Here is a 72,089-nt window from a genome sequence, read left to right as displayed (position 1 = left end):
GGGCTGGTTAGCTTCGTTGAAAAAAAGGGGAAAGGCTGTAGTCGAGAGCCTCGACTATAAGATACCCCAAATATCCCCAGGTAACGCACTTGAAAGTCAAAAACCTCGATTTTCGCCAAAAAATGCGAATTATTTGTTGTTGCAAAAATAATAAATAATAAAAACCTCAGCGTTATCTGAAAAATGTAGTAAAGTATTACTGTGCAAAATTTCAAAACGATTCGTCCAGCAGATTTTGCGGGATCGTGTGCACCGACTTTGAAAATGGCAACTTTTGAATAAATAAAATAAACAAATAAGATAAATGGATAACAAAAAAAATATAACAAAATATTTAAATACTGTACCCCCCTTAAACCAATATAAGCAAAGAGTGAGCAGACCCTCCCTGCTAGCAATATATGAACTTCGTTTTTCAAATATGCTGTGACAAAATTGTTGGTGTGTCTATCGAATTGATGTTAATTCGCAACTTGATCAAATTAAATGAACTATTAATGTACTTTTACGACAAATTTCAAGTTGTAGGACAATTTAAACTGCCGTTAATATTGAAACAGAGTGGGGACGAAGTCTAACTCCTTTAGGCTTGAATGAAAATGATGCTTCTTTTGTTCCATTTGATTCCCAAGGCCAAAATAATAATGATATTGTTGTCCGATTTTGACAAAACTAAAAGCGTAATTCTGATATAGTAAATAGTTACTATACCTCAAAGGAATATTTTGATAAATAGAACAACCTTAAATTTTTTTTTATTTAATTAAAGTCGTAATTCCATAATATAAAAAAAAAAAAAATTTAAATGCCGTAGAAAAATTTGTGCTGACTTCGTTACCAAATGATTGTTTCCTGTTAATTAAGATGTTGTGAAATCATGTCAGTAATTACAGTTTAATACTTTAACATTTTCTACCAATTTTTGCTATTTGGAAATTAATAATTTAGTTCATTATACCCTTTACTCGTAGAGTAAAAGGGTATATTGAATTCGTGCAAAAGTATGTAACAGCTAGAAGGAAGCGTTTCCGACCCTATAAAGTATATATATTCTTGATCAGGATCACTAGTCGAGTCGATCTAGCCATGTCCGTCTGTCCGTCTGTCTGTCCGTCTGTCTGTCTGTCTGTCTGTCTGTCTGTCCGTATGAACGCTGAGATCTCGGAAACTATAAAAGCTAGAAGATTGGCATTTTGCATGTAGATTTTAGAAGTTCCTACGCAGCGCAAGTTTGTTTCAAAATGGTGCCACGCCCCCTTTAACGCCCACAATCGCTTATATACGATTTTAAAAATTTTAATATTTCGGAAAAGTAAAAATGCAGTTTTATTGTGTTTATCAATACCTATCGAAATGTAGAAGAAATTTTTCAAATCGGACCATTCGTTAAAAAGTTATGCGTGATCAAAGTTTCTATCTCCATCTCCCTCGCACTCCCTTTACCTGAGTAACGGGTATCTGATAGTCGGGGCACCCGACTATAGCGTTCTCTCTTGTTTTTGTTTTACATTCGGTAGTTGATGCACTGTGATCAGCACAAGCAAGTGGCCTTTACGACACCAAACAGGGCTAATACAGGCTATATGTATGAACAAATTTATTCCTAAGTACATGATCGCGGCCAAGCCATTACCTGGCCGCTGCCGGCTTAAGCCGCGAGCGGCTAGCTTTTAAATTCATTCTCAATTATAGCTCCAAAGAATAAAACAAAATCTGGCCTACTGGTCAACAACAAAAAGACTTTAATTATTTCTTGGAGAAGCTATCGAAGGGCGTCAATAAGCTTAGGAATCTCTACATGCCGACCGTGGCAAAGGACAGACAAGGAAACAACGGCCACAGGATAAACTGGAACAGACGACGACACAGATGTCTGAGTGAGTAGAGTGTGAGTGATGGGTAGACGCGTAGCTGTCAATCAGAAGACAAAGAAAAGAGTAGCGCACCTAGAGTGGCTACTTTATGTAAATAAACAAACTTCCACGTGGGAAACAGCCCAACAATTACAAGCTGAGCTTGATTATTTAAAATCAAGTCTCAAAAATAAAAACCCAAAAACCCACAACTCACTCAGCCAAAAAATAAATGTTATCAATGAAAAAAATATTAACCAAACCTCCATTCCTAAAACAAACTCCTCAACGACCGAAAGTTTGCCCGGCCGATTGCCCAGGACCACTGGAGAGCGTGTTCTGCCATTACACCTGTGCACGGCCCAGCACCGGTGCCGCCTGAGCTCATAGGTCCCGGACAACAGCAGCAGAGCTACAAGCATGGGGGCAACCAGCCACCTACGCCTTCGAAGGAGCATCAGCGTGCCAATCCCGGCGACGCTCAGCTGATGCAATATGGGGTCTGATGGAAGGCAAATCGAATTAAAAACAAAAAAACAAATTTTTATCTATATAACTATAATATATTTGACATTGTAAAATTAAGCGGAGTCTTTTCTGCCCTATTAGAAGTGTAGCCCCTAAAGCTATGCGAAACCATAGGCAGGAAAATGTAAAACTAAAAAAATCCTAAAAATCACAATTAAAAAAGAAAAATTTCTTTTGTTTATAAATGAATGAAATTAATAATAATAAATTAATTAATAATTAATAAGACATACATAAATTTAAAGAATTGGAAAACTTACCCAACATGGTTTTTATAGATACCAAAACTGTCGATTATACGGCAAACGTCATAAATAAAAACGAATTAGAAAAATTGATATAGAAACAGTAACAATACTATTAATAATAATCGTCGTTATGATTTCCGCAAATGTATTTCTGAAATTGTACAAATTCCACAATAAATGTTTGCGCAAAAGATTCCAAAGTCAAGCCAATGACTTGGATAAAATTTAAAAACTTGCTTATCATAATTGCGATTATTATTAAAAGTAACCAAAATTAAAAAAAATATTTACTTTCGAAATAAAACCCGATATATTTTTAAATTAAATAATCGTGACCACCATAGAAGTAATTAGACAAGTTTATGAAAGGGATGCTTATTTTTAAGAGTATGTTGAACAACTGGTCACCGACCCCAATCAGCATCAGCCAGTTATAATATGTAATTATGGAAACATTTAATTTACAGAATTCACCAATACATTGCTCAAAAACATAAAAAACAATTGTATTGAGTACCATTCCAGGTATACAAGTAAGATCGGTTATTGACGATCATAAAATACCAGGCAGAACTCTCGTTATGGTAGTTTTTCGGTCTACTGCTTGTCCCGATAGTCTGGCCATCTGGACCTGTGTAGGGCGAGAGCATAGAAAAGGGAACGCAACCAGAAGCAACAGTCTGCACGGTCTAACAAAATTTGGCTACACTTGTAAATCTGGAATCAGAATAATTATAACGATTTGAATTTATCCTTTTATGTTTGCCTTGGCCTGGGAACCTCTCTTACAATGACCCCTCGTTGACCTAATACAAGGGGACACAACTGAACATGGTGGCCCATGAGGGGAACTTGCAAAGCAAATGCAGTTCTTAAAAAGTTCATTAGAATTCCGTTAAATAAATTCCGTTAGATCGCGGCTGCGTCAGATCGACACGACGGCTCAACGAAGCAGTGCAAATAAGACATCGATACTTAAGCGCAATAACAGCAACCCGGACTTTGCAAAGCGCTCTTATTTCATCCCTTCCTCTTTGTGGTGTGGTTCTGGTATGCAAGTATTACAGATTTATCTATTATATAATTATTCGGGGTGGTGAGTTGCGCAGGCCTTAGTCGTACACTTGGCAACATGAAAATTTATCTCAAAAAAAGGCTGGACCAAGTGGAGGAATTACGGAACGCTTTTCGGGAGACGCACTCATCGTTAATTTGGATGGATTTAGTGATTCAAGTTATGCCACGAAGAATTTCCAATCAGAATTCGAGGAGCGTTATATGGACGCTTATTGCCGACGCTCTCGCCGAAGACTTCGACAGGCTTGGACCAGAAAATACTACGCCGACAGCAGCCGCCGGGAATGCCGACCCGCAGTTGCGAGTAAACATGCAACGACTTCCTGAGAAAGTGCAATCTTTGGACATTGCTCAGATTGTTGTTATTATGGATGCGATTGAGAATCGAAGCTCGTCGTACGACTCCAATGCTGGCCCAGGTTCAACAGACCCGACCAAACGCGTGCGAGTGCATAATGCACAGGAGCACTCAAGGCGTTCAAATAACCCTTGTTATCACTGTGGCGGCGACCACATCCTGCGTCGGTGTCCACCGTTCTTGACGCTGGACTGTTACAAGCGCAAGGATATAGTCAGCAGGGCTAAATTATGCGTTAATTGGTTGAGTAAGTCGCATGCCCTGTCTCGCTGCACCAGCAGCCAGAGCTGCCAGGTTTGAGGTCAGCGCCATCATACGTTGCTATATTTCCCGGTTCCGGCGCAGTCTTCGAACCAAGCTCAGTCGGATCATGCCCGGCCGCCGACACCGCAGTGTCTGCACACAACATACAGTCCAGGTCGGATTAAAATCCACACGCATCTTACAGATGTCATTCGGCGACGTCATTCAATCTTTCCTCGAAAAATGTAATTCTCGCTTCGGCGCGTATTATGGTACGAAACCCTACCAACGGCCTGCAAACAGTAATAAAAGCTCTCGTCGATCAAGGATCTGAGGCAACCATAGTATCTGAACACGTTGTTCAGTTCCTTCATTTTAAACGATCTGCCGCCAGAGCATCCATTTTTGGGGTAGATCAAGGGGGCGATCGTCGTTGCAAGTATACGGTCAACTTTGAAATCAACAGTATTATTAATTAATAATAATAGCTTCATGCGTACTCCTGCACCATGCGGTCTTCAAGGAGGAACTCCATTCGACCAAGCAAAGATTCGTATTCAATGCCTCCTCAAGAACTAGTAACGGGAGATCATTGAACGACATACTTTGTATCGAAGCCACTTTGCAGAACGACATGTCATCGGTTATAAATATAGTTTTGTTTTCACGGCGGATATACAAAAGATGTAACGCTGTATATATGTTCACCCAGAAGACGCCCAGTATCAGCGGATTTTATAGCGGGCGGCGTATGTATACGATATTCTTTCTGGAGGACTTACTATAGATGAGGCAGAGGATAAACGGTTTCAGGTATCGGGTACTATAAAATCGCGCATGGAGTTGCGAAAGTGGGCCAACAACGATTCGAGACTTTTGCTCTCGATTCTGTCAGAGTACCATTGCACTCAGACCATGTTAAGTTGGGACACTACAGATCCTATAAAGGCTTTAGGAATGTATTGGCTCCCAAACAAGGACTGTTTTAAATACCAGATCAACTTCGAGATTCCAGTCAGTTCCACGAAGAGGACGATCTTAGAGGATGATGGCGAGTATTTCAAGACAACTTGTTGAGGATCGGCGAGATATATGCCGGTGGATCCATAACACCCCATCTTCAATATCCTCAGTGAAGATGCATGCGTTTTGCGACGGATCTTCCACATCTTATGCAGCTTCTGTGTACCTAAGGGTAGAGCATCAGGACGGAAGATGCTATTCATCTCTGATGGCTGCAAAATCAAAGGTTACTCCCGCGAAGCCTTATACTTCGAACAGAGTTAAGTGGAGCGGTATTGGCCATCAAATTGGTGAGGTGGCTTACTAAGGCTAAGTGTCTGAGCTCCTTTCCGGTCCAGACTTTCTATTAGACGGATGCTACAATTGTGCTGCATTGGTTGCATGGAAACGTCAATAGATGGAATACCTTTGTCTCGAATTGACTCGCCTTCGTTTTGGATAATTTCTCGAAAGTTCAGTGGAGACACGTTGGCACTACCGAGAATCCAGTGGACTGCGCTACACGCGGTCTCACTCCTATCGAGCTAAAGGAATTCGAGCTGTGGTGGCGAGGAGCAGAGTGGCTCGTACACCTTGGGGCCTTAAGTATTGAAGAGCTCGACTACGCTTTATTAGCCGTCGTGCGAATCGTACAGCGCGAATCATTCGCAACCGACTTGCCTGCAGTAAGGAACTCCAAATGGTTGCCCTCGCGGAGCAAATTATTAAATTCGTCGCCGATATTAGAGGAAGGTATCTTGCGGGTGAGGGGACAACTTCGCCATTCTAGTTAGTCGCACGAACGTCGTCATCCGATAATCCTACCTAGTTCTCTTCATTTCACCGAATTAGTAATACGTCACTCGCACGTTCTAACCCTGCACGGAGGTGCGCAGTTGACTTTGGCACACACACGTAAGCGTTTTTGGATTCTGACAGAACGGCAAACACTTCGAAGGGTTATACGGAAATGCGTTCGCTGCTTCAGAACGCGTCCAACTACTACGGCTCAGCGTATGGGAGACTTGCCCGTTCATCGAGTCAACCCTCCTAGTCGACCATTCATTGCCACTGATGTCGAATACACAGGCGCAATAGAGATTAAAGCAGCGCGTCTACGAGGCACTACCTGTTACAAAGGAAAACATCGCTGTGTTCATTTGTGTCGCAACAAAAGCAGTGCATTTGGAGGCGGTGAAAGGTCTCACCACGGAGCATTTTTTACTGGCTCTGGACAGGTTCACTGGGCGACGAGGAATTGTTGGTGCAGACAATGTAATGAAGATGGTGTACGGTCAGCTTCCCCCAAGCTTGCATAGCAGCTCACAACGTGGCACTTCAATCCTCCTCTGTCACCTAACTTTGGTGGGCTTTGGGAGGCCAATGTAAAGTCGGTTAAACACCATCTAAAGAGAGTCATTGCAGATCGACGGCTTACCTACGAAGAGTTGTCCACGGGTCTCGTAAGCATAGAAGCGTGTCTCAACTCAAGACCGCTTTGCCTCCTCACAGCTCACCCCAGCGCTTCTTCCTCATCGGAGACTCAATGCTGGCGCTGCCGTAATATTAACCACAATCCAGATCCTTCGCAGAGCAAATCCTTATCCAGCAGACGATGATACGACATTTCTGGAAGGCTTGGAGTCGTGACTTCAGCAAAGGCCAAAGTGGTGTCATTATCAAGGAGTCGTTATGGAGTTACACCCAGGGACGGACGCACTGTGGTAAAAGTGTTACCGGGTGGTAACAGTTAAAACTAAGCAGGGACAGCTGAAGCGATCCGTAGCAAAGCTCTGTCCTCCGCCAATTCGCGCTTAGGCGCACTCAATTGTATCCCTCGATTTATAGACTCTAGCTTGCGCACACATCTTGCTCTCATCTCTCCATATTAGATACCGAGGATACGCATCCGAGCTAGCTTATCATCACCACAGCCTGGAGGACCAGGACAAGCGAGGATGTCTCATGTAAGGTCTACTGCTTTTCCCGATAGTTTGAGAGCGACCTGATCAGCTGATCGTTCGCTCATCTGGACCTGTGTAGGGCGACAGCATAGAAAAGGGAACGCAACCAGAAGCAACAGTCTGGACGGTCGAACAACGCTGAACGTACGCCGCCGATCTAACCAAATTTGCACTTTGTCATACACTTGCAAATCTGGAATCAGAATAATAATAACGCTTTGAATTTATCCTTTTCTGTTTGCCTTTGCCTGGGAACATCTCTTACAATGACCCCTCGTTGACTTAATACAAGGGCACCCAAGTGAACAGTAGTCTTTAAAAAAATAATAATAATTCATATCCATAAAATAATGGAATAGCATGAATTGTATACAGAATTAAATAAATTAAAAAGCGATTTCGATTAATCATACAAATCGTTAACCCAAAATCGGCCAATCCAACAAACATGCGGAAATATTAGTATCTCGCTTTAACAATGTACGTACATGACCAGAAAGATCGATTAGATAAAAGTCGTTGGTCTCAAGTATCAAAATTTTTGATCAGACTAAGATTAAATTTAAAAAACTATAAAGGAAAGGTACAATTTAAATATTTCGGTACCAACTATCCTAAACACACCCTTAACAGTAGAAAATAGACACCAATCGGAATCATTAGGTTCACCACCTGTCGACCCAGTAGAAACAGAAGATTCTGATTTTGATAGCCCCGAAATAGATGACAAAGATTTATACCCGCTGTTCTTATTGAATCTGAATTATCAGATCAGGACTTAATAGGTTCTGGAACAAGCGCCGGCGTAAAAGAACAAAAACCCAACATAATGGCAGATGAAATCGTTGCCCAACGGGCATACATAAAAGATATATCAAGTGCCAATATATATTTTAGGTATGCCCGTTGGACAACGATTTCATCTGCCGTTATGATGGGTTTTTGTTCTTTTAACGGTCATTCAACGGCCAAAAATTAAATCTTCAAAGATTTATAACAACTCTGAGATTGGTCAATTCAACAAAAGGGCCATTTGAATAATTAGCCGTTGAGGTAATTAAATAAAAAGTATATAGCGAAGTATATATACTCTTCAAGTATATAGCGGACGGAGAGGAATTGGTGCAAACTCTTATAGGTAAAGAGCAACAAGAAGAGTCACGCACTAAATTCTCTTTACTTATTGAAGATTATATGATGTCGGTTCGGGAAAGTGCAATAGATCGCGCAATATTAGACACAGTGGGGCAGACACGAAAATTTTTAAAGGAAAATGACGAAATACTAATTTTAACTTCTGACAAAGGAAACAAGACAGTTGCTATGGACAAAGATACTTACAATCAAAAAATGAATAACATATTGGAGGAAAGGAACACATATCGGATTTTACGAAAGGATATAACATCGAAACTTCAAACAAGAAACAATGAATTAGCGGAAAACCTATTCACAAAAGGACTTATTTCACGGAGCGAAAGGAATAAGTTAGTCACGACAACGGCATTACCACCACGCATATACGGACTACCAAAAATCCACAAGGAAGGGACTCCATTAAGACCCATATGCTCATCTATAGGATCACCATCACACGGACTTTGTAAATATATTTCAAACATACTAAAGAACATCACCATAGTCTCCAACTACAACATCAAAAACTCAGTAGAATTCAAAGAAAGAATCAACAACACGTACATCTGTGATGATGAAAAATTAATATCATTTGATGTAGTCTCACTATTTCCCAGCATACCTATAGACCTTGCACTAGACACAATTAGAGAAAAATGGACAAAAATAAAAGAACACACAAATATGCCGAAAAAAATGTTTATGGACATAGTACAATTTTGCATACAAGACAACAGATAATTTAAATTTAATGACGATATATACACACAACTAAAAGGAATGCCGATGGGATCCCCTGCTTCACCAATAATTGCAGACATAGTAATGGAAGAGCTATTAGACAACACTTTGAAAAAACTAGGACACAAACCAAGACTTTTGACGAAGTATGTGGATGATATATTCGCAATAGTAAAAGAAGACGAAATACAAAACACACTTGACGCTTTAAACTCTTTCAATAAAAATATAAAATTCACACTGGAACAGGAAGAAGATGGAGGACTAGCATATTTGGACTCAATGGTTCACAGACAGGGGAACATTCTAAAACTAAAGTGGTATAAAAAACCAACAGCATCAGGACGAATCATAAACTTTAACTCAAAACACCCTAAAACAATGATAATCAGTACAGCGGTAGGTTGTATACAACGGATGCTACCCATTTCGGACAACATTTTTCATGAAGAAACCAAAAATGAAATAAGACAAATTTTAAAGGACAACGACTTCCCAAACCATCTAATTAAAACTTTAATTAAAAGACACCAAAACATGGAACAAAAAACAAAATGTAGAGAACCTACACAATACATGTCCGTAACATATATACCAAGACTATCAGAACGTCTTAAAAAGTCAGAATTTTACAATAAACAAAAAATAACAATAGCACACAAGCCCAACAATACCCTACGACCAATATTCAACAAGACCAAGTCCAAAATACAAATGTTTGACAAAAACAATGTGGTATATAAAATACCATGCAATGGAGATATAAATGAAAAATGTGACAGTATATATGTAGGAACAACTAAATCCAAACTAAAAACTCGAATATCACAACACAGATCAGACTTCAAATTAAGACACCAAGCTAATATACAAAAAACAGCACTTATGGCCCACTGTAAAACCAGCGGTCACTCACCAAATTTTGAAGCAACGACTATTTTGGAACAAGAACAACATTACAAAAAACGCTTCACCATAGAAATGTTACATATAACAAACACACCCACAAGCATAAGACTGAACTACAAAACAGACGTTGAAAATTGCGCTCACATTTACAGACACTTACTTAATAACAACTAGTATTAATCTCCACGTCCGACGGTGCAGACGTGTAAAATTATGTAGGTGTAATAATTTTTAAAGCTGTGTTTTTTATTGTCTAAATTTATGTTATTTTATGTTTTTATGTTGATTATAGTTGCCCTGAAGACGGTTGCCGAAGTGCAACCGAAATATATTGGAAATAATAAAAAATAAAAATTAAAAACTTTTATTTAAAACATTTTTCAATTGTTGACCTCGAGCCGGAAAAACTCAAAAAATTTAAAAACTAGTAGGATCAACCTTATACAAGGTTCAAAATGAAACTACTATTAACGGGATCATACAAAAACTTAAAGAAACTATTATCGGAGAATCATCCGATAATCACCGACAATCAAACCACCAAAAAGGGTAAAACGGCAGAGAAATTTACCTCAGAAATCGAAAATTTACGAAAGTTACTACAAGCCTCGTATATCGATGAGGGATTACCAGCCGAACACGCTGGCTAATACAATAGTTAAAAATTGCTTAATACAATGGTTAAACAAACTATCCTAGAAGGTTACAACCAAAGATAAAATAACCACACCAATAATAACAATAATAGAGGTCGTGGAAATTATAGAGGTAATAACCTCGGTGAATCCAGTAACAATAATACCAGAGGGTACTCAAATGCCCAAGTCAGAACTGTCGACGCACAATCCCTTAAGAAAATACAGCCACAGATATCCAAATTGTACAATAATTCTAATAAAACTTTTGTCCGCATTTTAATCACAACCGATTCCAATAAAATTATAAACGTGAATAAAATCGACTATGAACCATTATATAATTATCAAACACCACAAAGTACAGAATGATACTCCAGACAAAAAGGAGTCCTATCCAAATTAACACAAAAATTTCCTATAATGTTTAAAATCACCCTCACTAAATTATGCACCTAATTTACTGATATGTACATATATTAGAAACGAAACCCATATCCTCGAATAATTATTATGAACAAAATTAAAGATTGAAGGATTCTAGTCTATATTAAAAATACAGAACAGCCGATAGCCAAAAAGAAGAAATATATATACAGGTTGAAAAACAAATTAAAGATGGCATAGTAGAACCCTCAGTATCAGAATACAATAGCCCATTACGTTTAGTTGTTATTGATTAGTTATTGATTATCGACAAATAATTGTAGTGTTATTGAATTACTCGAGGTCATACGTTGGTTATATTTTAATTTCTTCTATAATACAACGATTTATTCCACTTAACTTTCATCACACTTACACTCCCTGGGGAGTGAACCCGACTATGATAGGACTAGCTAGTTTCGTCTGCACGTCACCTCAGACTCATCAGCTATCTAAGGGAAATAAAATTATTAGCAGATAAATTCCCATTACCACGAATCGATGATATACTCGATCAACTTGGTAGAGCAACATTTTTTTCATGACTGGACCTAATGTCATGATTCCACCATATTACTTTAGAAAAAGGCACCAGAGACATAACTTCATTTTCAACGAGTACTGGCTCATACCGCTTCAAACGATTACCCTATGGAATAAAATTATCCCCTAATTTATTTTAAAGAATGATGACCTTAGCTTTTTCCTGATTAGAACCATCCCAAGCATTCCTTTACATGGACGACTTAGTAGTAAAAGGTTGTTCCTAAAATCATATAATCAAAAATATGACTAAGGTATTTAATCTATGTAAAAAACACAATCTCAATTTACATCCAGAAAAATTCATTCTTTATGCACGAAGTCACATTTTTAGGTCATAAATGCAAAAACAACGGCATTTTACCTGATGATAAAAAATATGACCCAATAATTAAATACCCTGTTCCTTCCGATGCAGTTGAATCAAAAACAAGAGAGAACGCTATAGTCGAGTGCCCCGTTACTCAGCTAAACAACTTTAGATTTTGCATTAACATAATGTGAATTAGAATTAGTGACCACAGGAAAAAAGGACAAAAAGTTCAAATTATCAATTTGAATTAGGCGATCTCTTAGAGCTGGCAGCTTTACAGCACGAGCATCAGCACCAGCGCTGCTTTAGCGCAGGCAGCTTTTGTCCTGCTCCAGCATAGACACATACGCCATTGTTTGACTCAGACCTCCAATTTGGCTAACTTGATTTGATTTGCATAGTTCTTGGGATATAGTTCGGTATTGACAAATGAAAACCATCGCAATTTCCTTTAATAGAAATCCCTATCGAGAATTAACGTTGACTCTGTTGAGCACCTCGGCCAGCTGTTCCAATGTCATCCGTTAGATGGCGCTATTGTATTGCGCGGAAATGTAGGCGCTAGCCAGGCTTAAGCGTTTAATGGGTTTTTGGGCGTTAGAGTGGGCGTGGCAAACTTTTATTAGGCCAATCGCTAGGTATTGACGAAACAAATACATTCCAATTAAAATTTTCATAATAGCATCAAAACTGTGGCCACATTTCATTTTGCCATTTGCCATACGCAGCCATTTTGAAACAAACTTGCGCTGCGTAGAAACTCCTAAAATCTACATGCAAAATGCCAATCCTCTAGCTGTTATAGTTTCCGAGATCTCAGCGTTCATACGGACAGACAGACGGACAGACGGACATGGCTACAGCGACTCGGCTAGTGATCCTGAACAAGAATATATATATAAAGTATATAAGTATAGGGTCGGAAACGCTTCCTTCTACCTGTTACATGCTTTTGCACGAATACAATATACCCTTTTACTCTACGAGTAACGGGTATAAAAATTCGTTGCTTTTTGCAATTATTATAGACGCTTTATAACGAATTTCTCCCATTATTCAAGACATTTAACTAACCTTTGCAAGAAAAATGTAACATTTAATTGAAAATGTAATGTCAAGAAGCTTTTGAATATCTTAAAAACCAATTTATTTAACAAACTTGATTGCAATATCCAGATTTCACTAAACCATTTTGAATCTCAACAGATGCTAGAAGGCAAGCATGCGGAGCAGTCTTAATCCAATCACATGATGGGGTAGACCTCCCAGTAGCATATACCTCACAAACATTTACAAAAGGTGAAAACTACCGAACAAGAATGAACAGCAATACATTGGGCTGTTAATCATTTCAGACCATATGTATATGGCAAACCCTTTACTATTAAAACAGACCATAAGCCATTAACCTATCTATTTTCATTGAAAAATCCAACTTATAAATTAAGAATAAGCATCGAAGATTTAAAAGACCTAAATAGACAAATACTAAAAATCACTACAAGATTTCAAAGTAGACAGAACAAAAACTGCGCAGTTTCACAAACAAGTTCGGATTTGCAAAAGCAATTGACAGCTTCTAAGCCCAATATATTTGACGTCATTCGCAACGAAGATGTTAAAAAATTAGTGACCTTGCATTTAATTGATCGAATTTTTCTCTTAAAAGAGGAAAAATATATATGCAAGAATAAATGTTGATTATAGATCATCAACATTTATTCTTTCATTTATCTTTTTCCAATGCAATACTTTTTAACAATGAAATATTAAATTTAGATCAATTTTTCCAAAGGCTTAATAAACAGCCGGTATAAATAAAGGAAAATTTTTGAATACATTTTAATAAAAAAATTTAAAAGTAAGGGAAATAAAATACTTACAAATATAAGAGTAGCGCTACTCCAGCCGGTGACACAATAAATAAAGAAAAAGATAAAGAAGCTATACTGTCTACACTACATGATGATCCAATTCAAGGCGGACATACAGGCATAACAAAAACGCTAGCAAAAATAAAAATACATTATTATTGGAAATTTGACACGTGACTTTGCAACGTCCACTTACATAAATGTCCTAATTGCCAAAAAGCTCCCTTGACGATAACAGAAACACCTTGTAACGAACTGATTTTTATGGTCTGCTCGCTACGAGTATCGTGCGGCTAGCTCAGAAGATGTGTGTTGTTCGTCCCACCAAATTTATATAAACGTGACCGCCCGATGGTCTAGTGAGAACGCACAGAATGTTAGGATGTGTTTACTATCTTTATTTGCCGACTTGGCCCTCGGCCCGGGACTACTGGTGACAAGCTGGTATCTCAACGCCCTCTCCGATGAGTTGTGGTTGCTCCACCGTCGTTCTCCGCTGCCGCGGTTCTTGCTGGTGCGGAACGCCTCCGTTGTCTTTGGCATCGGGGCTGTGAGAGTCTAGGGATTCGTTACCGTTCCCAGACTAGGGTGAACAGGCACTGGGCTCTCAAAGCATACGCCTTTCGCAGCCACATGCCTCCTGTCCCAGGATCTATCCCGGCCGGTCACACGCAACGCCTACACAGTTTCTACCTGACAGGTTCAGGCATACGCCGGAAGGCCGCCAATGTAGTCCCTGTGGCAGGACGCAAGGTTCAAGGCGAACGCTTCCGCCCTCGCCTCTTAGCTGTAGACTGGATACGTTTGAGTATGGCTTGGTTGCTGCTGGGCCCGCGATGACTGCTCGTCGTTTCTTGTGTCCTTGAACTCCTTGCTCTGCTCACGGCGCGATATTCTGGCTCCGATGTCTGCGTGCTCTTGTGAGACTAGGTGCAGTGGGTATTTGGCTCTCGGGATTTGTTCAGCTGCCTTTCTAGGACTCTGGCGGTGAACTACTGTGCTCTTGACGCCTCTCGAGACACCCTTGGTTCGGACGCGCGTCCTTCTTGGCCAGTCGCACCAGGGCCTCCACAATTCTGCCGGTTCAGGCGTACGCCGGAATTCGACAAGGCAATTGTTTTCGCACGGCAGCTGGTTCTGGATAACTTCCCTTCCGAGCCCACGGTTCTTTGCCGAAGGACTCTTTTTATTCAATTCTGCCGGACTCGCCGAGCAATACGCCAAGCTCAAATCGCGACAATTCACTGATTTGCTGCTTGTCTACTGATATTGATGGATTGACTCCTTGTGATCGACTGATCCAGCTTCCTGCGCTCGGCTGCTTATATAGGCCGGCGTATCCCGTTAATTCTCGGCTTCTCCTTTTTCGCCTTTGCGCACGGCACTATACTAGGGTCCAAAGTCCGCCGCCTTCTACCGTTACTCCTTCTCTCCAAACTCTCTCTGTCCTCGTTCTCTTCAAACTCTCACCAGCTGCATTCTCCAAACTCTCTTCTCGTTCTCTCCAAACTCTCTCCAGCTTTAAATGCATGTGATAGAGTGTTAGTGGATACGATCGGTCCATTACCTACATAAATCAAATCAGGGTAAGGAATATGCAGTTACTCTAATCTGCGATTTAACGAAATACCTTGCTAGCATTCCCATACCAGACAAAAGTGCAAGAACAGTAGCAAAAGCTTTATTTGAATCTTTAATTCATTACGGACATGGACACTGAATATAAAAATTCAATTATTAACGATTCAATAACACTACAATTATTTAAATATTTAAAAATTGAAAGCATAACATCTACTGCACTTCACCATCAGACTTTAAGAACAGTAAAAAGAAGCCACAGAACATTTAACGAAAGCGTTAGATCGTACATCTCATCTGTCAAAGCAGATTGGGACGTTTGGCTTATATACTTTACATATTGTGTCAATTTAACACCCTCTATGGCTTGATTATTGTCCATATTAATTTTTTTTCGGTAAAACTTCAAATTTGCCTAAAGAATTTAATAGTATAGATAGTATAGAGCCACTATATAATATAGTAAACTAAGGAATCTAAATTTAGACTACAACAGGCATATAAAAGATCCAGACTTATGTTAGAGACAAATAATAGAATATAAACCTTACTTTTTAACATTTTGTCAAGTTTAAAGTTTCTATAAAGTTTAACCTGTTAATTTTATGAAGAAACTTTTTTAATTTAATATCATCTTTTTAAGATTTTTAAGTTTCTATAAAGTTTAACCTGTTAATTAATTAAATGAAGACACTTTTTAATTTAATACCAACTTTTAATTTTGAAAATATGAATGTTATGCATTTATTAAAGGCATATACATAATAACTTTTGGTTAATTTTGAACAAATTAATGAAACTTTAATGAAAACGGACCAAATTTGAACAATAAACATTTTTTTGCTGCCAATTTTGAATTTTGAACCCATGTTTCGCTTAGGGGGGGTATGGTATCTAAATTTTTTTTTTGCCTATTTTGTATTATTTTTTATTTTATTTTTTTGAATGCACAACATTTGAAGAATATTGAGTTAAAATTTTAGATTGATCCGAGTAAAACTTCCGAAGTTATGGGCAGTTGAACGTAGGTGAGTCAGCTCGTTTTGTATGCGATTTTTGGGCGTCCAAAACATTAAAACGCTCTCCTGAAAAGTTGCTATTTCAAAGTCGGTTAACACGATCCTGCAAAATCTACTGAACAAACCGTTTTGAAATTTTGCAAACTATTTCTGTACCTAATCGAATTTTTAGGCGAAAATCACGTTTTTGACTTCAAAGTGCCACCAAAAATTTAATTTAAAAAAAACTCAACATAGTTACCTTTAGAAACATCTTAACTATTAAACCATTTTTTTTTTATTTTTTCTGATGATCCAGTAACGAGTTTTGCTCTTCACCGCAAAACCTTCTCTCTTGGAGGCGCCTACGGAGCTTGGCTGAGAACTAGAGGTGCAGAAACATCGATGTATGGAGACTTCGATGTTTTCGATGTTTTTCACCCATGAAACATCGATGTTTTAAAAAATTAAAATATGTTTTAAATTATTAAAATGCACACTTGTGGTTGTATTAAAAATAGAAAAACAAAACATTTATTCACTTCGTTTAGAAAACGGAGATCATTTCTTAAAATTTAGTTAAACATTTTTTAAAAAAATGTGATTTTTGTTTATGAACATAAGTTTGTCAACAATATCAGAATTTAGGCGCGTCCTGCGGTCAGAAATAATTTGCCCCGCCCTGCTGAAGGCTCTTTCTGACTTCTGAGGAAGTGGCAGGGACACATATAAATTTTTTTGCCACATCTTTGAATGGCGCCATACTGTTCGACGACTCCTGAAAGCATAATTAATTACTAAAAATAATGACTTAAAACAATTTAGAAACGTACCTTCCAATTCTTCAACGGCTCGCACACCACGGCCTCATTCGTAGTCTCTATATGCTGCCTGAGCATAACTATTATTTTTTGCTTGCAAGCAAGTGAAATAGTCCGAAGCTTCAGTCTGGCTTGGTACGTACCTTTTTTTTTTACGTACCTTTCCTTTGGCTTTTTCTCTTGATAGTGACGGCACAGAAACATCGATGGTTGAAAAAAAACATCGATGGTTTGGAAAATTTCAAAAACATCGATGCATCGATGTTGCTGCACCTCTACTGAGAACGGCTCATTTATTTTTTTTTTCGATGAAAATTTGAGAAAACATACATAGTTTAAATGTTGTACGCTTATAAAATAATTAATCTGACATTAACCAAAGACCAATATAATTTCTAAGATGCGTAACGCCCATACATTGGTTTTGCAATATGCAGCTCGTTTTTTGGTGGCGACGAATATTCCGCTCTCTCCGCTCCCACAAAGTTGAGAGCGTAAAAATCTAAAAATAGAATTGCACCAATAAGGAAGTGCGTATTTGTTCGAGAAGACGATTTTCGTCCAGAAATCATTTCTAGACTAAGAAACTAATTGTGTGTCAAAAGCATTTCTATGATTGAACAGGATGTTTATTTAAATCGCATTTATGTAAGTTAACCCGACTACGGTCATCGATCTTGGGCCAGCACCGGATGCACGCGAAAGCGGGAATCCAGCCAGCGAAATCCGATCCGGCCCATGCAAGCGCTGAATGGTCACGGTCACGAGGCACAGCGACAGCAAAGTTCGGCCAGCAACGGAGTTGCCCGGCTGCCCAAAAGTGCGGCATCAGCATCTTAGCCGGGCGTTGGAGTGGCGAGCTGCAGTCTCTTTTTGAATTGTACTTTTAGTTTCTAAACAGAGCTCAAGCTGCTCAAACGGGTTATCAATAAATCAAGAAATTGAAGAAAATTAACTCAATAATTTTTTTTGATGTGCAAAAATGATTTTTATGTGCAAAATATAGAAAATTTAATGCAAAGAAATAAAAAAGAAAAAAAAGTTTTTTTAAATAAAAAAAAAACAAATAATAAGAAGAAAAGTGAAAACAATAATAATTTTTAAGTACAAAATTTATTCGAAACTAGCGGAACCAAATTCTTTTAAGCAGAAATTTTTTTTCGAGTGAAATAAAATAAAAACTGCAAATACATCGAAATTTCAAAACGAACTACTGGAGGACAAAGAAGCAGCGAATTCAACAACTGAATTCATCACAACGTTTCGCCCCCGCAGGAAAACAATACAAGTTTTTTTTTTTTTTTAATATATTGTGTTTTCACTGGACAAAATGTAAGTAAGGCAATTGTTTATTATCTCTCCAGTGAATCAAACTTCAAAAAAACAAATTGATTTTTCCAGTTCAGGGATTATTCTTAGTAAATTAAATGAACTATAGAGACGAAAAAAACACAGACAGTAGTGACGAAGAACTTTTAGAAAGTTATAGGAACCTCAAAATTAAGAAATCACAAACTAACGAAACCGCAGGGTATATTGGGAACAGTATCAGTATGTCGAATAGCGATATTTCCGAAATTATACGCGCGGCAGTTCAGGCAGCGTTGACTACACAGGCCCAGGCTCTTGAACAAAAGTTCCAAGAGTTAGAGGGTAAAATAGGTTCTATTTCTTTGACAAATACGGAAGTCAAGGCCTATGAGGCCATAAGTATCGACAATAATATAAAGTGCGAAGAGCCTTTAGATATTGTCAAATTCATTCCCGAATTCGACGGGAAACAGGAGAATTATGTCTCTTGGAAACAAGCGGCTAACGCTGCATACACTGTTTTAAGCCTTTTAATGGCAGTTCCAGGCACTACCAAGCGGTAGCAATTGTAAGAAACAAGGTAAGGGGCAATGCAGATGCCGTGCTAGCCTCCTTCAACACAGTTTTGAATTTCGACGCCATTGTAGCGCGTCTTGACTTCACATATGCCGACAAAACGCCGGTACGCGTAATTCAGCAGGAATTAGATACCATGAGACAAGGCGAACTTTCTCTAAATAGGTATTATGACGAAATAGAAAAGAAGCTAACGCTTCTTACAAACAAAACACTAATGTCACACGAGCCTTCCGCTGCTGCCGTGTTGAACCAGAAATTTAGGAGCGACGCTCTCCACACCTTTGTCTCCGGGCTAAGAAAGCCTTTGAGGCTTGCAGTATTCCCAGCCCAACCTAAAGATATGCCCTCCGCATTAGCACTCGCACAAGAAGCGGAAGCGGCTAATGACAGGTGCGCCTACGCCGCCAGCTTGGTTAAATTCGCTAGCGACAAAGAAAAGCCCCAAAAAACTGGCAGTCAACACAGCCAGAAAACAGGCAACGGACAGAAAAATCCGCACTACGTTAAGTCTGGGCAAGACCAGGCTTATAAGTACAGGGATCCCGGTAGTTCTAAACAAAGACCGTTTGGTCAAAAGAACCAATACCAAATGCCCGAGGCCATGGAAGTAGACCCTACTTCCCGGTCAAAGTGGCAAGCGAACAACAAAATGGTTTATGAGGATGTCTCGATGAGAACTCAGAAACTAAACCTTACCGAGCAAAGCGAAGATATTGAATATGTTAATTATGCAAGAACAGAAGCCTCAGCTATAGACGATGAGACTTCAGACCTGGAATACTGTCATTTTTTAGGGGTAAGTCCCTGCTTCCGTACATAACACGTACGATAGCAGGGCGTACTTTAAGGTTCTTAATAGATCCCGGCGCCTCAAAAAATTATATACAGCCCCTAACTTAGTTAAAATATATAATGCCGGTTGAGAAGACCTTTACAGTAAACTCCATTCATGGTGGAACATTCGTAAGACAAAAATGCTTTATTCATCTTTTTAATAAAAAAAACCACCTTCTTTATCTTAAATTGCCTAAAGGAATTTGATGGTATTGTGGGTCTGGACTTCCTAAAGGAGGTAAATGCTAAAATTAATTTAGTAAAAAATATTATAGAATACGAAAGCGGTATAGAGGCCCTTCAATACGCTGAATTTAAAGATGTAAATTTTGTAAAAGTTGATGATAAAGACGTACCGATGGTCATTAAAAATTCTTTTCAGAAAATGATCAAATTTAGATCAAACGCATTCGCGGACCCAAACGAGTCCCTGCCTTATAATATAAACACGGTTGCTACAATCCCAACGGATGAAGAACCCATTTATTCAAAAATGTACCCCTACCCTCAAGGTGTATCGGATTTCGTCAACACGGAAGTTAAACAACTTCTTGCTGATGGCACAGACCGTCAAAATCACCCTACAATAATCCCATCTGGGTTGTAGATAAAAAAGGTGTTGACAAGGATGGCCACAAAAAAAAGAGGCTGGTTATTGACTTTAGGAAACAAAATAAAAAAACCGAGGATGATAAGTACCCGATTCCTAACATATCGATAGTACTGTCAAATTTAGGAAAAGCCCAATACTTCACAACGTTGGACTTAAAATCGGGATTCCACCAGATAGAGCTGGCGGAGAAAGATAGAAAGAAAACAGCTTTTTCAGTAAACAATGGAAAGTATGAGTTCTGCAGACTGCCTTTTGGGCTAAAAAACGCCCCTAGTATCTTTCAGAGGGCTATTGATGACGTTTTAAGGGACGTCATAGGGAAAATTTGTTACGTTTACATAGATGACGTAATCATTTTTTCCGAAACAAAGGAGGATCACATTAAACATGTTGATGATATCCTATGGCGTTTATGCACCGCAGGTATGCGCTTGGAATATCTTGGATTTGTAGTATCGCGAGGGGGGATCAAAACTTCCCCAGAAAAAGTACAAGCCATAAAAAAACTTTTTGCCCCCAAAAACATTATTTAATCTTAGATCCTTTTTAGGGCTAGCTAATTAGTACAGATGTTTTATAAAAGGGTTTGCTACCATCGCTCGTCCGCTCACAAATATTCTAAAGGGCGACAATGGTAAAGTAGGTGCAAATCAGTCTAGAAAAATTGAGATAAATTTAAATCAAGCCCAAGAAGAGGGCTTTGAACGACTGAAAAATATTTTAGCATCGGAGGAAGTAACCCTCATGAATCCCGATTTTAGTAAACCCTTTGACCTACTACAGATGCCTCACAGCATGGCATAGGAGCCGTATTATCCCAAGGTAAACGGCCTATTACAATGATTTCGCGCGCAATTCGCAATGACGAGGAGCACCTGGCGGCAAATGTAAAGGAACTCTTAGCCATAGTATGGGCACCCTTGCAGAATATTATGTACATTATATTCTCCAAAATTATTCATATGATGAATTCTTAATACTCATAAAAAATCCCAACTTTCTAACTTAACAAACACCAAAGTTATGGCATTTCCGATCAATCAGTTATATGGCAGCTATAGGATATAGTCGGCCGTTCCGACATATATACTGCGTGCAAAGGAAAGAAGGGTGTGTGCAAAGTTTCAATTCGATAGCTTTAAAACTGAGAGACTAGTTTGCGAGAAACAAACAGACGGACAGACGGGCAGACGGACATGGCTATATCAACTCAGGAGGTGATCCTGATCAAGAATATATATACTTTATAGGGTCGGAGATGTCTCCTTCACTGCGTTGCACACTTTTGACCAAAATTATAATACCCTCTGCATGGGTATAATGAGACATATTATCCAATTTAGGGACAAGGACTCTCTACTACATCTTCTAAGAGATGTTGTGAAGCCAGAAGTCGTCAAGGCAATACATTGCGAACTCCCCGTTCTTGCATTTATTCAACACGCTTTGATTCAGGAATTCCCCTCGACAGTCTTTAGATATTCAAAATCTCTTGTAATTGACGTAACCGACAAATCAGAGCAACTTGAAATAGCTGTGACTAAACACAACAGAGCGCATCGCGCTGCTCAAGAAAACGTTAAACAAATACTTTTAGACTACTTCTTTCCGAAAATGACAAGAATTGTTACTGAAGTAGTAACGAATTGTAGAGTATGCTCGAAAGGGAAATACAATCGCCATCCCGAAAAACAGACTATTGCTAAAACACCCGTACCAACCTACGTTGGAGAAATTTGACATGTCGACATTTTTTCTACAGACGGAAAATATTTTTTAACCGCTGTGGATAAGTTCTCTAAGTTTGCCTCCGTTCAACCCATAGGCTCGCGAGCAATTATAGACATTAAAACACCTTTACTCCAACTTGTCAATCTGTTTCCAAAAATAAAAACCTTATACTGCGACAACGAACGCTCTCTTAATTCAGAGACTATAAAACAGGAAACTTTGGAATTAATATTGTTCCTTTTAGGCTAAACCACGTCGCCATATTCCTCCTGACAATATTGACCACGAACGCGACATTCCGACTTAGTGACTATTCACACGCTGATTACATACCGGTGACCGACGGGGTTGTAACTATCTGGGACGAGTACGGATACCTTGGACACACAGCCAATATATTATTTTACGAGACTTATGCGGGCGAAACATCATCATTAACGACAAAGTTCCCAAGAAAACATATGGAACTAGTAGTACTCTCCGAAGTCGAAAAAACGTACACTAGTAGACACAATTAAAATACACCATAGACAGGGTCGTAGTATTAACATGTTAGGATCCGCATTAAAAGTAATAGCAGGGACTCCAGTCTTTGAAGACTGGGAACAAATAAAATTCAGACAATTGCAATTAATACAGGCTGAAAACAATCAGATAGACATCAATAGCAAGATTCCAACCCAATTTAATCTTCTGTCCCAGCAAGTAAATTCCATTAGCAAGTCAGATAAGATAGACTCCGACCACCTGTACGAGACAGTTCTTGCAAAAAATAGAGCAGTAATAACTAAATTGGAAAACTTAACATCCATAACTCTAGCCAAAGTAAATCTGTTGAGTCCGGTTATTTTAGATAACATTGATGTGAAAGAGATAACGAATGAACACCTTACAAATGTCAGTGTGGCTGATGTGCTGGCGGTGTCTAAAGTAAACATATTTCAAAATAACAACCTTTTGTATTTTCTAGTTAAGTTCCCAAAACCGAAAGAAGTTTGCAAAAAATTAATGATTTATCCCGTTCAGCACAATAACGTAATATTAGAATTAGATCAACACAACACTATAGCCGACTGCGGGGAGCGAATTCTGGCCGTCTCTAACCTCGACATAGCCGTAGGAACAAGCTTCTGCAAAACTTTGGAGAGTTCAACATGCGCTCAACAGCTGATGACCGGCGCTCTCGCTCACTGCGACACAAAATCCAGCCATCTCCAGCCCGTGGTTACGGTGGACGAAGGCATGCTAATCATCAACGACGCTGCTGCAAACATAACAGGCGGCAGTACTCATCAAAATATTGCCGGCACGTTCCTTGTAACCTTCGACGACCTGTGACGACCCGACGTCACAAATAATAAAAAAAGAACATTCCAAAAACACATCTATCTTCTTTATTCTCACTACGCCGCACCACATTCAAAATACGCGCCAAAAAGCGCACACGTTCAAACCGCGCGCCCAAACAGATACGTTGGTCACACTAACATATCGATAAACAACTACCAGGTCTGGCCACACTAACCCTTACGATACTTCGATAACCTAGTACCATCGCTATATTGAGGAACCGATAACGAGTTATCGATAGCGGTATTCTCAACATCGACCGCTCTGGGCACACTCAACGGGGCCTATATAAGCAGAGGCAAGACCCCAGATGAGTCACTTGCGTTCCGACGATCTTCGAGGAAACATCAGCAACAAGGAGAAATACCCGGGTAAGTGTTCTGGTAGATAGTCTTGGTATTGGTGGAGGATCCGTAAGAGTGCGGTTTTAAATCGGCTCTACGACCTGGTGAGGATCACTGGCGTCCCGGTGTGGTTTCCCTGAAATCAGCCCAGACCCAGTCGTGATCACTGAGGCGGCCCGGTTTACGTAATACAGGCCCACCTCAGTGAGTTCCCCCAGACGTCACGTTTCCGGCTTCCGACCCAGAAACGAAACGGATGTAGAAACGGCAGGTCGAAAGAAAACTAACGATGCCCGGCAGCCGAAACTAACGATGCCCTACATTCCCGAATCCCACTAGAAATCCAAGTAGATCGTTCCCAACGACCCAGAACACTACAAACCCGACGTACACGACGTACACGACGTACACGACATACGCACGACGAAGCAGTTCTCACTCGGCCGCCCGCAGCGCCAACGCGATAACCCGGCCACCCGCAGCGCCAACACGGTCACTCGGCCGCCCGCAGCGCCAACGCGACAACCCGACCATCCGCCGCGTCAACGCGACCACTCGGCCCATCTACGACGTCAACACGATCACTCGGCCCACCCCGCAGCGCCAACGCGACAACCCGACCATCCGCCGCGTCAACGCGACCACTCGGCCCATCTACGACGTCAACACGATCACTCGGCCCACCCCGCAGCGCCGACTCGATCTCACACGCTTCTATAGCGTCACGGACACACCGCGAAGCAGTCCCTCTCACACGCTTCTATAGCGTCACGGACACACCGCGAAGCAGTTCGTCTCACACGCTTCTATAGCGTCACGGACACACCGCGAAGCAGTTCATCTCACACGCTTCTATAGCGTCACGGACACACCGCGAAGCAGTCCCTCTCACACGCTTCTATAGCGTCACGGACACACCGCGAAGCAGTTCGTCTCACACGCTTCTATAGCGTCACGGACACACCGCGAAGCAGTTCATCTCACACGCTTCTATAGCGTCACGGACACACCGCGAAGCAGTTCATCACACTCGCTTCCGGAGCAACGGATCTACGACGGCAAGCAGATCTCCACACACGCTCCCAGATCTACGACAGCAAGCAGTTCATCACACTCGTTTCCGGAACATCGGACCCACGACGGCAAGCAGTTCCTCACACACGCTCCTGTAGCATCACATCCCGACCGCAAGTAGTTCACCACTCGACCCTTCCGGAGCGCTGAACCAACGAAGCAAGCAGTCTCAACTCACGTATACGTCATCACCCGACAAAACACTACTTTTGTACAATTACTACGAAATACACGCCTACTTTATAGTTCTATCCCTCTGGGTCATTCTTGGGGAAAGGGAGGTAAACCGATCTATAGAGGAAATAGAAATATCTGTCTCGAACCCTGACCACGGCGAGCTATACCGCCTCCCAAAACAGGGTCGTTACAGTGGCGCCCGAACAGATTGAAGACAAATAGACAGAAACCTCAAACACCACAAAGATCGTTTACCCTCTTCCTCAACAAATCACAGATAAAATGGCAGACAAGCTAACTAGAAGCTGGATCTCCAATTGTAATAAAACACAACTGGAAACCTATCTAATGGAATTTGACATCGAGCCAGAAACACTGTGCGAAGACATGCGAAAACAAATGTCGGAGTTCATAAAGAACGGTGACCACAGCGAAAAAACCATCATACGCCTCCTAGAACTGGCACAAAAACACGCAAGGACCCCATCACCAGCACCCGACGGATCAGGGAATCAACCGAAAGGGGCTAAGGGGACATCCAACACGGAGCAACACATCAGCGAGAAAACCCCAAACTTGCTACAAATACCAGACACACAAGCGACAAGCAGCGGAAAGTCGATACCCGAACCCAGGAAGACTGACAAAGTGGCCACAATGGGAGTAATACGTAGCTGGGGAGAATTTTATGATGGCACGGGCGACCCGACAGAATTCATCTGTAGAACGGAAGAGCTGGCAAGGGCCTATGGGATAGAGCTCGACCAAGCAGCAGGAGCTATGGTGATTTTGCTCAGAGACTGTGCCTTGGACTGGTGGCATACCCACCCAATTCCAATGCCATCATGGAAAAGCTTCAAGACAGAATTCCTGGGATACTACAGACCGGCGGACTCCGAAGAGAAAGCGATGGAAAACATAACACGCAGGCACCAGGGTTCAAACGAGCCAGCAAAGGACTACGCACGGGAACTTCGTAAAATCATGAGATTTACCACTCTCACGGAGGAAAAGAAACTAGAGTGGGTCTACCGAAACAGTCGAGTGGAGTTCAAAAAATACGCCAAACGAGGGGAATGCCGAACCCTAGCGGAATACTTACAGTTGGCAGAGGAATTCGAGGCCCTCCAACCACAGGAACGCGCACCACAACACACTTCGGAAAGCCACTGGACACAACGGCAGCAACCGGGAGATTCCGGGAGACAAACGAGAAACCAATGGAGACCACAGGAACCTCCACAAGCACTGAGCAGAGGAATAACTCGATCATTCAATATGAATAATAGATGTTCAAGGTGCAAAGAAGAGGGACACAGAGGACAGCAGTGCAACAATACGCCAAGAATATTCTGCTGGATATGCGGACAGGATGGAATACGAACGATCCATTGCTGTCGCCGGAACGAAACGTCGGGAAACGCCAGAGGCCCGGGGGATCACAGCGGGTACCCAGGGCAAACACCACACCCGCAACATCAATAAACTTCAACGGCCGACGACTACTTGCACAAGTAAATATAGGCAACGCAAGAGTTCGCGGGGCCATAGACACAGGAGCTACAAGAAGTTTCATCGCCAGGAAACTAGCCAGCAGAATAGCCAGACATGGGAGAAAAAAACAAGTAACCGAAGCCATTAGGCTAGCAGACGGAACAAACAGAACGGTCACAGAGGCACTAGAAGTTCCAATACAACTCGGAAACAAAACAAGCACAACAACGCTGCTAATCCTCGAAGAGGTAATCGGCGACCTTCTGCTGGGGATAGACTTCTTGGAACAATGCAACGCGACACTACAATGCGGAGGACTCACAGCAAAGATGAACGGGGAGCCAAAACCACGGGGCCGCGAGGAGCACCTGAAACGCGTGGAGGAAGCGGTCGTGCGTCTGAAGGCAACCTGGCGGAGCGGAAACCGCAAGACAACACTGGTGGTCTCGGACAACCACACAACCCGCATCCGCATCGGCAGAGACGGACACGTACACACCAACACCAACGAGACGCCAGTGTCTTAAGCGGGGGGTGTGACGACCCGACGTCACAAATAATAAAAAAAGAACATTCCAAAAACACATCTATCTTCTTTATTCTCACTACGCCGCACCACATTCAAAATACGCGCCAAAAAGCGCACACGTTCAAACCGCGCGCCCAAACAGATACGTTGGTCACACTAACATATCGATAAACAACTACCAGGTCTGGCCACACTAACCCTTACGATACTTCGATAACCTAGTACCATCGCTATATTGAGGAACCGATAACGAGTTATCGATAGCGGTATTCTCAACATCGACCGCTCTGGGCACACTCAACGGGGCCTATATAAGCAGAGGCAAGACCCCAGATGAGTCACTTGCGTTCCGACGATCTTCGAGGAAACATCAGCAACAAGGAGAAATACCCGGGTAAGTGTTCTGGTAGATAGTCTTGGTATTGGTGGAGGATCCGTAAGAGTGCGGTTTTAAATCGGCTCTACGACCTGGTGAGGATCACTGGCGTCCCGGTGTGGTTTCCCTGAAATCAGCCCAGACCCAGTCGTGATCACTGAGGCGGCCCGGTTTACGTAATACAGGCCCACCTCAGTGAGTTCCCCCAGACGTCACGTTTCCGGCTTCCGACCCAGAAACGAAACGGATGTAGAAACGGCAGGTCGAAAGAAAACTAACGATGCCCGGCAGCCGAAACTAACGATGCCCTACATTCCCGAATCCCACTAGAAATCCAAGTAGATCGTTCCCAACGACCCAGAACACTACAAACCCGACGTACACGACGTACACGACGTACACGACATACGCACGACGAAGCAGTTCTCACTCGGCCGCCCGCAGCGCCAACGCGATAACCCGGCCACCCGCAGCGCCAACACGGTCACTCGGCCGCCCGCAGCGCCAACGCGACAACCCGACCATCCGCCGCGTCAACGCGACCACTCGGCCCATCTACGACGTCAACACGATCACTCGGCCCACCCCGCAGCGCCAACGCGACAACCCGACCATCCGCCGCGTCAACGCGACCACTCGGCCCATCTACGACGTCAACACGATCACTCGGCCCACCCCGCAGCGCCGACTCGATCTCACACGCTTCTATAGCGTCACGGACACACCGCGAAGCAGTCCCTCTCACACGCTTCTATAGCGTCACGGACACACCGCGAAGCAGTTCGTCTCACACGCTTCTATAGCGTCACGGACACACCGCGAAGCAGTTCATCTCACACGCTTCTATAGCGTCACGGACACACCGCGAAGCAGTCCCTCTCACACGCTTCTATAGCGTCACGGACACACCGCGAAGCAGTTCGTCTCACACGCTTCTATAGCGTCACGGACACACCGCGAAGCAGTTCATCTCACACGCTTCTATAGCGTCACGGACACACCGCGAAGCAGTTCATCACACTCGCTTCCGGAGCAACGGATCTACGACGGCAAGCAGATCTCCACACACGCTCCCAGATCTACGACAGCAAGCAGTTCATCACACTCGTTTCCGGAACATCGGACCCACGACGGCAAGCAGTTCCTCACACACGCTCCTGTAGCATCACATCCCGACCGCAAGTAGTTCACCACTCGACCCTTCCGGAGCGCTGAACCAACGAAGCAAGCAGTCTCAACTCACGTATACGTCATCACCCGACAAAACACTACTTTTGTACAATTACTACGAAATACACGCCTACTTTATAGTTCTATCCCTCTGGGTCATTCTTGGGGAAAGGGAGGTAAACCGATCTATAGAGGAAATAGAAATATCTGTCTCGAACCCTGACCACGGCGAGCTATACCGCCTCCCAAAACAGGGTCGTTACAGACCAAATAAGCTTGAATGGTACCCCATACATCAATCATCATGGGGTTCTGAGGAAAGCACCGGCAGTGCCAGCCATGGCTAGAATCAACATTACTGAGCACCACCAACTCCTCAGTCTACCGTTTCTGCACGAGTTAAGTCAGCGCAATCTGCAGCGAATCGGCGATCTGGGGGGCCAAATTACCTATGGCTCCGCCTTCAGCTGTGGGGCTACCACTGCCCTACTATTAGAATGCTTTGCCCTCTTCCTCCTTATCCGTCGCCGAAATGACAAGAAGAACCGGAGCAAGCTGCTGGCTGACATACTTGGAAAGACCGAGGGCGGCCTTAACTTAAAACTGGGAGGAGTTAACCCGACTACGGTCATCGATCTTGGGCCAGCACCGGATGCACGCGTAAGTGGGAATCCAGCCGAAATCCGATCCGGCCCATGCAAGCGCTGAGTGGTCACGGTCACGAGGCACAGCGTCAGCAAAGTTCGGCCAGCAACGGAGATGCGGGTCGCCAGCAGCGGCTGCCCAAAAGTGCGGCATCACCATCTTACCCGGGCGATGGAGTGGCGAGCTGCAGTCTCTTTTTGAATTGTACTTTTATTTTCTAAACACTGCGACACAAAATCCAGCCATCTCCAGCCCGTGGTTACGGTGGACGAAGGCATGCTAATCATCAACGACGCTGCTGCAAACATAACAGGCGGCAGTACTCATCAAAATATTGCCGGCACGTTCCTTGTAACCTTCGACGACCAAATAAGCTTGAATGGTACCCCATACATCAATCATCATGGGGTTCTGAGGAAAGCACCGGCAGTGCCAGCCATGGCTAGAATCAACATTACTGAGCACCACCAACTCCTCAGTCTACCGTTTCTGCACGAGTTAAGTCAGCGCAATCTGCAGCGAATCGGCGATCTGGGGGGCCAAATTACCTATGGCTCCGCCTTCAGCTGTGGGGCTACCACTGCCCTACTATTAGAATGCTTTGCCCTCTTCCTCCTTATCCGTCGCCGAAATGACAAGAAGAACCGGAGCAAGCTGCTGGCTGACATACTTGGAAAGACCGAGGGCGGCCTTAACTTAAAACTGGGAGGAGTTAACCCGACTACGGTCATCGATCTTGGGCCAGCACCGGATGCACGCGTAAGTGGGAATCCAGCCGAAATCCGATCCGGCCCATGCAAGCGCTGAGTGGTCACGGTCACGAGGCACAGCGTCAGCAAAGTTCGGCCAGCAACGGAGATGCGGGTCGCCAGCAGCGGCTGCCCAAAAGTGCGGCATCACCATCTTACCCGGGCGATGGAGTGGCGAGCTGCAGTCTCTTTTTGAATTGTACTTTTATTTTCTAAACAGAGCTCAAGCTGCCCAAACAGGTTATCAATAAATCAATTAAAATATAATAAAAATACTTTTGTTATAATTTGTATACATACATATATGGCAATGAAGCTTGATGTAAAACTTTTTTATATATCTTAAAAATGAATATCTGCATATTTTATTCATAGTTTCGTTTTACATATTTAAATTAAAGCTAAAAACATAACTTTTAATACAAAACATATAACCTGCTTTATTAAATTTAAAAATATTTCAATAAAGTTTAATAGATTTGAATATACTATTATTGTTAAACAAAAACAAAGCGAACTATATTTAAATTGAATATATTTAAAGGATATTTAATGAAATATATTTCGCTTTATTTTTTAATCCATGGCTGTTTTTTATTAACTTTTAAAATGGAAATATTAAATTTAATTTTTATTCAAATATATTAAACTTTGATCTAATGACTTAAAATATTTAAAGTAAATACGGATAACATCATATATAATATTATCAACCTGCATTTAAATCTATTCCTATTTAGTGAAGCATTATAATACGTATAATATAAAACTACCACATATTTTTACACCCATATATTTAAAATACAATAAATATAAAAATATTCATCCTGTTCAATCGCAAAATTTCTGACGCTCCTAAAAATCGTTCACACGTCGCATGCTGAATACCCAAATGACAATTATTCCAATGTGATGTCATGTATGAAATAAATTATGTTTTTTTTTATACTTGGATATATTTGGTCATTATTAAAAAATATTATACATTCGAATAATTAGTAAATAAAGTAAATATAAAGGCAATACAAATAAGTATTTTTAATAATGTTAGAATTTTAAAATAAAGAGTATATTTCGAATTTCTTCGCTTGTGAATACATGTGCACACATACAGTCGTCGGCTGTCGCAGTATGCGTGCAAGAGAGCGGCTGGCTCTAGGGCGCTCTCTCGCTGGCTTTTGGGCAAGAGAGCGAAAAGCCAGTTGAAAAGCCAGCACAACAAATTCGTGTGCAAAAAAATCGTATGGCGTTACGCATCTTAGAGATTATATTGGTCTTTGCATTAACCGTATCGTGTGACAAAATTCATGAAAATAGGCTTTTTTTGGCCGAATTAACCATAAAAAGGTGGGAGATGTAGTATGCATATATCGTTGTAGCGAGTATGCACTGTACCAATGCCAACATTGTATTATATTAAACTTACGTAAACACAAAGACTCGGCCGTTAAACCCAAGCGGCCGACAGAAATACGAAATACGAATACCCCAAATGCGCCTTAGAGCCCAACATATGAAAAGTGCAAGCTAGCATATTTCTATGGGCTGAACCCTGAAACATCTGATACAAGCATGTACAAATTCTCTCGCGCTCTCGCTGTTACCAGCTATGTATAAATTAATTTTTAAAATATCCCACGGGTGGTCCCTCGCAGTTGCAGCTTATCCAGGGGGGTGGACGAAGAATTCTCCAAGATGAATTACGAAGATTACGTTGGAAGGGTGACTGCCCTTCTTTACCTGCTGGCCTAGGGACTCAGACAGTTTTTCAGTAATAAGAATTTAACGACGGTTGTCGGAGTAGAATTTGTATGAGCGACAGCTCTTTATTCATATAAAGTCAAATCTAAAACTGAAACTTAAAGCTAACAAAAAGAGACTCATAGCGGCCACTCCATTGGGTAGTGTTTGCCGGCTATGTCCGAGCTTCCGGCTAGACGCTGTGTAAGCAATTTGGCCGGAGCGAGCCTTCGGACGATCGGTCATTGCCGTCGCCCAGTTAACTTAGTTAACTACTCCCCCCTCAGAATTAAGGCCGCCCTCGGCCGACCCTATTTGGGCAATCACCTCCCTTAGTTGTAATTGACGTAACCGACAAATCAGAGCAACTCGAAATAGCTGTGACTGAACACAACAGAGCGCATCGCGCTGCTCAAGAAAACGTTAAACAAATACTTTTAGACTACTTCTTTCCGAAAATGACAAGAATTGTTACTGAAGTAGTAACGAATTGTAGAGTATGCTCGAAAGGGAAATACAATCGCCATCCCGAAAAACAGACTATTGCTAAAACACCCGTACCAACCTACGTTGGAGAAATTTGACATGTCGACATTTTTTCTACAGACGGAAAATATTTTTTAACCGCTGTGGATAAGTTCTCTAAGTTTGCCTCCGTTCAACCCATAGGCTCGCGAGCAATTATAGACATTAAAACACCTTTACTCCAACTTGTCAATCTGTTTCCAAAAATAAAAACCTTATACTGCGACAACGAACGCTCTCTTAATTCAGAGACTATAAAACAGGAAACTTTGGAATTAATATTGTTCCTTTTAGGCTAAACCACGTCGCCATATTCCTCCTGACAATACTGACCACGAACGCGACATTCCGACTTAGTGACTATTCACACGCTGATTACATACCGGTGACCGACGGGGTTGTAACTATCTGGGACGAGTACGGATACCTTGGACACACAGCCAATATATTATTTTACGAGACTTATGCGGGCGAAACATCATCATTAACGACAAAGTTCCCAAGAAAACATATGGAACTAGTAGTACTCTCCGAAGTCGAAAAAACGTACACTAGTAGACACAATTAAAATACACCATAGACAGGGTCGTAGTATTAACATGTTAGGATCCGCATTAAAAGTAATAGCAGGGACTCCAGTCTTTGAAGACTGGGAACAAATAAAATTCAGACAATTGCAATTAATACAGGCTGAAAACAATCAGATAGACATCAATAGCAAGATTCCAACCCAATTTAATCTTCTGTCCCAGCAAGTAAATTCCATTAGCAAGTCAGATAAGATAGACTCCGACCACCTGTACGAGACAGTTCTTGCAAAAAATAGAGCAGTAATAACTAAATTGGAAAACTTAACATCCATAACTCTAGCCAAAGTAAATCTGTTGAGTCCGGTTATTTTAGATAACATTGATGTGAAAGAGATAACGAATGAACACCTTACAAATGTCAGTGTGGCTGATGTGCTGGCGGTGTCTAAAGTAAACATATTTCAAAATAACAACCTTTTGTATTTTCTAGTTAAGTTCCCAAAACCGAAAGAAGTTTGCAAAAATTAATGATTTATCCCGTTCAGCACAATAACGTAATATTAGAATTAGATCAACACAACACTATAGCCGACTGCGGGGAGCGAATTCTGGCCGTCTCTAACCTCGACATAGCCGTAGGAACAAGCTTCTGCAAAACTTTGGAGAGTTCAACATGCGCTCAACAGCTGATGACCGGCGCTCTCGCTCACTGCGACACAAAATCCAGCCATCTCCAGCCCGTGGTTACGGTGGACGAAGGCATGCTAATCATCAACGACGCTGCTGCAAACATAACAGGCGGCAGTACTCATCAAAATATTGCCGGCACGTTCCTTGTAACCTTCGACGACCAAATAAGCTTGAATGGTACCCCATACATCAATCATCATGGGGTTCTGAGGAAAGCACCGGCAGTGCCAGCCATGGCTAGAATCAACATTACTGAGCACCACCAACTCCTCAGTCTACCGTTTCTGCACGAGTTAAGTCAGCGCAATCTGCAGCGAATCGGCGATCTGGGGGGCCTAATTACCTATGGCTCCGCCTTCAGCTGTGGGGCTACCACTGCCCTACTATTAGAATGCTTTGCCCTCTTCCTCCTTATCCGTCGCCGAAATGACAAGAAGAACCGGAGCAAGCTGCTGGCTGACATACTTGGAAAGACCGAGGGCGGCCTTAACTTAAAACTGGGAGGAGTTAACCCGACTACGGTCATCGATCTTGGGCCAGCACCGGATGCACGCGTAAGTGGGAATCCAGCCGAAATCCGATCCGGCCCATGCAAGCGCTGAGTGGTCACGGTCACGAGGCACAGCGTCAGCAAAGTTCGGCCAGCAACGGAGATGCGGGTCGCCAGCAGCGGCTGCCCAAAAGTGCGGCATCACCATCTTACCCGGGCGATGGAGTGGCGAGCTGCAGTCTCTTTTTGAATTGTACTTTTATTTTCTAAACAGAGCTCAAGCTGCCCAAACAGGTTATCAATAAATCAATTAAAATATAATATTAGATTTAGATCAACACAACACTATAGCCGACTGCGGGGAGCGAATTCTGGCCGTCTCTAACTGCGACATAGCCGTAGGAACAACCTTCTGCAAAACTTTGGAGAGTTCAACATGCGCTCAACAGCTGGTGACCGGTGCTCTCGCTCACTGCGACACAAAATCTAGCCATCTCCAGCCCGTGGTTACGGTGGACGAAGGCATGCTAATCATCAACGACGCTGCTGCAAACATAACAGGCGGCAGTACTCATCAAAACATTGCCGGCACGTTCCTTGTAACCTTCGACGACCAAATAAGCTTGAATGGTACCCCATACATCAATCATCATGGGGTTCTGAGGAAAGCACCGGCAGTGCCAGCCATGGCTAGAATCAACATTACTGAGCACCACCAACTCCTCAGTCTACCGTTTCTGCACGAGTTAAGTCAGCGCAATCTGCAGCGAATCGGCGATCTGGGGGGCCAAATTACCTATGGCTCCGCCTTCAGCTGTGGGGCTACCACTGCCCTACTATTAGAATGCTTTGCCCTCTTCCTCCTTATCCGTCGCCGAAATGACAAGAAGAACCGGAGCAAGCTGCTGGCTGACATACTTGGAAAGACCGAGGGCGGCCTTAACTTAAAACTGGGAGGAGTTAACCCGACTACGGTCATCGATCTTGGGCCAGCACCGGATGCACGCGTAAGCGGGAATCCAGCCGAAATCCGATCCGGCCCATGCAAGCGCTGAGTGGTCACGGTCACGAGGCACAGCGTCAGCAAAGTTCGGCCAGCAACGGAGATGCGGGTCGCCAGCAGCGGCTGCCCAAAAGTGCGGCATCACCATCTTACCCGGGCGATGGAGTGGCGAGCTGCAGTCTCTTTTTGAATTGTACTTTTATTTTCTAAACAGAGCTCAAGCTGCCCAAACAGGTTATCAATAAATCAATTAAAATATAATAAAAATACTTTTGTTATAATTTGTATACATACATATATGGCAATGAAGCTTGATGTAAAACTTTTTTATATATCTTAAAAATGAATATCTGCATATTTTATTCATAGTTTCGTTTTACATATTTAAATTAAAGCTAAAAACATAACTTTTAATACAAAACATATAACCTGCTTTATTAAATTTAAAAATATTTCAATAAAGTTTAATAGATTTGAATATACTATTATTGTTAAACAAAAACAAAGCGAACTATATTTAAATTGAATATATTTAAAGGATATTTAATGAAATATATTTCGCTTTATTTTTTAATCCATGGCTGTTTTTTATTAACTTTTAAAATGGAAATATTAAATTTAATTTTTATTCAAATATATTAAACTTTGATTTATTTAGTGAAGCATTATAATACGTATAATATAAAACTACCACATATTTTTACACCCATATATTTAAAATACAATAAATATAAAAATATTCATCCTGTTCAATCGCAAAATTTCTGACGCTCCTAAAAATCGTTCACACGTCGCATGCTGAATACCCAAATGACAATTATTCCAATGTGATGTCATGTATGAAATAAATTATGTTTTTTTTTATACTTAGATATATTTGGTCATTATTAAAAAATATTATACATTCGAATAATTAGTAAATAAAGTAAATATAAAGGCAATACAAATAAGTATTTTTAATAATGTTAGAATTTTAAAATAAAGAGTATATTTCGAATTTCTTCGCTTGTGAATACATGTGCACACATACAGTCGTCGGCTGTCGCAGTATGCGTGCAAGAGAGCGGCTGGCTCTAGGGCGCTCTCTCGCTGGCTTTTGGGCAAGAGAGCGAAAAGCCAGTTGAAAAGCCAGCACAACAAATTCGTGTGCAAAAAAATCGTATGGCGTTACGCATCTTAGAGATTATATTGGTCTTTGCATTAACCGTATCGTGTGACAAAATTCATGAAAATAGGCTTTTTTTGGCCGAATTAACCATAAAAGGTGGGAGATGTAGTATGCATATATCGTTGTAGCGAGTATGCACTGTACCAATGCCAACATTGTATTATATTAAACTTACGTAAACACAAAGACTCGGCCGTTAAACCCAAGCGGCCGACAGAAATACGAAATACGAATACCCCAAATGCGCCTTAGAGCCCAACATATGAAAAGTGCAAGCTAGCATATTTCTATGGGCTGAACCCTGAAACATCTGATACAAGCATGTACAAATTCTCTCGCGCTCTCGCTGTTACCAGCTATGTATAAATTAATTTTTAAAATATCCCACGGGTGGTCCCTCGCAGTTGCAGCTTATCCAGGGGGGTGGACGAAGAATTCTCCAAGATGAATTACGAAGATTACGTTGGAAGGGTGACTGCCCTTCTTTACCTGCTGGCCTAGGGACTCAGACAGTTTTTCAGTAATAAGAATTTAACGACGGTTGTCGGAGTAGAATTTGTATGAGCGACAGCTCTTTATTCATATAAAGTCAAATCTAAAACTGAAACTTAAAGCTAACAAAAAGAGACTCATAGCGGCCACTCCATTGGGTAGTGTTTGCCGGCTATGTCCGAGCTTCCGGCTAGACGCTGTGTAAGCAATTTGGCCGGAGCGAGCCTTCGGACGATCGGTCATTGCCGTCGCCCAGTTAACTTAGTTAACTACTCCCCCTCAGAATTAAGGCCGCCCTCGGCCGACCCTATTTGGGCAATCACCTCCCTTAGTTGTAATTGACGTAACCGACAAATCAGAGCAACTCGAAATAGCTGTGACTGAACACAACAGAGCGCATCGCGCTGCTCAAGAAAACGTTAAACAAATACTTTTAGACTACTTCTTTCCGAAAATGACAAGAATTGTTACTGAAGTAGTAACGAATTGTAGAGTATGCTCGAAAGGGAAATACAATCGCCATCCCGAAAAACAGACTATTGCTAAAACACCCGTACCAACCTACGTTGGAGAAATTTGACATGTCGACATTTTTTCTACAGAAAACCGCTGTGGATAAGTTCTCTAAGTTTGCCTCCGTTCAACCCATAGGCTCGCGAGCAATTATAGACATTAAAACACCTTTACTCCAACTTGTCAATCTGTTTCCAAAAATAAAAACCTTATACTGCGACAACGAACGCTCTCTTAATTCAGAGACTATAAAACAGGAAACTTTGGAATTAATATTGTTCCTTTTAGGCTAAACCACGTCGCCATATTCCTCCTGACAATACTGACCACGAACGCGACATTCCGACTTAGTGACTATTCACACGCTGATTACATACCGGTGACCGACGGGGTTGTAACTATCTGGGACGAGTACGGATACCTTGGACACACAGCCAATATAACATTTTACGAGACTTATGCGGGCGAAACATCATCATTAACGACAAAGTTCCCAAGAAAACATATGGAACTAGAAGTACTCTCCGACGTCGAAAAAACGTACACTAGTAGACACAATTAAAATACACCATAGACAGGGTCGTAGTATTAACATGTTAGGATCCGCATTAAAAGTAATAGCAGGGACTCCAGTCTTTGAAGACTGGGAACAAATAAAATTCAGACAATTGCAATTAATACAGGCTGAAAACAATCAGATAGACATCAATAGCAAGATTCCAACCCAATTTAATCTTCTGTCCCAGCAAGTAAATTCCATTAGCAAGTCAGATAAGATAGACTCCGACCACCTGTACGAGACAGTTCTTGCAAAAAATAGAGCAGTAATAACTAAATTGGAAAACTTAACATCCATAACTCTAGCCAAAGTAAATCTGTTGAGTCCGGTTATTTTAGATAACATTGATGTGAAAGAGATAACGAATGAACACCTTACAAATGTCAGTGTGGCTGATGTGCTGGCGGTGTCTAAAGTAAACATATTTCAAAATAATAACCTTTTGTATTTTCTAGATAAGTTCCCAAAACCGAAAGTAGTTTGCAAAAAATGAATGATTTATCCCGTTCAGCACAATAACGTAATATTAGAATTAGATCAACACAACACTATAGCCGACTGCGGGGAGCGAATTCTGGCCGTCTCTAACTGCGACATAGCCGTAGGAACAAGCTTCTGCAAAACTTCGGAGAGTTCAACATGCGCTCAACAGCTGATGACCGGCGCTCTCGCTCACTGCGACACAAAATCCAGCCATCTCCAGCCCGTGGTTACGGTGGACGAAGGCATGCTAATCATCAACGACGCTGCTGCAAACATAACAGGCGGCAGTACTCATCAAAATATTGCCGGCACGTTCCTTGTAACCTTCGACGACCAAATAAGCTTGAATGGTACCCCATACATCAATCATCATGGGGTTCTGAGGAAAGCACCGGCAGTGCCAGCCATGGCTAGAATCAACATTACTGAGCACCACCAACTCCTCAGTCTACCGTTTCTGCACGAGTTAAGTCAGCGCAATCTGCAGCGAATCGGCGATCTGGGGGGCCAAATTACCTATGGCTCCGCCTTCAGCTGTGGGGCTACCACTGCCCTACTATTAGGATGCTTTGCCCTCTTCCTCCTTATCCGTCGCCGAAATGACAAGAAGAACCGGAACAAGCTGCTGGCTGACATACTTGGAAAGACCGAGGGCGGCCTTAACTTAAAACTGGGAGGAGTTAACCCGACTACGGTCATCGATCTTGGGCCAGCACCGGATGCACGCGTAAGCGGGAATCCAGCCGAAATCCGATCCGGCCCATGCAAGCGCTGAGTGGTCACGGTCACGAGGCACAGCGTCAGCAAAGTTCGGCCAGCAACGGAGATGCGGGTCGCCAGCAGCGGCTGCCCAAAAGTGCGGCATCACCATCTTACCCGGGCGATGGAGTGGCGAGCTGCAGTCTCTTTTTGAATTGTACTTTTATTTTCTAAACAGAGCTCAAGCTGCCCAAACGGGTTATCAATAAATCAATTAAAATATAATAAAAATACTTTTGTTATAATTTGTATACATACATTGTAACGCAGTTCTCTGGCCGGGGTAGAATCTCAATCGGGGCCAAGGAACCTATACAAGAAATTTATATAGAAGGGTGGGACCTGTAGTAGGAATTTGTATGGGAAGGCTGTAAAGCGCCCTCTACGCGCGAGAGCCGTTGGTCAAACCGATCTGAACACGGAGTTGACAACCAGACGTCGGCTAGAGCGCCGCCTAGCGGCCTGCAGTGGGAATAAAGGCCGCCCACACTGCTTGGTGCGGAACCCAGGGAGGGTCTTGGTTGAGGCGCCCCCTGGTGGTAGGGGGAGGTACTCAGTGGGTGATCGCACTGCTTGGTGGGGAACTTGAGTGAGACCCGTCGGTAATGCCCTCTGGTGGTGGAGGACGATCGCACTGTTTGGTGGTGGATTCGGATGATTCCGATTGGTGTTGACTGCGGGGGTTACGGGGAGGGAGACTCCGCTGGGCATGAACGGCGGGGTTGATCCGTCCCGGGTAAGCTAAGGGTCTACGTGTGTCTACTCTCCGGATATACTCGGAGCCTACGGGCGTCTACGCTCCGGCTATACTCAGAGCCTACGGGTGTCTACACTCCGGCTATACTCGGAGCCTACGGGCGTCTACACTCCGGCTATACTCGGAGCCTACGGGTGTCTACACTCCGGCTAAACTCGGAGCCTATGGGGGTCTACACTCCGGCTATACTCGGAGCCTACGGGGATCTACACTCCGGCTATACTCGGAGCCTACGGGGATCTACACTCCGGCTATACTCGGAGCCTATGGGGATCTACACTCCGGCTATACTCGGAGCCTACGGGGGTCTACACTCCGGCTATACTCGGAGCCTACGGGTTTCTACACTCCGGCTCGGAGTCTACGGGGATTCTAAGGAGGGAGCTCTCGGCCGAAGTACGTCGTGTGGATGCGAAACCAAACACACGGCGTAGGTCGGGGTCGAGAACGGGCGAGGTTAGGAGGAGGGGAGGTGTATTGGTAAAGAAACAACACGCGGGGTTTTAGTTATTTAATTTCAGGCTTATATTTGATAATTAGTGAAAGTGGTTCCCTGGCTGCTGCCCTCACAATGGGTGTTCTTGCTTACGTGTAACCTTGAGGATGTCAACTGGTGTGGCGCGGATGAGCACGGTGAATCTCAGGCTAGGCGTTTGACTTTTGAATCGCGTGTCGGAGGATTATTTGTGCACACGTCTACTCGCGGTAAAAATCGAAAACCAAAGAGACCGAGTCCGATTTCTAGCGATCGTACTTCAGCTCGTGTCGTGTTCCCTGACCCAGTTCGTTGTTATCGATCGTGATATCGATTGCCCCCCTCAGGAGTGCGATAGCGGGTTAAGGGGGTTCTGCCCGTGGTGCGTGTCTCGGCTTCAATTGTAAACACCAGCTTAATTAGTTTTTCCTTAGTTGCTATTACTTTATATTGATAACTGGGGTGGACTCCATGTCCAAATCTTAAGGCTAATTTTAATACTATACTAGATGCTACATATATGGACTCCGATCCTCGGCACGATGAACTTAAATTTGTACGCCCTCAGATTTGGGCGTTACATTCCCTCCTTACTTCGGGGAAGGAAAGAGATGTTTCCCGCGCCGTTTGGCTTTAGGGTGACTTGGTAGGAACCCTCCTCGGTCGGGACCCTGAAGCGCTGTCGCGCGGTGCGGGCTGCAGGACGTCGGGCGCAGATGGCCTGCCAGACGGCAACCGAGACTTGGCCGTCGGTGGTGTTACACGTCCATCCAGCCGGGAGCGGGTGGCACTCGCCACCCGGGGGTGGACGGTTTTCGGCGGCCGAGTGCTCCAGATCTGGGGCTGCCGTTGCGGCCTGCGGGTTGTCGTCCGGGTTCGAAAGCCATTCTTGTGATGGCTCCCAGCATAGTCTCTCCATGTCTGGTGAGATCTGTCCCAGCAGGAGGTCTAGCGTTGTGGGTGACATCCCCATCGCGGTATCCGAGGGAGTGGAGGCTGCTGTTGTGGGGAGGGGAAAATCGTAGACGACTGCCTCGGTGTCCGGTCCCTGTCCGTCAAGGGGGAGTGTGGGCTGGGCCGCCACGTCGAAGAGTGTATCCCTTGGCGGTGGTGGACACGGAGCTAGAGCGAGCGTGGGCTCCTTCCGTCGGAAAAGCTGCCCGGTGTTCTCCTCGTCGTCGCGGGGTTCCGACTCCCACTCCATGGCTTTGCCCGGCGAGAGGGTGGTGGATGGTCCGATGAAAAGCTTTGTAGTCGGACCGCGGGGGAGGGAGGTGGACGGGAGGTAGTCGGCCCGCGAGGGAGGGAGGTGGACGGCCCTGGTCCCATCTCTTCGTCCTGCGAGTAGGTCACCTCAACGGGGCAATCCGTCGGGAATCCGAGATCTTCGGCTGCCTCGGTCTCGTCAGGCCCCATGATGCACAGGTGCACGGGGGACGGTGGGAAGGTCACGATGGGTACCTCAGGTGGCCGATATGGTGCTTCGATCCGGATCGTCTCCCAGCTGGTTCTCATCAGGTAGATCCAGGACCCCTGGTGGTATCCGCAGCGGTCCTCGCCCGTGAAAACGTAGTGCGCCGCACCTTCCCTGGAATCGTCGTCGTCCTCCCGGCTGCTCACCGAGTGTGTCTCCGCGTTATCGGAGCCGCTCGCATCCTCGACATAGGGGGATTGCTCGTCCCGTTCTTCCTCCTCGTCGCTGGGGTAGGGGTTCGGCTGATCCCGGTAGTCCTCGCTGCGACCGCAAGGGTTATACTCCCTGTTACTCTCCGTTGACCCGGCTGGACTCGGGTAGTGCTCGTAGTGAGTCGGGTAAATCCGATGTCCGGCCGCGTCCGTGTAGTGCGGCGAAACTCCCCCGGCTCGGGGTGGCGTCGGCATCGACTCGTTCTCGGAGTCACTGGATTCCGGGGCGCAGTTCGACGCTGCCCGGCGGGATGATGTCCGAGCACTGGATCTGGGAGAGGATGGGGTCGCTCTTCCCGAGACTCCTGGCTGGCGCCTACCCGTCGGGCATGACCGGGTGGATCTCTCGGCGTACGCCGTTCCTGGGCGTAGCCGAGGATCTCGTGTGGTCGTCGACTGGCGGTTACCTTGAACGCTGGGTTCAAACTCCTCGTCGCTGTCGCCGGACGACAGTACGATGATGTCCATTTTCTGTCCGTCAGCTCTGTGAAAGAAACAACTAAACTAGCTTAGTTCTATTGATGCTTAGCAATAGGGTTAACTGGGCTGCAGCGAAAGAATCTCCTAACTTCGTTCTTAAGGTCTTACTGGCTTATGACAAACTTAAACTTAGCGGGGACACAAAGGAAGGTTAGGGTACTTATGATCACCCCTCGTTGCTAATGACGGTCGGTGGGTTCGGACTCTGGGGCTGCCCGGGTTGGTCGCCGGTGTCCTCTCTGGGAGTTTCGCTGTCCTCATCCTCGGGGTTATCTGTGGAAGAAGAAAAGAACGCTTTTAAGTCCCCAATATTAGCAAGTCGCCCCTTCCGCTGGCCAGGTAGGCGGATTCGGACGACGTTGGGTGACGGGAAAGCGACCACCTTATACGGTCCGTCAAACTTTGGGGCGAGCTTTGCCGCGAACCCCTCTGCTGCTTTAGACAGATGATGTTGTCGCACGAGGACCAGTGATCCCATTTCGGGCTTCCAGGTTCGACGACGCAGGTTATAGTGTCTCCCCTGTTCTCGGCTGGCTTTTTGGAGATTGTTCCGCACGATCTGGAAGATCTCCCTCAGGTGTTCCTCTCTCTCCGATGGGCTCGAGGGCGTCGTTGCTGTTCCGGGAGTTACGCTGTCGTACCAGGACCCGGGTAGCCGTGGTTCTCTAGCTTGTAGGAGAAAAGCTGGGCTATACCCGGTCGATTCCGAGACACTTGTGTTGATCGCGAGTGAGAGTTCTGGCAGCAACATATCCCAGGTGTTCTGCCCATTTTCCACGTACTGGGCGATCATGGTCTTCACCGTGCGATTCGCGCGCTCTGTCGGATTCTCTCGCGGGCAGTATGGGGCAGTGAATTGAGGTTCCACTCCCGTTTCCTTGAGGAAGTCTTTGAACGCCTTGCTGGTGAACTGTGAACCATTATCGCACACCAGTTTCCTCGGGGCTCCGAAGTGGCCGATGATCCGTTCGCGGAAAGCTCGTATCAAGGTCGCTGTACTTGCTCTGCGTAGGGGTATTAATTCGACCCATTTGGTGAATATGTCGAAGAAGACGAGGAGCATGGTATTCCCCTCTTTGGAGCGGGGCAAAGGTCCGATGAAATCCGCACACAGAACTCCAAAGGGTTCGCTGACCTGTCTCGTTAGCATCTTTCCGGCCTGTTGTCGCTGTTCTGACTTGTATTTTTGGCACGGGATACATTGTCGCACGTGTCGTCGCACGTCGCGGAACATCCCCGGCCAGTAGTACTTTTGCGAGATTCTGATGATGGTTTTCCTAATACCAAGATGTCCGGCGGTGGGGGCATCATGACATTCATGTAAGATTCGATCCCGATGTTCGGCTGCTACGCACAGCTTCCAGGGCACGTAGTCCTGGTCGTCTGGACGGTGGCCGAGATGGCGATATAGTTCTCCGTTTTCAATGATGAAGTCGGGGAACTTCTGGGGGTCGTCCAGAACGTCCTTCATCTTCCTTTGCAGCCACTTGTACTGGTGCTCGCCGTCCGTGAGTCTCTGTAAGTGCTCTAATGGTTGTCGAGAGAGAGCATCGGCTACCACGTTATACTTCCCGCGCCGGTAATGTACATCGTACTGATATTGCTGGAGCTCTAAGGCCCATCTGGCAATCCTTCCGGTGGGGTTTTCGATCTGGTCCAGCCATTTCAGGGCTAGGTGGTCGGTGATTACGTCGAACCTGTAGCCTTCGAGGTAGCATCGCAGTTTCCGTATTCCCCAGACGATGGCCAAACATTCCTTTTCCGTGGGCGAATAATTCAACTCCGCGGCGTCGAGTTTGCGGCTGACGTAGGCAATGACTCGCTCCTGGCCGTCGATTTCCTGGGTTAGTACTCCCCCGAGTCCGTAGTTACTGGCGTCAGTTTGGAGCGTCATCTTGACGGAGAAATCTGGGCACGCCAGCACTGGTGCATCTGTCAGCAAACCTTTCAGGAGATCGAATGCATTCTGCTGCTCCGATTCCCACTTCCACCGTTGGTTTTTCCTTAGCAGGTTCGTCATGGGTTGGACTACCGAGGCAAAGTTGGGCACGAACCGTCGGTACCATGAGGCCATCCCGAGACATCTCCTTAGTTCCCGTAAACTACTAGGAGGGCTCAGGTTTCGCACGGCGGCTACCTTGTCCGGGTCGGTGTGGATACCCTGATCACTGATCACATGTCCAAGATAGGCCAGTTTTCTCTTGAAGAAAGAGCACTTTTCCTGGTTGATGCGCAGGTTAGCTCTCCTCAATCGTTCGAAAACTTTGCGCAGGTTATCCATGTGTTCCCCTAGGCTGGCCCCAATGACAATAATGTCATCGAGGTAGGCGAACGCGTATGGGTCGAGGTCGGGTCCGATCACGCTATCTAGGGCTCGCTGAAAAGTTGCCGGGGCCGAATGCAGCCCGAAAGGCATGACGCGCCATTGGAATAAGCCGCGTCCGGGGACCGTAAAGGCGGTACATGCCCGGCTATCTTTGGCCACTGGTATCTGCCAGTACCCGTTGCGCAGATCCAGGGTCGAAATGTATCTCGCGTTTCTCAGTCGTTCTAAGATGTGGTTGATGCGCGGCAACGGGTACGCGTCCGGGATCGATTTCGCGTTTAGTTGCCGGTAGTCCACGCACATGCGCCACTGTCCGGTTTTCTTCCGGACCAAGACCAACGGAGCACTGTGTGGACTACGCGATGGTTCGATACATTCCTGCTCCAGCAACGCGTCTACTTGCTCGTCTATGATCCGTTGCATGGCAGGGTTCTTTGGGAAATAGCGTTGTTTAATCGGCCGGTCGTCCCTCATGGTGATCCGGTGTTCCGCTATGTTTGCTACCCCCGTCATTCCCTCAAATCGCGCTAGCTGTTCGCTAAGGAACGCTTGGACCTGCGGATTAGTCTCGCAGCCGCGTTCCTTGCCCTCCTGACTGAGTACTTGATTCCCCTGGGACACAGTGCCCGTATCGGATGTCCCTCGTGGATTCTCGGCGTGTTCCTCCCGTCGTTTCCGGTCGTGGTCCTCGGTTGCCATGCTGGTGTTTCCTCCTGTGGTACTGGTCGCGTCTTTTTCCTTGCATGCTGTGGCGTAATGCGTTTCCCGTACTCTATGCTGCCCTCCGGGCGCATCCCTGTCATGATGTGGCCCTGTCTCGTGGTTGGCTATGCCTAGCCGAGGTTCCGTTCGAAAAGGGTTCCTTTTCCGGGCTATGGCGGAGTCAGCCAAAGGCTCCAGGTGGAAGGGGTTATCCACGACAGTCGCCGGTTGTACACGTTGCTTGGGAGCTGTAGTGGCTGTATCCCTATGGGGTCTTCCCACCAATCGTCGTGGGGCTGCCACGGGGTTTTCCTGGAGCTGCGTTTTATCAGGAGAAGCTGCCGCGCACACCGCGTTCGGTGCGCCGCTTCTCGCTAGGGGTTTTCCCACCAACCGTCGTGGGGCTGCCACGGGGTTTTCCTGGAGCTGCGTTTTATCAGGAGAAGCTGCCGCGCACACCGCGTTCGGTGCGCCGCTTCTCGCTAGGGGCTCCTGCGTGTCCGTTGATGGATGTCCGTTGGCTGTGCCGGGCGTAGCTTCGGGGCTGGTTGGTCCTCGCGATCGGAGTCGAGGTGGTGGTTCTGATGGATTGCCTTGATCGTCAGGCCGTGGTTCCTTGTATCTACTCGCCTGACCTTCTCTGGGTCTTTGTCGGGACAGCGTGAGGCTTGCCGTACCGCATCGGAGGGTAGTGCCGATAGAAGCGGGGAAATCCATCCCTAGGATTAAAGGTTCCAGCATGGCGGGCATTACTAGAAGGGGAACCTGAATTGTCTTCCGGGCGAGCGTCACGTCCGCAAGGAGTAGCCTTGTTACTTCTACTCGAGACGTGTCAGCGAGATTAATCTGGGTGCGAATCTCCCTAAACTGGTGTGGCTGACCGACTACGTCGGCGATGTCCTGGCTAATGAAACTCCTCGATGCCCCGGTGTCGATGGTGGCTAACCGTACGTGTCCGCCAAGGTCGACTTCCGCGGCGATCCTTCCTCTCTCTACCCTAAGCGGTGCGGTTACTGTTGGTTCTCCGGTGGATTGGGTCCCGACGAATTCCGCCGGTCGAAGGGACCCATCCCGTTTCCCGGTTGTTGGCGCCGACAGCATTCGACTGTGCGGACGTCCCGTCGTCCGCAGTCCCAACAGAAGTACTGTCGAGGATTCCGGCAGTCGCGGCTGAAGTGTCCTGGTGCTCCGCAATTTCGGCAAGCATCCCGCACATCGATTCGTCGTTCGGGTGCGGTCACCCGGTTAACCCTAGCTGGCGGGGCAGTTCTGGGCTCTGGAGATGTACGGGGTGGGCTCCGTAGGGGGGCTCTCTCAGTGAACGTAGGTTGGGTCTGATCTTGTGAAGGGGAGCGGTACGCTTTCGGATTTCTGGTGGCGGGGTTATAGTTGTTCCTCATGAGGCTCCGCTTCTGAACGGCCTCGAACTCGGTGGCCAACTGGGCTAATTCCCTAATGGTCCGTACCTCGCTGCGTCGGATATAAATCTGGTATTCCGGCGCGACATTTTCGTAAAGCCTATCTAGCTCTTGGCCTTCGTTGTAGCCCGCATGGCGCATGAGGACTCGGAGGTCTAGCATAAAATCTTTAAATGTTTCCCCTTCCAACTGCTCACGACTCCGAATCTGGTCGTCCAAGCGCTGGAGGTATCGGGGTGGGAGGAAAAACTCGAGGAATTCACGCCGAAATATTTTCCAGTCAGCCCCTTGGAGGCGGCTTGTTTGGAACCATTTGTCTGCTCTGCTCGTCAGCAGCTCTGCCATGGCTCGCGGAAGGAGTCCTAGGTCTATCCCGTAGGATAAGGCCCGACTTTCGACCTGCTCGATGAAGGCTAAGGGGTCTGAATATCCGTCAAATTGGAGGCCCCATTTACGAATTCGTTCGGGGACGCAAACAACCTCGCGGCGATTCCGGTCATGACTCGGCTCCGTGAAAGTTTCTTGATTACTGCCGACCGGAGAGGCGACAGTAACCGTGAGGCTAGGGGTGATTCGAGCTCGGTCTGCGGGGGAGACTCCGGGGATTGCGCCGACGCTTATGTTCGGGGCGGGGCCGCTGGGGCCGGTTTTGTCTTCCCCCAAAGGTGCGGGGCTCATAGCACGTGATGAGTATTGTCTTCCTAGGTCGGCTAGTCGAGCCCATACCTCTTGGGTTTGTTCCGAGTCTCTAACTAGGGTGACAAAGTTTCGCCGCAAGTCGTCGACGAGCCCCTCGGCGGAGAACCCGAATTCGTCAGCAAAGGCTAGTAATTCGGCCTTCAAGCGGGAATAAATCCACCGCGAGGGAACCCCGGGATTGTGAAATAAGTGTGGAACGGACTCACCGGAAATCTTCTGGTCGGGGTCCATGTTTGCAGCGAGTCTTTGGTGCGTTGTCTTGGAAAGATGTCTTCGCTTGTTGGAGTCTTTACGGGGCTTCTTGGGCCATACGTTTGTATTTTCACAGACACTCGATCGCGTGGACTATGCGGGATCGCGAGTAAGCTCGTGGGCTTGATACCGGGCGCGTTCACTAGTTCGTCAAGGTTATTCTCGGGACACTTTCGCGGAAACCGTTAGACTACGTCACTCACTCGGGGCCTATGCACTCCCCATACAGGTGGTAGTTTTCCTGGTCTTTCTCCCTATCAGGTCCCTGCTCGGGCGCCACTTGTAACGCAGTTCTCTGGCCGGGGTAGAATCTCAATCGGGGCCAAGGAACCTATACAAGAAATTTATATAGAAGGGTGGGACCTGTAGTAGGAATTTGTATGGGAAGGCTGTACGGCGCCCTCTACGCGCGAGAGCCGTTGGTCAAACCGATCTGAACACGGAGTTGACAACCAGACGTCGGCTAGAGCGCCGCCTAGCGGCCTGCAGTGGGAATAAAGGCCGCCCACACTGCTTGGTGCGGAACCCAGGGAGGGTCTTGGTTGAGGCGCCCCCTGGTGGTAGGGGGGAGGTACTCAGTGGGTGATCGCACTGCTTGGTGGGGAACTTGAGTGAGACCCGTCGGTAATGCCCTCTGGTGGTGGAGGACGATCGCACTGTTTGGTGGTGGATTCGGATGATTCCGATTGGTGTTGACTGCGGGGGTTACGGGGAGGGAGACTCCGCTGGGCATGAACGGCGGGGGTGATCCGTCCCGGGTAAGCTAAGGGTCTACGTGTGTCTACTCTCCGGATATACTCGGAGCCTACGGGCGTCTACGCTCCGGCTATACTCGGAGCCTACGGGCGTCTACACTCCGGCTATACTCGGAGCCTACGGGCGTCTACACTCCGGCTATACTCGGAGCCTACGGGTGTCTACACTCCGGCTAAACTCGGAGCCTATGGGGGTCTACACTCCGGCTATACTCGGAGCCTACGGGGATCTACACTCCGGCTATACTCGGAGCCTACGGGGATCTACACTCCGGCTATACTCGGAGCCTACGGGGATCTACACTCCGGCTATACTCGGAGCCTACGGGGGTCTACACTCCGGCTATACTCGGAGCCTACGGGTTTCTACACTCCGGCTCGGAGTCTACGGGGATTCTAAGGAGGGAGCTCTCGGCCGAAGTACGTCGTGTGGATGCGAAACCAAACACACGGCGTAGGTCGGGGTCGAGAACGGGCGAGGTTAGGAGGAGGGGAGGTGTATTGGTAAAGAAACAACACGCGGGGTTTTAGTTATTTAATTTCAGGCTTATATTTGATAATTAGTGAAAGTGGTTCCCTGGCTGCTGCCCTCACAATGGGTGTTCTTGCTTACGTGTAACCTTGAGGATGTCAACTGGTGTGGCGCGGATGAGCACGGTGAATCTCAGGCTAGGCGTTTGACTTTTGAATCGCGTGTCGGAGGATTATTTGTGCACACGTCTACTCGCGGTAAAAATCGAAAACCAAAGAGACCGAGTCCGATTTCTAGCGATCGTACTTCAGCTCGTGTCGTGTTCCCTGACCCAGTTCGTTGTTATCGATCGTGATATCGATTGCCCCCTCAGGAGTGCGATAGCGGGTTAAGGGGGTTCTGCCCGTGGTGCGTGTCTCGGCTTCAATTGTAAACACCAGCTTAATTAGTTTTTCCTTAGTTGCTATTACTTTATATTGATAACTGGGGTGGACTCCATGTCCAAATCTTAAGGCTAATTTTAATACTATACTAGATGCTACATATATGGACTCCGATCCTCGGCACGATGAACTTAAATTTGTACGCCCTCAGATTTGGGCGTTACAACATATATGGCAATGAAGCTTGATGTAAAAAATGAATATCTGCATATTTTATTCATAGTTTCGTTTTACATATTTAAATTAAAGCTAAAAACATAACTTTTAATACAAAACATATAACCTGCTTTATTAAATTTAAAAATATTTCAATAAAGTTTAATAGATTTGAATATACTATTATTGTTAAACAAAAACAAAGCGAACTATATTTAAATTGAATATATTTAAAGGATATTTAATGAAATATATTTCGCTTTATTTTTTAATCCATGGCTGTTTTTTATTAACTTTTAAAATGGAAATATTAAATTTAATTTTTATTCAAATATATTAAACTTTGATCTAATGACTTAAAATATTTAAAGTAAATACGGATAACATCATATATAATATTATCAACCTGCATTTAAATCTATGTTTACATTACTGAGCACCACCAACTCCTCAGTCTACCGTTTCTGCACGAGTTAAGTCAGCGCAATCTGCAGCGAATCGGCGATCTGGGGGGCCAAATTACCTATGGCTCCGCCTTCAGCTGTGGGGCTACCACTGCCCTACTATTAGGATGCTTTGCCCTCTTCCTCCTTATCCGTCGCCGAAATGACAAGAAGAACCGGAACAAGCTGCTGGCTGACATACTTGGAAAGACCGAGGCGGCCTTAACTTAAAACTGGGAGGAGTTAACCCGACTACGGTCATCGATCTTGGGCCAGCACCGGATGCACGCGTAAGCGGGAATCCAGCCGAAATCCGATCCGGCCCATGCAAGCGCTGAGTGGTCACGGTCACGAGGCACAGCGTCAGCAAAGTTCGGCCAGCAACGGAGATGCGGGTCGCCAGCAGCGGCTGCCCAAAAGTGCGGCATCACCATCTTACCCGGGCGATGGAGTGGCGAGCTGCAGTCTCTTTTTGAATTGTACTTTTATTTTCTAAACAGAGCTCAAGCTGTCCAAACGGGTTATCAATAAATCAATTAAAATATAATAAAAATACTTTTGTTATAATTTGTATACATACATATATGGCAATGAAGCTTGATGTAAAACTTTTTTATATATCTTAAAAATGAATATCTGCATATTTTATTCATAGTTTCGTTTTACATATTTAAATTAAAGCTAAAAACATAACTTTTAATACAAAACATATAACCTGCTTTATTAAATTTAAAAATATTTCAATAAAGTTTAATAGATTTGAATATACTATTATTGTTAAACAAAAACAAAGCGAACTATATTTAAATTGAATATATTTAAAGGATATTTAATGAAATATATTTCGCTTTATTTTTTAATCCATGGCTGTTTTTTATTAACTTTTAAAATGGAAATATTAAATTTAATTTTTATTCAAATATATTAAACTTTGATCTAATGACTTAAAATATTTAAAGTAAATACGGATAACATCATATATAATATTATCAACCTGCATTTAAATCTATTCCTATTTAGTGAAGCATTATAATACGTATAATATAAAACTACCACATATTTTTACACCCATATATTTAAAATACAATAAATATAAAAATATTCATCCTGTTCAATCGCAAAATTTCTGACGCTCCTAAAAATCGTTCACACGTCGCATGCTGAATACCCAAATGACAATTATTCCAATGTGATGTCATGTATGAAATAAATTATGTTTTTTTTATACTTAGATATATTTGGTCATTATTAAAAAATATTATACATTCGAATAATTAGTAAATAAAGTAAATATAAAGGCAATACAAATAAGTATTTTTAATAATGTTAGAATTTTAAAATAAAGAGTATATTTCGAATTTCTTCGCTTGTGAATACATGTGCACACATACAGTCGTCGGCTGTCGCAGTATGCGTGCAAGAGAGCGGCTGGCTCTAGGGCGCTCTCTCGCTGGCTTTTGGGCAAGAGAGCGAAAAGCCAGTTGAAAAGCCAGCACAACAAATTCGTGTGCAAAAAAATCGTATGGCGTTACGCATCTTAGAGATTATATTGGTCTTTGCATTAACCGTATCGTGTGACAAAATTCATGAAAATAGGCTTTTTTTGGCCGAATTAACCATAAAAAGGTGGGAGATGTAGTATGCATATATCGTTGTAGCGAGTATGCACTGTACCAATGCCAACATTGTATTACATTAAACTTATGTAAACACAAAGACTCGGCCGTTAAACCCAAGCGGCCGACAGAAATACGAAATACGAATACCCGAAATGCGCCTTAGAGCCCAACATATGAAAAGTGCAAGCTAGCATATTTCTATGGGCTGAACCCTGAAACATCTGATACAAGCATGTACAAATTCTCTCGCGAATTACGAAGATTACGTTGGAAGGGTGACTGCCCTTCTTTACCTGCTGGCCTAGGGACTCAGACAGTTTTTCAGTAATAAGAATTTAACGACGGTTGTCGGAGTAGAATTTGTATGAGCGACAGCTCTTTATTTATATAAAGTCAAATCTAAAACTTAAACTTAAAGCTAACAAAAAAGAGACTCATAGCGGCCACTCCAATGAGTAGTGTTTGCCGGCTATGCACGAGCTTCCGGCTAGACGCTGTGTAAGCAATTTGGCCGGAGCGAGCCTTCGGACGATCGGACATTGCCGTCGCCCAGTTAACTTAGTTAACTACTCCCCCCTCAGAATTAAGGCCGCCCTCGGCCGACCCTATTTGGGCAATCACCTCTCTTAGTTGGGCCGTGGATCTCCTGGCCTGGGTGACTCGCCGATTAGTGTGGCCGAACGATAGCCGTTGATATCTTCCCCGAGTTTCTTAATATGTTCCAGGTTACGTTCACTCAAGCGGTGAAGGTATGGAAGGCTGAGTATGTTGTGCTCCAGGGTGATGTTCAGGGAAGGCGAGCTAGCCACTCCTGGTACCCTTTTCCGGGCCACGTCGTGATTGACGTAACGGGTTTCGTTAACCTTGGGACTCTCAATGAAGGTGATGAGGTGAGTTCCTCGTAAGTGGACGTAAGTGCCGTTGTCCACCCTCACACGAGCTGGGCGATCGTTTATGATGATAATGCCTTCATTTACGTGGGTGATAGGGTGCAAATCGCTATGTTGGATATCGCAGTGCGCAATACCCCCAGCGTGGAGTTCTAGTGGCTCCAGGTGACACGGAGCAGTTTTTGACTGTGTGAATCTCTCCGTTGCAATCCGCTATGACCTTGTCCCCCAGCCTGAGTACTGTGTCATGGTGTGACACGGGAAAAACTGTGATCTTGACACATGCTGACTTAATTTTTGGAAATTTAATAATGAAATGTAAAATGTTAACGGATTTTAATATTTTGACAGACGCAACGGACAGTATATCTCTAATATCTCTCGATCCACACACTTTCCAGGTCTGCATGATCTAATATGCTGGGGCTAACTATATTGATTTTGGCAAGAGCTATTGCTAGCAATAAATTCTGCAGCTCCATCGCAATCATCCTATTCCGAGATAATACTTGGGATTTGTTCCTGTACTTTTTTGTTAATATTTATCTGTCTATTGTTTGCATTGATAAGTTGAAATACAGTAAGTTTAATGTTTTCAAGGTCCTCCCCGTCTGGCGTTCCCGCCACTACTTTTAACGCCGCTCCCAAGAAGTCTAAACTCCTGGCTACCCTATGGTAGATGCTCAGTGATTCGAGAAGGTCACGCAAGTGAGCGACATCTACGATCAAAAGCTTTTGCATGTGGGACTGGGGAAACATGTTAATCATGCCACCAGTTTCCTCCACCACGCGCCTATACTCTGAGAGTTTCGCTGAGTGTCTCAAAAATGCGAATTCTTCCCATACTAAAATTCGTCCATCAATGATGGGAATATATTTGGCTTGCGAATAGTCCGTGACGTGCGTCGATGTCAGGGCAAAAAGGAATAGCAGAGGTATGGGTTTAAACCTGTAATTTTGGATTTGTTGTAGTATTTGAGATAAAGCGTAAATGAGTTATGAGTACGAATAATGATAATAAAACATGATATGGACAAAAACTTATACCAAGTGGCTAGAGATAAAAAATAGAAAAAATAGCAAAAAATTATAAAGCGAATGACAACATGCTTGTGTCTCGCCTACCTAAGGTTGTCCTTGTGGACCACCCTCCCCTTAATGAGGACTGTGGTCCCCATGTCCGCTTCCACAGTTTTTTCTTCGCATAACGGTGAAAGCTTGTTGTCTAGTCTCCTGTTGGATTTCACTAGGACTTTGTCGCCGACATTGAACACTCGGGTTTGTCGGGAGGTATTTTCCCTGCTTTTCAGCTTATTTTGGGCAAGTCTTATCCTATCCTGCATATCGCAATGCGGGTCATTTGCTTGTGTGACTACCACGGCGGCCGGTCTCTTATCAATGACCGAATGGATAGACTTGTTGTACTTAGACGTGGCCAGCGAGATAAACTCTACAGTGTCGCTAATGCCTTTGTCAATTTTAAGGCATCTGGCAAGCTCCACCAGAGTGCTGTGGAATCGCTCCACTTGTCCGTTCGAGACGCTGTGGAGTGGCGGTGCATTTAAAATGCTCACCCCGAAGTGATTTTCCAGCATGGCCCGAATGGTGTGCGAGTTTAATGAGGGTTCATTGTCGGAGTAAATGACGGTAAAGCCGGTTTGAGATCCTCTATTGTTCTAGAGGGAATTGGTTGGACCATTGCAAACTTTGAAAATTTGTCAATGCATGTGAGGAAGTATTTCTTATCAGTGGAGAAAATGTCTATGTGTAGCATTTCTCCCACATGAGACGGTACTGGAGTTTCGCCGAGTTCGTGTTTTTTAGGATGTCTGTCATGTTTTGCTTTAGCGCAGGTCTTGCAGTTAGTGACGATTTCATTCGCTAACTTGGTCATTTTCGGGAAATAGTATTCCGAAAGTACCTGCTTGACATTCTCCTGTGCAGATCTGTGAGCCCTATTATGCTCAGTGGTGAGGATTTCTCGTCTCTCAGCGACTGCGAAAATATCTGTAATACGGTTTTTACAGTGCCAGAATTTGGTGGCTGGGAATTGCCGGACCAATTCATCCTGTATCATTGCCAGCGTATGAAGATCGCAATGAATGGCGTTTACGCCTTTGGGGACTATAACGTCCGCGAGCTCCTCAAGCAGTGACTCCTTGCATATGAAGTCAATGTTGTGCCGTCTCTTGTTTCCGAAGAGCACGAAGCTGCGTTTAGACGGAAAGCGTGCTTCCTCCAGAGTTATCTGGTTCTGAAAGCGATACTTCGCTGTGAATAGTAGCCGCACACGAATAAGCTTCTTTCGCCTCCACAACGTTAAGTTGCTGTCTGGAGAGGGCATCCGCAACGAGATTCTCTTTGCCGGGCTTATAAAACATTTTTGCGCCGGACTCGTCGATGCGAGCTTTCCATCGTTTGATTTTCGTATTCGGATTGGATTCCGATACTGCGAATGTCAATGGCTGGTGGTCAGTATAGATATTTATGGATAAGTAATGACGTAATTTGGCCAGTGCCCAGACTATGGCTAACAGTTCACGCTCTTTAGTAGCGTAGTTAACTTCTCGGTCTTTTAGGGTCCTAGATATCATGGTGATGGGTCTTCCCGCTTGGGATAGTACCGCGCCAATAGCAAATGCAGAGCAATCCGTCGTTAGATCGAATGCCTTCTTGTAATCAGGGTAGCTGAGGATGACATCCTATGAAGCCAGAATATTACGCAACTTTTGGAAAGCAAGCCGTTGCTGTTCGCTAAATTGCACCTGGATATTTTTGGATCTGTGCCTACTGACACTTCCATGCTTCCCTTTCAGGATATCGGAGATGGGCCTAGCTATTGATGCACCCATTGGGTAAAGCTTGGCATAAATGGGCTCCTCGCTAACCGTCCTGATGGTAGCTACCACCGACGTGTTGTAAGGTAGGGCCTCGTTGGCGTTTGCAAAGGCTTTTTTTCGTTCGCTGAGCATTTTTATAAAGTCCTCTCTAGCTAGAGGCGGGGCGTCCGAGCAATCAATGTTGGTAGAATTGACGTCGGGGCACGATTGGAATTCTAACTGTTCTACTTCGAAACCCCATTTGAGGTGGCCGGAAGCTAGACAAAGCGATGCCCCTGCCTGTTTTAACAGGTCAAGGCCAATTATGGCATCGAAGGAGGACAAATCTGGTAAGATGAAGAACGTGGCCTTCAAGTTGAATAGGGAGACAAAGCACTTCTTAGTGACGGTGGTGACGGCATGGATAGAATGTATCGTAAATGGCGATTCTACCGGGCGGATGCCTTTCAATCCTTCGTATGTACGGAAGAATTTTTTGCCGCGCCCGTCCCTACCAAAAGCTTCTAATCTACTCCCGCTACTCTTCGTCTGATGACGGGTAGCAGGGATTTTCCCCTAAAAAATTAATAACGTCTGAATCATATTCATGAATGGCGTCGTCATTGATTTCCTGGACCGCGCCTGAGGCTGCGGCGGTGTATTTATCCTCAGTTTCGCCTGCGCTCTGCGGAATGTTGTTAACTCTCTGCCTCTGAACTTTGTGCTGCTTTGTGAAATATGGATTCTTGCTAGCACCTGTTTGGAAATTGTTTTGAGGAGTGGCCTGTTGGCGCTCCTGCGTCTTTGGATATTGTTTCTTTTCTTTATCCTCCTGGCTTTTTGCAAACGAAGCAGTGAAGGAATACCTCTCGTTATTTGCCTCCACCTCTTGGGCCAAAGAGGACATCTGTGAGGCTGCGTTTTAATCTCGAGATGAATACTCGAAGGGCATCATCACGGAATTTTTCGCATAGGACCCTTGCCGCCGAAGCGTCGTGCGACATGGTGGCCTTGTTTGTGAGGAGGGTAAATTTTTTCTCGACCTCATCATAATATTGTAGCACGGCATCAGCAGGGCCCCTAATTTTGCTCCTAATAATAATTACCGCCTGGTAATGGCGTGAGCCATTTACATAATTTCTAAATATAAAATATGCAGCTACTGCCGCTTGCCGCCAAGAAACATATGTCTCTTGTGCCCCCGTAAATTCGGGAAGGCATTTAACGGCGTCTAAGGGCTCGTTGCATTGAACATTGCCTGTAATATCAATGGGTTCATAAACTTAAATCTGGGGGGTTTCTATCTGGGCGGGTGATATCCGCGCCTCTGCCACCTGCCTACCTAAGTTCTCTATAGTTTTGAGCATTTCATTCTCCTTGCGCTGGTCCTCGCCAGCCTTTTATGCTAGGACGTTGGCGATAGCCGCCTGGATGACAGCCTGGAGCTGTTCCGCGTTTATGGACATGTTTGTATTGGGAGCGGCACTGGTAGCCGCCTGCCTCGGTGTAGAAGTAATTAGAAGTCTCTCAGAGTCTGACTCTGAGTCGCTATTTTGTTTGGTATCCCTATAATTTAGGAATGACATGGACAGCAATGTTAAATTCCATCTACCAAGAGTTGCATGCCTAAGCAGCCTTACATAAACAAAATTGTACAGCAAAGGGGCCGTGGCAGCTGAGCTGCCGCTATGGTAAACAAAGAAGCGAAGCTAACAGAGTCGAAATGTGAATGCGCGGTGTCCGGTTCGCGTACCGGCGCGGAGCGGGGAAGCAGTAAAAAAACAAAAAAAAACCAAAGGGGGGTGCGGGTGACAAGGTCCGCCACTGTGGTAGTTGGTCGGCTGGACGAAGAATTCTCCAAGATGAATTACGAAGATTACGTTGGAAGGGTGACTGCCCTTCTTTACCTGCTGGCCTAGGGACTCCGACAGTTTTTCAGTAATAAGAATTTAACGACGGTTGTCGGAGTAGAATTTGTATGAGCGACAGCTCTTTATTCATATAAAGTCAAATCTAAAACTTAAACTTAAAGCTAACAAAAAAGAGACTCATAGCGTCCACTCCAATGAGTAGTGTTTGCCGGCTATGCACGAGCTTCCGGCCAGACGCTGTCAGCAATTTGGCCGGAGCGAGCCTTCGGACGATCGGTCATTGCCGTCGCCCGGTTAACTTAGTTAACTTATATGTAGTATGTACACTCGCATATCTCTGCGTACACTCCGAAAAAATTTCAAAATCTAACTTTAAACCCTAGCTGTTCGGTTATTTATGCATATATTCAACCCATTCTTTTTTTTAAACATAATTATAATTTATTGTCTTCATTGACGTATTTTTTTTTAAATTATTCAACAGTGTCTTATATTTTATTTTTAATTTTAAACTTAACACTACCAAAAAATGTACCCGCAAAAGTCTGCGTACACCTATTTAAAACACAAATAATATTATTTTTAGTAACTGGTAGGGTATCCTTTTCTCTGCAGATTTTCCGTAAGGCGTCTCGGCGTGGAATCCACTTCTTTTTTGTCTCATCTGCAGTAATTTTCCCCTACTCCTCGAGAATCACATTCTTGAGCATTTCTCTAGATGTTATCGTGTGTCTTCGGATTTTCCTCCCAAGAAAATCCCAGAAATGCTCAATTGGGTTTAGATCAGGACTCTGGGGAGGTGTTCGCAGCTGATATTTGACGTTATACAGCAGGCAAAGCTTGGTATTCTGTGCCGTGTGCTTCGGGTCGTTGTCTTGTTGGAACCAATATTCACTTTTGAGCCCTAATTTTTTAGCACTTTCTTTTAAATTGCTGTTTAATATGACAATATCGATTTTTTGATCCATTATTGACTCGATAAATTCCAATTTTCCAACGCCACTTGCTGCCATACACCCCCACACCATTATTCCGCTTCCTCCTTGCTTTACTGTGCCAACCAAATTTTCTTTATTAAAGGCTTCTCCGCTTTTCCTACATACCAAAACCTTTCCCTTGATTCCAAATATTCAGAATTTACTTTCGTCGGAAAATATAACCTTATTCCAGAAGTCTTGGTGTTTGGAAATATACTCATTAGTAAAGGTTAGGCGCTTTTGTCTATTGAATTCCGATATGAGATGTTTTTTGCGGGCGACTCTGCTATGGTAGTCGGCCTTTTTTATGGTCCGGCGTACAGTATCCTCGGAAACTGTTTTGGAAAATATATCCTCGACCTTCAGCTTTGCCTGATAAGCTTTCGTCCTTGGGTTGAGCTGAATAGATTTGATAATATTCCTCTGCTCGCGGTTTATAAGCAAAGGCGGACGGCCAGAACGAGCCTTTGGCAAGATACTTCCAGCCGAGTTGTAGTTATTTATCACTCTTTGGATGGATGAGCGGGTTCTACCAACTAAAGCACCAATTTCTCTATAAGATTTTCCATCCAAAAAACCTTTTAATATCATTTTCCGCTCCTCAACAGAAATTTCCTTGCCTTTTTGTTCCATGTTGCAATATGCTCGTTATTATAATGAAAGAGTTTCATTTTAACTGCGTAATGTCTATTTTTAGACATTCTAAAATAGATCGGCGACAACAAAATTAACGGTAATCGTACAATCCTGCATTCCTCGAAGTTCAAAACTGCTGTACGCAGACTTTTGCGCGTATACTTTTTCGTAGTGTTAAGTTTAAAATTAAAAATAAAATATAACCCCCTGTTGAATATTTCTAATATTTCTACGTCAATGGAGACAATAAACTATAGTTTTGTTTAAAAAAATAATGAATAAAATACATGCATAAATGGCCGCACAATTAATGTTCAAAGTTTGATTTTGACATTTTTTGGGGGTGTACGCAGAGTAATGCGAGTACATAGTACATACTTATTGAGATGCGGATGTTGTTGGCCTAAGGCACTTACATACCTTTGGGGAGATTAACCGGCCGTAGTCCGACCTGTCATGGGTGGTACCCCCTCAAATCCACTGAGGCACCATATGATGGGTGGGAGCGCGGTGGCAAGCCCATCTGTATGCCACTTTTTCGTAATTGCGTCCGATATTTACATTTTTCGTTTTTTTTACTTTTTGTTGTCGTTAGAGATGGTCCAGTTGAAAGTATTATGTGAGACGTAAATTTGTATCGAATCTAGTGTTGGGAACAGAAGGAACATTGGGGGTACCCTGCCCTGAGCATTGAGCTAGCCGGTGCTGTCCCCAAGAAACGTACAGTGACGAACTGAAATATTGGCACAGCAACCATGTTGAACCTATGCCCTCTTCCCACAGAGCTCCATCCACCATCCGTTGAACGGATGGTCCATAAGGTTTTGCCGTTCCGAAAATTCCCAGTTAGTTCCCCATCCGAATTTGACGGATTTTGTATGCGATAGTTAGGCGATGTTTTTTTGGTGGAAATTGGAACATTCACTACGAAAATTAAAAAAATATATGGCGGGTAATTTTTAGGGAAGGCGCCAATTCAAAAAATGCTGTTTATACTTGTAATAATTAATTAATTACTGCTCCATCCGTGTGGCAGCATTAGGTGTTGCTCCACTCTTTCTTAGGCGCATACCGTACTGACAACATTGAGCAAAACATATAAAATGAAGTAAATTATGAAATTATAATAAAACAAAACAAAAACATTTATATATAATGAACTTGACTTATTATTATTAACACAATATTGGGCAATAGCTGTTCAAATTTTGTCTGCAGGCTGGGAAAAATCTGCAGACGTACTAGTTCGATTTGGTTGTTCTCATAGATCACTTGCAGTCATTTATAACGCTATTGTGCTCATTTTAAATGTTGTGCAAAATGCAACGGTCTAAAATGCTGAGCCACAGCTGTTCAGAATACTTGCTATCGGATGTTGGATGTGCTCTGTAGGAATCGGAGTTTCACATTTGTCAAAAATCCCAACAGTTTCGAACGGATGGACTCTATGGGAAGAGGGCATTAATTAATACATTGAAATTTACCAATTTTTTAAAATGTGATCGAATGTGCTATTACTTTACATGTTCTAAATAGATTATAACTTGGAAATTTTCAGAACGGCACAACCTAATGGACGGATGAAGTTTTTATGCTAGCATACTCGTTTGTAGATCTGAGTACTAGGCTTAAATTTTTTAAATCTTTTCGCTAGGGTTGACCTAAAGTTCATTTCCGCAGACTGGCAACGCTATGCAATTTTCTCATGACTGGCGGACATTTTTTGTCGATCTGAGTACTTGGCTTAATCAGTTAATCAATCGCTAGCCTTATCGATAGGAAACTCGAGGCAGTGTATAGAATGTTAATGCTCGTCTGTGGGAATAGGGTATAAGTAATTTGGGGGAGGAAACTTACATTTCTCAAAGAAAGAAGAAGAAAGAAGATTTTGCTGGCAGCAGACTGCTATATTGAAAAAAAACAGTTTCTATTCCAGTGTTTTGATTCTTTCTAGGATGTACCTGGCGCACAACGTATATAAAATTTGTGTGTTATATATACCAACAGACCATTGACCATGGGAACGGCACCTGAAGAGTCAAAGGCAGATCAAATAAAGCCACTCCGAAGATCGCAGAGGCAAGCCTACCTCTATCGCTCAGTACTGTTTTTTATCACCGGCAGTCTTGCGGCCTTGTCCTTTTATGCACTGAGTTCTTCCAAGCTAAGCGGGAAACTACGGCAACTGCACCACCTGCCCAACGCGTACTACCTACAGACGCGAGACGAGTTTGCACTGTACTCCGTGGAGGAGCTGAACGCCTTTAAGAAGTTCTACGATAAGAGCATCACCGATAGCGTCGGCGATAGTTACACGGAAGCGGAGCAGACGAACGTCAAAGAGGCGCTGGGGGCTCTTCGGCTGGCTCACGAAATGTACCTGGCGGGAAAGGATGAAAAGGCGGCGCGTTTGTTTAAACATGCACTTGCTTTAGCCCCACGACACCCTGAAGTTCTGCTTCGCTATGGCGAGTTCCTGGAGCACAACCAGCGCAATATTGTTCTGGCGGATCAGTATTACTTTCAGGCCCTGACTATTAATCCGACCAATTTCGAAGCGCTTACCAACCGACAACGTACTGCTGACGTGGTGCAGAATCTAGATGAGCGCCGTTTGCAGTCGCTGGACTCCAAACGAGATGCTCTTTCCGCCATTCACGAATCCAACGCCGCCCTGCGACGTGCTAAAAAGGAAGCCTATTTTCAGCACATTTATCACTCAGTAGGCATCGAGGGCAATACTATGACGCTGGCCCAAACGCGGTCTATTCTGGAGACACGCATGACTGCAGAGGGAAAATCCATCGACGAACACAATGAGATCTTGGGAATGGATCTAGCTATGAAGTACATCAATGCTAGCCTGGTGCAAAAGTAAGGTTCTTGTTTCATCACAGGTGTTTTTACATTTTGGAATCGCAACATTCTCCCTGTTACACATTATGCGACTTCAATATGATCCTTATACTATATTTACGAGTTGCCTGATCAATATATTTGGTTTTTTTTATACAGAATAGAAATCACTATAAAGGACATTCTTGAGCTGCATCGTCGAGTTCTAGGGCATGTAGACCCCCTTCAAGGAGGCGAGTTTCGGCGTAATCAGGTGTACGTTGGGGGACATATACCACCCGTTCCAGGGGAGCTTTCTCTGTTCATGCATCGCTTTCAACGTTGGTTAAACTCCGAGAAAAGCAGCTCACTGCATCCCGTTAAGTGAGTGTAAAACACATCTTAGGTCCAAATATAAAACCATACCGATTTATATCCAGCTATGCGGCCATCGCGCACTACAAGTTGGTTCATATTCACCCCTTTATCGATGGGAACGGACGGACCTCGCGCCTGCTAATGAACACGCTTTTAATGCGAGCAGGCTACCCGCCCGTTATTATTCCTAAGCAGGTCCGTAGCAAGTACTATCACTTCCTAAAGTTGGCCAACGAGGGCGACATTCGGCCCTTTGTGCGGTTCATCGCTGATTGCACAGAAAAGACGCTGGACCTATACCTGTGGGCCACCAGCGAACTGCCTCAACAAATACCTATGCTCATTCAGACAGAGAGTGAAGTTGGAGAGCGTCTGGCTCAAATGCAGTCTCCTTACATGAAACAATTATATGAATCCGGGTCTGGATCCCACCCTTAACTCTGCTGGATTCCTTGATATTAGCTAATTCTTTTATCTAATATTTAAACGTTCGTGCTTATTTGTACAAATTAGTGAAAAGCTTTAATTTGCCTATATTAGTAGATCATTTTACTGAAACAATATTGACTTTAAACTGTGATTATAGTTAAGCTTAAAGACAACCAAATGTACACTGTGCCTTAAGCACAAACCAATTTAAATCGGCTCCGCTTTCATTCAGGAGGGCCACAGACCTTGTTTTTCTGCTGATTCGAAATCGCAAATTATTGAACCAGCATATTCCCATAAAACTCAATAAAGATCATTGACACTCATTTAAATATTTTGACATTTATCGTGTTAAGGGGACCGCCCCCCATTCTCGATTTCAAATTTTGACGATTTTCAATGGGCTGGTAAATGTACATATATTATTTTTTAAGCTTGTAACTTTGCATCTATTTATCTGAAGACTTAAAAAATAAGAAAAAATGTAACATTATTTTTTTTTTGTCATTAAACAAAAGGATTTCCGCTCACTGGAACATCTGAAACCAAAAATTCCAACGGATTTAGGAAGAGTACATGTATGGATATGGCATGAACTAGGATTATTAAATTCGCACAAAAATTAACAAAATGGCGCACCTTTGAACATTTTTTTGAAAATCGCCTTCTTTTCAGCCAAAAATCAATCAAACCAATAGATATGTCTTTGCAATAAAAACACGTTTATATTTCAAACTTAATTCACTCTTTACTCCGAGACCACACACTGTTGGTTTGCTAGCGATATATAATAGACTGAACGCATTCCTCATGCCTCGTTGTCAGGGCTGCCACCTTCGGATCCGCTGATGTAGGGTTCGCTATTTGCACCGGGTTGCCACATCCCTCCTTTTTTTTCCAGTCTCACTTTCAATCCGTGGTCCGGGCTCGGTTCTTTCACATTGGATGCCTGCGGTGGTTGAACTTCAGACTGCTGTGCATCCTGGAAATCTTCTGGGGAAATCAGCTGCGCTTCGGGTAAGACACCAGGTTTGAAGATATCGTTCGGTGAGCTCTCACTGGGTACCTTTTTAAGGCGACCATCTCCAGACACTGTTACGATGTTCCCCTTCCTCTCAATTACAGCATATGTAGTGGGGTCGAAACTAGGTGTTAGCTTGTGCGGGAATACAACATTCTTGATTACTACTTCGATGTCGATATCCCTCGCCCCTCTCTTTCTGTCAGCTAAATCTTTTCTCTTTTGCTTAACACAAACATCGCGGTCCCGCTCAGTCGAATCTAACATTTCGCCTCCTAAGTCTTGAATTTCCTTTACTGCCATGTGGAGTTACGTTATACATATGAACAAATTTTTGGATTTCTCTTTATAGTTAGCCTTGTTTTGATGAGCTATCTTTAATCTCTTTCCTTGTGACTTGTTCATATTTTCTACCTCGCCGTTTGCCTGGGGCCAGTAGGGCGGAGTTCTAATATGTTCGATTGCTGATGTACTGTTGTCCATTGTCTGTCTTTAAGTATTTTGGAAACCCAAGTCGGCAGAAAATGTCTTTCATAGTGTTAATTATGCTTGTGGAAGTTATAGTACGAAGGAACTTAAATTCCATGTAACGTGAAAAATAGTCGATGAATACGAACTCGCCGTTTGGCAATGGACCCAGTAAATCGGACGCCACGTAAATCCACGGACCCGTTGGAAACGTCGTTCTGTTCATCGGTTCTGGATTGCTAGCTTGGGAGATTAAAAGGCAATCTTTACAAGACAGCCGATGTTCAAGAATCGTCATTCAGCCAAGTCATAGCATCGACTATTTCTTCGTCCCGTATGCTCTTCTCTGCTACTTCGCATATACTAATTGATGCCGGGATTGAGCTCTGTAGTATGTGAAGAATGCTATATTCTGCTCGTGGCTCCAAATCCTTTGTTGATGTTATGCAGCATAGTCGAGACAAAGAGTCTGATTATTCTCTTTTCCGGCTTTAAAGATAACCTTAAATTTGAAAGCCTGTAAGCGAAGAAGCCATCTTTCAATGCGAGCTGGTGGTTTTGATGACGGTTTAAATATAGTCTCGAGTGGCTTGTGGTCGGTAACTAATTCAAACTCCAATCCTGATAAGTAGGAATATAACTTTTCCACCGCTTCTCCACATCAGACAAACTCCTACTTGCAAAGGAAATTATTAATGGTTCATTGTTATCTGTGAACTGGAGCAGTACCGCTCCTAGTGCCATAGTTCGGTGGCTTACGTTGAAATTCGAGAGTCTGGGTATTTCGGCCAATCTAATTTTTAAGTCATCGAACGCTGCTTTCTCTTTAGGGCCCCACACAAATTTAATTTCTTTCCTTAACAACTGTCGTGATGGTTCAGTTCGATCGGCCAATTTCGGGATAAACTTTCCGACAAGTGTGACGAGTCCAAGGAAGCTTCTGGTCTCCTCCTTATTTTTCGGATTTCGAAAAGACGTGATGGTCGTCACTTTCTCCGGATTAACATTAATTCCCTTGTCGGATAAAATGTGGCCTAAACATTTCAAACGATTCGTTTTCCAAACCCATTTTGAATCGTTTAGTAAGACATTATTTTCCTTAAATATTGATCGGACTTCCGTGACGGTTTTGTCGTGTTCGCTAAGGCGGTAAAAGTTATTTGAGCCGCCGTTGGAATATCTCAGGATTTGAATCGTTTGAATTTATTCCGAACATTAAACGCTTGTACCGGAACAACCCCTTTGGCGTTATGAATGTTGTTATCTGTCGGCTCTCCTCATCCAGTTCTAATTGGTGGTAGGCATCCTTTAAATCAATTCGCGAAAAAAATTTGGCACCTTCAAACCTAGTCATGAATGACTCAAAAGTTGGAAGTGGATAGTGTTCCCTTTTTACCGCTTTATTCGCCATCCGAATGTTCAGGCACATACGTTTATCGTCATTTTCTTTAAAAAACTACCACGATTGGTGAGATCCAAGGGCTATGGCCGTGCACTGGCTTTATAATGTCGTTGTTTAATGCTTCTTCCAATTTAGCCAAAACCTTATTCTCGACCGCAACTGGGCTATCTCGGCCTAATAGTTATTGTGTCCCATTTTTAATTACATAAATTGATGCGACTACCTCTGTGCTTGAGCCGACTGATATGGGAGCCTCGAAAACTCAAATTACGCTGAGCAATTTTTTTGAGGCGTAGCCACGAAACTGTCTATCGGAATTTGATCTGATGTTGAAGACTACTGCTTTGTTTTGTTCCAATCCGTTTGACTGATTAAATTAAAACGAGAGCCTGAGTCAATTATTAGAGAAACAAGTTGGCCACCGATGTAGCAATCAATCGATTCATCGTCTTCACCATCACTATAGTTACGGAAACAATTATCTTTTGTTGCCTTCACTTCAGAATAGGTATCTGCATCTTGAACCCATCGTACGTGTGACCGTAATCGCTTGGCGCCATTATTATTGGGCTGTGTGTACTGGCGTTTGCAACTTGTTCTGCATTTCCGGGCGATATGTCCGATGCATGTGCACTTGTTGCACTTAACCTGCCGTACAGGGCATGTAGCGTTATCATCCGCGTGCCCGATGCGACCACATCTGCCACATTCGGTTTCCTTTTCAGACTTCCGGTTGAATATCTTATTTATTGTCTCCTTATCCGATTTGGATTGCATACTAATTTCGTCTACCCGACAAGCTTCAATGATTTCAGCCAACGTGTGTTCTTTAATTGAACGGAAGTCCAGGAATCCATAATATTATCTTTTAAACAAATCTCTTCAATTTCAGCCTTTGTGGTTCCAAAACAGCATTTCTGCATTTGCTGACGCAAACGGACAATAAATTTCGCAAAACTCTCGCCCTCCAAAGGAGAAAGGCTCCTAAACAGATGCCGTTCGAAGGTTGAATTTTGCTTTGGCGAAAAATAATCACTTAGTTTATTCACCAACACCAAAAATACATCAGTCTGTTTATCCTCGTCTGGATTGATCAGAGCATCGGGCAACGAATTTGCTCCGTCTCTTACTGGGTGTTTCAATGTCCTCTGCGCCGATATATATTTTGAATGCCCGAAACCATTTTTCCCAGTCGCTCCGCAATAAAGGTCTTTCTATTGTTTCACAAAGAAACGGTTTAATAATATTTTCGCACATCTTGATATTTCATATCTGAAAGTAAAAGAACATTTTTTTTTTAACTTTTTATTAGGGTTAACTGCCTCTGACCGTCTCAGCTTGTGTTTTCGGCTAACTACCTCTGACCATGTCAGCTTATGATATGGCAAACTGCCTCTGACTGTGTCAGCTTATGATTTGGCTTACGGTCTCAATAGTAACCAATAATATGATTCAAAATTATTTTCATTTTTAACTTGAAACTGTTCCTCAGTTAATTATTTCGCATTTCTGTTTTGCGTTTTCCTCTACGCTTTTACAATAATTCTCATGACTTTCAACTTAGTGTCACTCAGTCCCTCTTTTAAGTGGAGCTATGTATTCGTTTTTGCCTTTGAATCAAAATTCTCTTTTTGACTTACATAATTGACTTTGTTCGATGTATTCTCGAATTCACGAATTTCTCTGTAATTCCCACCATTCGGCGACGCATGACGGAAAGGAAGAAACAAAAGGACTGTTCTTGCAAGTCACACATACATACATGCGCACTAAAATACTGCAATGCCAATAAAACTATTTTCATTTGCAGCCATTCCTCTTAAATGTAAGTTTAGAATTCACCAATTATAGGTCTCGGTTTTACCTCGTCGCCAATGTAATAACTTACAAAATAAATATGTCTTAGCAATAAAAACACGTTTATATTTCAAACTTAAATCACTCTTTATTCCGAGACCGGTATATAATAGAATGCCCGCATTCCTCATGCCTCGTTGTCAGGGTTGCCACCTTCGGATCCACTGCTGTAGGGTTCGCTATTTGCAGCGGGTTGCCACATATAGAATAACGTATTAAAATTTGGAACCGATTGGATTAATGTTTTTTTTTGTTAACTGAGTGCGTAATTTTTGTGAAATTGAAAAAAACATTTAGTGCTACTCTGAGTACACGGTGGCAAATGTGCTTTTATTTATAAACAAATAAATTACATGAAAGGATTTATAATGATACCTTTTACACTGCTCAAATGAACTGCATGGTACCATACATCCAGTATGGCATATATATAACAGCTATAAGGAGGAACTTCATGTTAAATGTTTTGACTATTAAATAACTTAATACTTTGTGTGGCCTCCTTCTGTTTGATGACACCCTTTAATCGAGCTTGCATCGAAGAAACCAACTTTTCTGTGGTCTTCTTTGGAATCTTGGGCCATTCTTCCAAGAGGGCCTTTTTAAGATTATTTTTATTAGATTTTAACACCTTGCGGATGGCCTGATCCAAAATTGCATACAAATTTTCAATGACGTTAAGGTCTGGTGACTGGGCAGGTGGATTCACTACGTTACGGCAGTTCCAGACAAGGCAAGTCTTCACAATTACTGCTGAATGTTGCAGCGGGTTGCCACATATAGAATAACGTATTAAAATTTGGAACCGATTGGATTAATGTTTTTTTTGTTAACTGAGTGCGTAATTTTTGTGTAATTGAAAAAAACATTTAGTGCTACTCTGAGTACACGGTGGCAAATGTGCTTTCATTTATAAACAAATAAAATACATGAAAAGATTTATAATGATACCTTTTACACTGCTCAAATGAACTGCATGGTACCATACATCCATTATGGCATATATATAACAGCTATAAGGACGAACTTCATGTTAAATATATTGACTTTTAAATAACTTAATACTTTGTGTGGCCTCTCTTCTGTTTGATGACACCCTTTAATCGAGCTTGCATCGAAGAAACAAACTTTTCTGTGGTCTTCTTTGGAATCTTGGGCCATTCTTCCAAGAGGGCCTTTTTAAGATTATTTTTATTAGATTTTAACATCTTGCGGATGGCCTGACCCAAAATTGCATGAAAATTTTCAATGACGTTAAGGTCTGGTAACTGGGCAGGGGGATACACTACGTGAGGGCAGTTCCAGACAAGGCAAGTCTTCACAATTACTGCTGAATGTTTAGGAACGATCCAGGTAATATCGAAATCGATCGCGTATTCCCAGTTTTTCAGCAGTTTGCAGCTGGCTTTCTTTTAAAATCTGTAGGTACATTTTGGCCTTTATTGATCCCGTCAATAAAAACGAGGTTGCCCCACCAGAAGCTGCCATGCAGGCCTAAACCACAACATTACCCCCGCCATGCTTGACCGTAGCTTTTAGGTGTTTGTTTTCTAGCTCCGTATTAGGGACAATGAACAAACATTCTTCTTTTGATTTTAATTTGGGATAACGTGATATTTGCAGACGAGTCAAAATTTAACCTTTTTGGTTCATTATGTTTGTCGGCGACCTTTGGCTATGGGGAGGTCCATTTGGTCCTTGATCGGAGTGCGTTGAAATAGTCTGTAGACCAGCGATGACAAAAGGACTGCTTTAACGCTTTGACTGCTTCAAATCGTTGCAATGTACTGGCTTTAGAGTCGTTGACGATACTTTCTGGCATGGAACGCAGTGATCTTCCCTTCAGAAAGTGATGCTGTAAGAGCTGAGAGGTCGTTCGGATCTGATGACATCGGTGTAAGGGGAGTGAGTTGACGGGAGACCCATACTCCAGAATCGGACGGACTAGCGAAATAAATAAAGTTTTAGTCAAATAAGGATCATCGAATTCTTTTGACCACCTTTTAATAAATCCAAGCACTCCTCTGGCTTTATTAACCATGGACGTAATGTGATTAGAAAATTTTAGTTTAGGGTCCAAGAGAACGCCAAGATCGCTTACAAGAGTTATTCTATCCAAAGAGCTGCTACTTAAAGTGTAAGGCGCGTATATCGGATTGGCCCGATAAAAAGTCATCAGCTTGCACTTGGAACCGTTTAAATTTAGTAAATTATCTCGGCACCAGTTTTGAAAATTATCTAGATCGGATTGCAAGTCTAAATGGCATGAAATGTCCTTATACTGCAGGCACAACTTAACATCATCTGCGTACATAAGTACGCGAGAATGACTTATAATTGAGGGAAGATCGTTAATAAATAATGTAAAAAGTAACGGGCCCAGATGGTTCCCATGTGGGACACCGGAGGTAACACGGAGAATTTCAGAAGTTGAATTTTTAAAAAGGACCCTTTGTGACCTGCCATTCAGATAACTTGAAATCCATTTAAGCAGATCAACTGGAAAACCTAACATGTCAAGTTTTTGAATAAGAAGTAAGTGATTTACAGAGTCAAATGCTTTACTAAAGTCAGTGTAAATGACGTTTTCTTTGAAAACTACTGATGAAGCCTTTTATCACAAATGTAGTGAGCTCTAGAAGGTTTGTGATTGTGGATCTACGTTTAATAAATCCGTGTTGACACGGAGAAATGATTGATCTGCAAAGGTGCTGCAAATGAGGAGTAATAATTTTTTCAAAAAGCTTAGGAATAGCTGACAACTTAGAAATACCTCTGTAGTTACTGGCTTCTAACTTGTTACCTTTTTTGAAAAGAGGAATAACAAATGATTCCTTCCAAATATTTGGGAATTGGGAGGTTTCTAGAGATAAGGTAAACAACTTGTGAAGAGGTTTGCACAGGGCCTTAGCGCAATACCTAAGCACGCACCCAGGAATACCATCGGACCCTGGCGAATAAACAGGCTTAATGCGAAGAAGATCCAAAAGAAGAGAGCTTTCTGTTAAAGTGGGACAGAATATGAGGTTTGTCTTGGACATGGTGTAAGAATAAGGCTGTGATGAACAATCTCAAGTAGAGTAAGTCGTTAAATAAATTGGGCAAATAAATCGGCTATTGCCTGATCTGTGGTTGCCGTCATGTTTTCGAACGACAGCGAGGAAGGAAAAGAATTAGATTTACGCTTGGTGTTAACAAAATTATAAAACTGTTTCGGGTCCTGAGAGAACTGGACCTTACAACGGTTTAAGTAACTATTATAACACTGAGCATTAAGCACGGTAAATCTTGACCGAGCACTAAAATATCTAGTAAAAACAGATTGAGAACCGGTATTTTTATATTTCCTAAAAAGTCAGGACTTTACATTTCTTAAGTGTGTAAACTCTTTGCTAAACCAAGGTGATTTATTGGAAGTTGACGGATAGTACCACGGAACACAGGAATTAAAAAATGAGTTTATTGCAGTGTAAAAAACATTAATTGCATCGGACATATTATTGCATAAGTAAAGATCAGACCAATTAAAGCCAGAAATAAAATTATTTAGCCTCAGAAAGTCTGCCTTGCGAAAACAATGTATTCGTTTGGATTTTTCTGATTTCTATGATATGGATATGGATCTTCAGGTTACGTGAGTGGTGCTACTCTGGACAGAAACACACCTTCAGGATTTGATACAAAACACAAATCAAGTAGGCGACCTAATGAATTTCGAACATGGTTTACTTGAGATAGAGATATGTCAAGCAGGTCGTCAATAAAATCATGCTTTGCTATAGGTAGTAAGACATTCGATCCATCCTCAGTGGACCAAGTAACTCCAGGTATATTAAAATCACCTACAACTACCAACTGCAGCTGGTTTTCTTTTAAAATCTGTAGGTACATTTTGGCCTTTATTGTTCCCGTCAATAAAAACGAGGTTGCCCCACCAGAAGCTGCCATGCAGGCCTAAAACACAACATTACCCCCGCCATGCTTGACCGTAGCTTTTAGGTGTTTGTTTTCTAGCTCCGTATTAGGGACAATGAACAAACATTCTTCTTTTGATTTTAATTTGGGATAACGTGATATTTGCAGACGAGTCAAAATTTAACCTTTTTGGTTCAATATGTTTGTCGGCGACCTTTGGCTATGGGGAGGTCCATTTGGTCCTTGATCGGAGTGCGTTGAAATAGTCTGCAGACCAGCGATGACAAAAGGACTGCTTTAACGCTTTGACTGCTTCAAATCGTTGCAATGTACTGGCTTTAGAGTCGTTGACGATACTTTCTGCCATGGAACGCAGAGATCTTCCCTTCAGAAAGTGATGCTGTAAGAGCTGAGAGGTCGTTCGGATCTGATGACATCGGTGAAAGGGGAGTGAGTTGAGGATAACTTTTATCTCAACCACGACTCCTCGTACGTAAACTTTGTGCTGACAAAAGTTCTGCCGAGCAGGCCCTTTGGGCTCTTACTACCGCTTCCCAGAGCCCGCCGAAATGCGGTGCCCTGCGTGGGATGAAGTGAAATCTGATGAAATCAGCCGAACAAAATGCTTGAATTGCGGTTTGAGTATTCTCATTGAACAGGAACTTCCTTAAGTCATGCAGCTGGTTGGAGGCTCCGTCGAAATTTGTTGCGTGGTCACAGTAAATATCT

The 72,089-nt window shown here is 43.6% G+C and overlaps 2 protein-coding genes across 2 annotated transcripts; one reads left to right on the top strand and one right to left on the bottom strand.

Moving 5' to 3' along the window:
* Positions 1-41,219: 41,219 nt before the first annotated feature.
* On the bottom strand, positions 41,220-59,712 carry LOC123037911. The gene is made up of 2 exons (XM_044460763.1): positions 59,476-59,712; positions 41,220-42,581 (listed from the first exon to the last, which is right to left on the bottom strand). The coding sequence occupies exon 2, from the start codon at positions 42,563-42,565 to the stop codon at positions 41,534-41,536; it is 1,032 nt and encodes a 343-aa protein (XP_044316698.1). The 5' UTR covers positions 42,566-42,581; positions 59,476-59,712; the 3' UTR covers positions 41,220-41,533.
* Positions 59,713-60,910: 1,198 nt separating this feature from the next.
* LOC123037905 (protein adenylyltransferase Fic) lies at positions 60,911-63,023 on the top strand. Its single transcript, XM_044460756.1, has 3 exons — positions 60,911-61,929; positions 62,071-62,274; positions 62,331-63,023. Exons 1-3 carry the CDS (start codon positions 61,073-61,075, stop codon positions 62,704-62,706), a joined length of 1,437 nt encoding a protein of 478 aa, XP_044316691.1. The 5' UTR covers positions 60,911-61,072; the 3' UTR covers positions 62,707-63,023.
* Positions 63,024-72,089: the final 9,066 nt, after the last annotated feature.

Source organism: Drosophila rhopaloa, unplaced genomic scaffold, assembly GCF_018152115.1.
Source record: "Drosophila rhopaloa isolate 14029-0021.01 unplaced genomic scaffold, ASM1815211v1 contig_218, whole genome shotgun sequence".
Lineage (NCBI taxonomy): Eukaryota > Metazoa > Arthropoda > Insecta > Diptera > Drosophilidae > Drosophila > Drosophila rhopaloa.
The sequence above is the reverse complement of the archived record's forward strand: the minus strand, read 5'-3'. Positions and strand labels throughout refer to the sequence as shown.

Coding starts and splice junctions, on each gene's coding strand:
- LOC123037911 (XM_044460763.1), bottom strand. CDS start 42,565: ATGGACATCATCGTACTGTCGTCCGGCGACAGCGACGAGGAGTTTGAA.
- LOC123037905 (XM_044460756.1), top strand. CDS start 61,073: ATGGGAACGGCACCTGAAGAGTCAAAGGCAGATCAAATAAAGCCACTC. Junction 61,930..62,070: donor AATGCTAGCCTGGTGCAAAA/GTAAGGTTCTTG, acceptor TTTTTTATACAG/AATAGAAATCACTATAAAGG. Junction 62,275..62,330: donor AGCTCACTGCATCCCGTTAA/GTGAGTGTAAAA, acceptor ATTTATATCCAG/CTATGCGGCCATCGCGCACT.